A 72,089-nucleotide genomic window follows, 5' to 3' on the forward strand; every position below is an offset into this window, starting at 1 on the left:
CAGAGTTACAGAGAGAGTTCTTTCTCCACTGGGTTACTTTGGAAATGACTTCAATGGCTGGAACTGGACCAGTCCAAAGCCAGGAAAGTCTCTGAATGTCCCAAGTGAGAGAGGCCCAAGTACTTGGACTCAGCTGCTTTCCCAAGCCATTAACAGAAGCTGGATTGGAAGTGGAGCAGTAATGATTCATACTGGCACAAATATTCTTTGCTATTACTGTAGATAGAGGCTTAATTCACTAAGCCAAGGCATCAGCCCCAACTTCAATATTTTTTTAAAAAGATCTATATCTTTCACTTGGAAAGTCAGAGTAAAAGAGATGGGGCAGAGAGATGTCTTCCATTCACAGGTTTATTCTTCAAATGGCTTCAACAGCCAGAGCTGACCTAGTCCGAAGCTAGGAGCCAGGAGATTTTTCCAAGTCTCCCATATGAGTGCAGAGGATTAAAGCTTTGGGTCATCTTCCACTACTTCCCCGGACCATAAGCAGGGAGCTGGATTGGAAGTGAAACAACCAGGAAATGACCCTGTACCCATATAAGATTACTCGCACTGGCAGGTATAGGATTAGCCTATTACAGCACTATGCTATGCCCTACCCCACCCTACCCTAAACACTTTTAATAAGCTTAATTTTTGGACCCGGCACAATAGCCTAAATGCTAAAGTCTTCGCCTTGAATGTGCTTGGATCCCATATGGGTGCCACTTCATAAAACAGAAAAACTGAGATTCTGAAATGATATAGAGAGTGTGCCTTGGAGTTAACACTGGCCAGCACTCCAGCACATGTAATTGCCACTGTTTTCTGGAGATGTCTGTAGCCAGTCCGCTTCCACATTGTAATGATTTAACACACAACAGCTACAAAAAGGTGAGAGTTACTCATAGGTCATATGGTAACATCATTTTCTCCAAGAAGGTTTTTTATTTGCATTTTCATTTCTTCAATGATCCATCGGTCATTTAGTAGCATTTTATTTAACTTCATGGTGTTGTAAATTTTTTTAACTATTCCTGTTGTTGATTTTGTTTTATGGCCTTTCATTTAAGGGAATGTATAGAAACTGTGTAATAGAGGCTATCATATCCAGATAATGATGCAATGCAGTATGCATCTCTACTTCCAAATCAAAGATGGACTCACAAAGAAGCTGTTAAGTACATCTTGACAATAGGATGCTGCACTGTCTGTCATTGTCCATACCTCCAGTGTCAGGATACACTTAAGTAGGAGAATGTTTTGTTATGAATGTTTTTGAAGGTCTATACCACTATAATAATATAGGGAAAATGAGTCAGGAGGAAGGAGTTTTAGGAGGGGATGAAGGAGACCCGAGAGCTTATGGAATTGTATCATTTTTTAAAAATGCAGGAGTTTCTACTGCTCTACAAGAAATCACGGGCCAAACTTGCACCTGTGACAGTCTGCTTCTCTGAAACACAGAAAATTAAGCGTCTCGAGTAGATCTATGTAGATGAGAAGAACTTTCTTTATTTCTTAACTGGATAATTACTATTTCATTCCGTTTAAAAGTTTTCTGAAAGGCAGATTTTACAGTCAGAAGAGATAAGACATAGAGAGAAGGGGCACTTTCATTTGCTAGTTCACTCTCCAAATGGCCACAAAGGTTCCAAGCTGGGAAACAGGTACATCTTCCACGTTTCCCATGCAGATGCAGGTTCCCAAGGATGTGAGTCATCCTCAGCTGTTTTCTCTTCGACAAGCAGGAGCCTGGATTCCACCAAACAACCAAATGGCATGCTGGCACCACAGGGTGGATGACTAGCCTATTTGGCTACTGTGCCAGACCTGCTATTGCATTCTTACAAGGCAATTCAGCCTGTAGCATCTCTAAGATACAGTCATAGTTAACTGAAATTGTGTTTGCAATTATTGAGCTTTACCTACAACATTACTCATGTCATTTATCCCAAATTGGTGTTGAAAGCAAAATTGCTCTGAAAGTTTAGTCAGCATCAAGGACTATTGTGGTAGATGTCAAGATTTTCAGTAGGAGGGCCCGGCGCGGTGGCGCAAGTGGTTAAAGGTCCTCGCCTTGCACACCCGGGATCCCATATGGGCGCCGGTTCTAATCCCGGCAGCCCCGCTTCCCTTCCAGCTCCCTGCCTGTGGCCTGGGAAAGCAGTCGAGGACAGCCCAAAGCTTTGGGAACCTGCACCCGCGTGGGAGACCCGGAAGAGGCTCCTGGCTTCGGATCGGCATAGTATCGGCCTGTTGCGCTCACTTGGGGAGTGAATCATCGGACGGAAGATCTTCCTCTCTGTCTCTCCTCTCTGTATATCCGCCTTTCCAATAAAAAAATAATAAAAATAAATCTTTAAAAAAAAAAAGATTTTCAGTAGGAAACAGATAAATGATTTCAACTCTATGAGAAAGAAAAAAAAAGTAGGAGAATGTTGAAGAGCTGAGGCAAACAAATGGATAAGTAATGGAGGACATACGAAGGGGAGGCGGTCATTAAGAAGTTTAAGGCATCAGTGTTTATTAACCAATCTCATTAAAAATAGGATCTTACCTGCCCACAGAGAAGGTAAAGATAAAAAAGATAGTCCCAGGAGAATATTGGTGAACTGTAAAAACTGAAAAGAAGTATGGAGAAAGTCTTTATGTCAGAAATACAAAGGAAAGAATTGCAAGTTTTCTAAAGTAACTGCTTTTACTCTATGCAGGAAGAAACTTGACTAAGGTTAATTCAGGCAGGGCAACATTAAAGTAATATTGGTCTCTGGCACGTGAATAAGGCCATTGTCTGCAGATGTAACACAGGCTAAACCAGAGTAACAAGGAGCTCACCTCAAACACCTTGTGCAGCATGAAGATTTCATGTATTCTCTCACAGCACTTTATGTTACAATGCTTCCATGCCTCCCACCCTAGTTTGTGGAGTTACACGTAATTTCCTTACACTCTCATTGCATTTTCCCTACTTAGGGATTTCCATTTTATATCCCAAAATGTTCTGGAAAATGTAACAACAAATGGCAAATTAAAAAAAAAAGTCATGCAAACTATCTTATTTTGACAGAAAATAATTTAATTTTTCCTCCAAAGTGCTGTGGTTTAATTATCAAGCTCTCGTTTAAGGGAGCATTTATCCACTGAGTGTCATATAAATTTAAAAATAGTTATTGCAAAAATAAAGAAGCAAATAAAGAAAGAAAGGTAGGAAGCCAGAAAAGAAGAAAGGTAAGAATTGCAAAAATAAATGAGGGAGGGAAAAGGAAAAAAGAAAGGAGGGAATATTGTATTGTTAGAATTCTAACCATTCCAAGTTGTAACATTGAATCTGTTCTGTTCGTTAATATCTCATTAGCATGAGGAAAGATGTGGAAGACTCACACACAACTTACAGAGGACACATTTTTCATTACATTTTAAATGACCATATTGCATATGAATTTTAATGCTATCCACCAAATTAAACTTATTTTTGATTCAAGTGTTTCAGTCTTTTTGAAGCTTTCTTATATTTAACATGTTGTGTGGACACATTAATAACTGCTGTTGTGGAATACTGCTGCATACCATATGGAATTTAGATAGTAAAATTATAGTGAAAAAAATGAATAATAGTTCAGTAATTTAATTGTATATATTAACAAAAGCCATATAGAAAAAGTACAAGAGAGAATATCAAAATTATCAGAGTTGAGTACATTAAGAAATTCACACATTTCCTTGTCTTAAATTTGCTAGTAATTGAGGATAATTTTTATTTTCAAGTTTGTTTTAGTTCACTGGAAAATTATTGTGATTTGCCAATTTATTTTGCTTTTTTCACTTGTAAACACCAAACTCACTTTGTATCAAGTTGTAAATGGAGTCACAGAAATGAAAATGACAAAAATAAAATTTCATCAACTTGGTTTATCAAGTAAATATAACCACGATTAAATATGATGACATCTGGAACCCGGAAAGAAGTAACCAGGTATGGATTCTTGATTTCTAGCAGATCAGTCTAGCAGGAAGTTCGGGTACAGCAGGTGCCATCTGTGAGAAACAGAGCCTGCAGACACAGAAGAACATAATCAGCAGCTTATGGAGTAAATGCCACATAAGCTGCTCTCGGAGAGAGCCCTACCTTGACAGGGCAGTAGAAAAGGAGAATATTGTAATATAAAACCCTGTATTTATATAAATCATTTCCTTGAAAAGCTCTTAAATCCTCAGCAGATTCTGAGCCCATCAATCCTTAAATTCCAATGGACTAAGAATTATAGAAGCATGTAATCCTCAAAATAATTATTTAGTGATCCAAGAAAGACAATTTTCTAGAGGCCCTGTGTTTTATGAATAGTTATGTGATCTTGATAACGGGATTACTTTTGGTAGAAAAGCTCAAGCTCTAGAGAATTTATAAACAAAGAGTACAGGGATTTATTCTGTTTTAGCATACATATTTCTGTAAGATGCCTTAAATCCTTTTGAACTCTTTGGTAAATAAATGAAGACAAATCAGAAATAGGAAATTATTACATTCAGGTGGAATTCATGATAATTCATTTAAAAATAATAACACGGGTTCGCCAAACACATTTATTGGACGCAATCGTTTCCCAAACATCCAATTTGTTATAAGAGAGATTGATTGTGGCTCTGATTCATTTTTATCACACTTCTTTCTGTTTTCATACACTTCATGCGACCAATCCCTGAGCCTAAGGAACAGTATCATGAAAAATAAGTAATTTTTTAAATCATGAAAAAAGAGAAAACATATACATTATAGCAAGGCAGAAGCAATATTTCTGTCATCAAAAAGCCTACTGCTAAGAAGATACCTTTATAAACAAATTAGTCCAAAATTACCTTCACAAACAATTTGGCAATCTTAAATATTTTGCCATATTAACTCCAATCCATTTGTATGTATTGAATACATACACATAAATTTCATTTTGCTTGAAAAGGGGTAATTAAGATCACATAATGAGCTATTCAATACAATCACTTTAAACAGAGGAAAAGGGTATATTGTCATGCAGATGGTAGAAGTCAATGAAGACAGTATTTACAACTATCTATCAAATAAACTACATATATGAATATACAGATCAACATTTTAAGTAGACATTAGTAAGAAAGATAAATGAGGAAGGAAGAAATGGATACAGTGTCCTTTGCAAAAATAAATCATATTGTCATCTGAATTGTACAGAAAAATCACTGCATTTAATTATGCTTGAATACAAAGAAGCAACCCAGAAACAAATTCAGTGAACCGGGAAACAGAAACATTTCATCCAAACCAAGTTTATGTAGACCTAACTCTTGTCAAATGAAAAACTTAACTCTGTATCTACCATGATTTGTAAATTTTATGCTCCATATTAAATATTTTTTATGTTTCAAAAATATGTTTGCTGTGAAATGGCGAAAATACCTTTCATATTTCCACATACTCAGTGCTTTTCATCTTGCTTCTGCTTTCTCTTATGTAGCGTTTGTGTTTGGAGAATGAATGACTTACAGAAATCAATGGATTGATGACTTGCTCAAGCATACTGACACCATAGCTTTTTGCCAGAATTAACTTTTTTGTTAAAGATTTATTTATTTTTATTGGAAAGGCAGATTTATACAAAAAAGGAGAAACAGAGAGAAAGATCTTCCATCCATCCATTTGTTCACTCCCCCAGTGATCTGAGCTGATCTGAGGCCAGGAGCCAGGAGCTCCTTCTGGGTTCCAAGAGTTTGTGCCACATTAAGCAGAGAGCTGTTTGGGAAGTAGAACAGCTGAGACAACAACCGGTGCCCATATTGGAATCCTAGCATTTGCAAGACAGAGGATTAGCCAATTGAGTCATTGCACCAAGTCCAGGATTGACTTTTTTTTTTTTTCTTTGCTTCTCTATTAGCTGACTGGATTTCACTCAGACTTTATTGTTGTTATTCATTTGTTAATCTAGGAATATCTACGATCTTCATTGCAGAGACTATCAAGACAGGAGCTATCACTTAGGTATCATGCTAATTTTCTTTAGAATTTTATAAGCAATTCTACCTTTAGGTATTGCAGAGTTTGTAGAATTTTACATGTGCAATAATCTAGAGCTATTACTAAGAATTCACTCTGTATTCTTTAGAGTTGCAGACTCATGTGATGAATCATGCAAAAATGTGCTTTGAAGATTCAAGAAATCAGTATCCAATTGGACAATATGGTTCTGTGAAAACAGGATATCCTAAGTGGATTTAGACAACCATATAGCATATAAAAATAGGAAAGCTAATTCCTTTTTTTTTTTTTACTAGATATCTTTGAGGCAGCTGAATATTAAAAAAAAATAGATTAATGTGGGCCTGGCATGATTGTTCAATGACTAAATCCTCACCTTGAAAATGCCAGGATCCCATACAGGTGCTGTTCAATGTCCCAGCTGCTCCGCTTCCCATCCAGCTCCTTGCTTGTGACCTGGGAAAGCAGTCTAGGATGGCCCAAAGCTTTGAGACACTGCACCCACATGAAAGACTGAGAAGAAACTCTTGGCTCCTGGCTTCAGATTGTCTCAGCTCCGGCTGTTGCAGCTGTTTGACAGAATGAACCAGCAGTTGAATATTTTTGTCTTTTCTTTTCTCCATAAATCTGATCTAGGTTTCCAATAAAAATGGCTTAACCATTTTTTTTTAGGATTTTATTTATTTTTATTGAAAAGTCAGAAGTATGGAGAGGAGGAGATACAGAGAGGAAATGATCAACTTCACATAGCTGCATCTCCTTGTCCCTTCCTATAGGACCTGACAATCACCACCTGTTCTACTTTTATAAATTTGACTATTTTAGACACCACATAAAATTGAGATCATTCAGCATTTGTGTTTCTGTGCTTGCTTACTTATGATTAGCTAAGAGGATAGATCTTAATTAAATAAGAGGATAAATCGAATTTAAGTCTCTCTAATACACACACTTATATAGAGATAACAGATATGTTAATTATCTAGATTCTATGATCATTTCATAAGTCATCCATAGATCAAATCTTCAATTGTACCTATAAAAATAGCTTTTATGTGTCACTGATAACCAGTAGAACTACTGAAAAAGACTTATTTAATTTCAAGGCTTTGATTAAAAGACGCAAGTAGCTCATTGGCAAGCAAGCACATAATGCAGTAAACACTGTCAGGAATTTTTGCTGACGTAGTAGTACAATTGATTTAGTACCGAGGAAATAGTCAAATGTGGGGAAGACTCAGAAAAGTGAGTCTTCCGTTGTGATTATGTTCATGTCCTAAATTCTTAGCTGTTAGATACATAATTATTTTACATATCAAAATGTTATTAGAAGACATAGAAATTAACATGAGGACATAAAAATGAGGTGGATTTATTCAGACATACATATCTGGTATCCGTCTTTTTTTCTTTGAAAAAAAAACACTTAGAAAACTAGGTCAATTCTCAGCCATGCTTACATAGACTGAGATGATCAATTCTTTGTTAGTGATTCTCAGATATAAAAAAGTGTACGCTTTACATCTAAGACAGAGTTAGTACATGAGACAGCATCTGCCTACTGTAAAATATGATATTAATTTAATAGTCAATTATCTGATTTTAATTTTAAAGTTCAATTACCAAGTTAATCTCTACTGATAGTTTAACTTCTTTGGAGGCACAGTTTTGAATATAGATTTTTTTCCCACTGTTATTGTGAAGGTTGAAAATGTAATAGGAAGAGTACACGTTGTAAACTGTAAAGCACTTAGTATCATAATAATTAATTACTATAATTATATTTTAGCAAAATTGTATGCTGAGTAATGGGGAAAGCACTGTGATGTGTTCATATAATGGTAGTTCAATCATTATCCTTATATCATTTTTATTGAGAGAAACACCTAGCAACACTAAACAGGATTTCATTCACATTTTCCATTTGATTGGTTAGTACGTACAATCATCATAATAAAAAATCTGAATGCTTTCCACTTCAAAAAATGGTATAGGTCTGTATAGTATGATTTCTGGAGTAGGCATTTTGCACATATTTGTAACACTGGTTAGTGATCTATTTTGCATCTTTCTCCTTTACAGATACAGATTTAAGTGATAAATCAGCTGATCCAATCTTCTTCAATTATTAATGAATTATGACATGGCATAGCTAAAACTATAATTTTTCCAGCGTTTACACCTCATATTGTCATTCATTATTTGACGATTACTTTGGGAAGGATATGATCTAGTTTATGCTTGAGGTGGTGGTTTTAGTGAAGGGAGATGCCTGATGAAGTCTAACAGCAGGAAATGATCACACAGCAGCTTCCCCAGTGGCTGGGTGGTTACACTGTTAACTCCTCAAAGACAATTTAGGCGCACTTTGTCCTCCTTGCTTAAGACACATTTTATTTTCACATTTTACAGCTTCGCAATTTCTCTATATGTCTGGTATCATCATTTTAAAAATTTCCATGCAAGAATATTTATGCTGAGAAAATTATTTTTGCCTGAGCTCCTATAGTTAGATAAAATGAGCAGTATAACTTTGGATTGCATCAATCCAAAACTGCATTTATAATGCATGTTCTATGGCCTATGGTCTAAATCTGCTATAGTGTGTCTGTAGAATTGTGGACCTCTTAAAGAGGAAAACATAATTGTAGCACCAGAGGCAGGTCAGTTTTCTCCCTCAGACAAGGGTTTTTATTATGTTATAATGTTGGTTGGTTGGCGCTGCTGCAATTGCAGTGCCTCTTGTGATGATTTAACTATAAATTCTAGAATAAGAAAGCAAGCCATGGGAGTATACACCCAGAAAACTGGAAGTGAAGCAGAATTTTCTAAGACAGAATGACAATTAAAAAATGTTTTCCGAGTAGATTGAGGTCTCTTTAGGTCTTAAGGCAATTGACCTGGAAATTAAGAACAACATACATTTTCCTGAATTTCAAATAATTTTCATCTGTCATATTGGTTTTGACGTCCCTTTTAAACAGAATATAGTTATTCTAACCCTCGTTCTCCTACTTGTAACAGGTGGGATTGGGCAGAGACTTAACTATAGTTTTAATTGGATCTATCTCTAAACTCACAATCATTTACTATATATATCTTATCATGTGATATCCTACCTTTCTTATGCTCCATTTCTCTAATTTAGTTTTGCCTCAGCGTGACTTTTTTCTTTCTATATTCCTCTAATGCAAGAATGACTTGTTTAAATAACTTGTATAGATTTTTTTGATTTTTAGATAAATGCAGAAGCTAATTTTAGCAACTCTCCACAGGACCCAGTTTTGAAAATCAACTCAATATATCAGTTCCTGGTGATCTATTTTATTTATATAGCTTGTGCTTTTGGTTTATAATGACATGCAAACTTCCACACATGAAAACATATGAAAATTTTTTTAAGGAATGCAACTAAAACAGATATTAGAAAGCTTACTCAACATAACTCCATCACATTTTAGAGATTTTTTTATAAGTCTTTGTACCAGTTGTTTTGTTTATCCCTAAAAAACCGAAGATGCTGTAAATTTAACCATTTTTTGGCATTATAAACTGAAGAAAAATAGATGTCCTTAAAAGACACTACAATATAGGAAGCAAGGATTATTCAGTAGGCAAATCAAGACAGTTGAACAGATATTTAATTATTTCCCATTAATATTCACATCATACAACTACCCTTTTTTTAATTAGAGTAATAAGAATGGGCACTGTTGAAGCTTCCCAGCACTTTTTTTTTTTTTTGCTAACTTTCTCCAAAGATTTTTTGATTACCAGATGCTGTGATTCACTGGCCTCACAGAAGGCCACCCACCAAACTGCTTGCACATCCCCCAAACATCGCCATGACTTCCACTCTCCATCAGCCTGTTTGTTTTGAAATATTGATTTATTTATTTGAAAGTCAGAGTTACAAAGAGAAGAGTGAGATGACTAGAGGTCCCCGATCCACTGATTCACTCCCCAGTGCCAGCAACAATCAGCGCTGGGCCTGGTCAAAGCTGGGACTCAGGAGAGTCATCCGGTCTCCTGCATGAGTAGAAGGTACCAGAACGTTTGCATCATCCTTGCTCCCTTTCACTGCCTATTAGCCAGGAGCTGGTAGAGCATTCTTTACGCAATGCAGGGGTAGCACACGGTAGCCTTCTTGCTATGCCTTAATGCTGCCTCCCAATCTTTCCATCTTGCTTTGATTGAATCACTTTTACCTCCTAAGTTTTGCTGTGAATTTGGGATTACAGAGAAATTTGAATTTGGGATTTTTTTCATGATCATCCCAGTAATGCCATAATTTATTTCTTGCTATAATGCTAAGCACATTCTCAGAATCATGCTCCATCGTGCTTAAGTATATTTTCTTCTCTGCAAAAGATCTCTGTGCCGTAAGTTTGACACCTACTGAACAGAGAGGTTATAGTTTTGAATTTTTCAGTCAGCATTATAAAAAAAAAACAAGTATTAGTAGATAGATAAATAAATAAGGCTGACTCAATTGCATGTTGGTTTTATCACCTATTGTTTTTGCTATTAATTGTCAGTTCTCTTTTGTTATAAAAGGCTATTTTTTCCCCTTGCAAATTGATACGTGGCACTCAACTTTAATATTATCAACACAGCTATCATTTGTCAACACAGCTGTCATTTGTCATCCTAACAGCAAACTTTCTGAAAATATTAAAAAAAAAAAAACAAAAAAAAAAACCTCTCTGAGGCCAGCACCAAAGCATATTGGGTTAAACCTCAGCCTGGAACGCCAGCATTCCATATGGACACTGTCCATGCCCTAACTGCTCCATTACTGATTCACTTCCTTCATTCTGGTTTTGGAAAGCAGCATAGATGGCCCCAAGTTTTGGGGCCCCTGCGCAAATCAGAGTGACCCTGAGGATGCTACCGACCGACTTCTCGCTTTGCAATAGCTCAGGTCCGATCATCCTGACTACTTAAGGAATTAAATACTGCATGAAAGAACTCTCCCTTGCGGCACTCCTCTCTGAACCTCTACCTTTTAAATAAAAATAAATGGAAATACATTTTAAAATTCCACATCTCTTCCCCTAAATTTTAACAAAAATTTGACGTTCGTTCTTACTTAAATTTTTGAAGAATTTATGTTGCTCTCATGGAAACTTTTTAAATTGTATTATGCTTTGTGTTTCAAACTGAACTCTGTTCAGATATGTTATACTAAGTTATTATGAATCCTTTACTCAAAACACTTGGAATACATATACAATCAAGCACATTCCCAATAGATTCTTAAAAACCTTCATATAATATATACAAGCAATTTATGAAAAACCCAACGCCAGTATCATACTGAATGGAGAAAAGCTAGAACCCTTCCCACTGAGATCTGGAACAAGACAAGGGTGCCCGCTATCACCACTGCTATTCAACATAGTCTTAGAGGTACTTGCAGAGGCCATAAGACAAGAAAAAGAAATCAAAGTCATACGTATAGGAAACGAAGAAGTCAAGCTTTCACTATATGCAGATGACATAATCCTATACATAGAAAAACCAGGAGACTCAATACAGAAACTGCTAGAACTTATACGAGAGTTTGGCAGAGTGGCGGGGTACAAAATTAACGAACGAAAATCAACAGCCATAGTGTACGCAAATAACACCAAGATGGAAGAAGATCTAACCAACAGGATACCATTCAAAATAGCAGAGAGAAGTATGAAGTATTTGGGAATAAATCTAACCAAAAGTGTAGGAGACCTATTCGAAGAAAACTACAAGCTATTTAAAAAGGAAATTGAACAAAACCTCAAAAGATGGAATAACATCCCGTGCTCCTGGATAGGCAAAATCAATATCATTAAAATGTCTATACTACCACAAGCAATATACATTTTCAATGCAATTCCAATCAAATTGCCCAAAACATTCTTTACGGAACTGGATACAATGATTCAAAAGTTCATCTGGAAACACAAAAAACCACGAATAGCTAGAACCATCCTGAAAAATAAGAAGTTAGCAGGGGGAATCACAATCCCGGACCTCTGGACATACTATAGAGCAGTGGTTATCAAAACAGCCTGGTACTGGCACAAAGACAGAAAGGAAGATCAATGGAATAGAATAGAAGCACCAAAAGGGAACCCACACAAATACAGCCAATTAATCTTTGACAAAAAGACCAATGACAGCTCAAGCAAGTGGGAAGGCCTCTTTAGTAAATGTTGTTGGGACAACTGGCTGATAGCCTGTAGAAACAAAAAGATAGACCCACATCTATCACCATACACTAAGATCCAATCTACATGGATAAAAGACCTAAACCTACATCCAGAAACCTTCAAACTCTTGCAAGAAAATGTAGGAAATACCCTGCAAGATCTAGGAGTAGGTCCCGACTTTCTAAGAAGGACACCAAAAGCAATAGCAGTTGAGAACAGAATAAACAAATGGGACCTCATCAAACTAAGAAGCTTCTGTACAGCAAGGGAAACAATCAACAAAGTAAAAAAGCAACCCACAGAGTGGGAGAAGATCTTTGCACACGATATAGGCGATAGGGGGCTAATTTCCAGGATATACAAAGAACTTCAAAACAACCAAAAAACCAAAGCAAACAAACCACTCAAGAAATGGGCACGGGAAATGGGCAAACATTTCACAAAGGAACAAGTCCAAATGGCAAGCAAACATATGAAAAAATGTTCCAGCTCCCTAGCAATAAGGGAAATCCAAATTAAAACATCGATGAGGTACCACCTAACACCAGTAAGATTGGCCCACATAAACAAGAACACCAACGACGCTTGCTGGCGAGGATGCGGGGAAAAGGGAACCCTACTCCACTGCTGGTGGAGCTGCAAATTGGTACAGCCTTTATGGAAATCAGTCTGGAGAACACTCAAACAACTCAAAATCTGCATACCATATGACCCAGCAATAGCACTCCTAGGAATATATCCAAAACACCTGTTTTACGACAAACCAACATGCATCCCTATGTTCATTGCAGCACAATCAGTAATTGCAAAAACATGGAAGCAACCGAAATGCCCATCAGCAGAAGATTGGATAAGAAAGCTTTGGTTCATCTACTCCATGGAATACTACTCAGCTATTAAAAAAAACAAAATGCAGTTCTTTGTGGCTAAATGGGCACAACTGGAAACTATAATGCTAAGGGAAATGAGCGAATCCCAAAAGATTAGATACCACATGTTTGCCTTGATTTAACCTGTAATTTTTTGTTAGGTTGTTTGTTATTTTTTGAACATGTCATTGGTACTGTCTCAACCCAGATGTTTCGAAGAAGGGAACTTGCATTATTTTTAACATATTGTTTACCCAATACTATGTCAATTAATTCCATAATGTTGTATATTGATACTGAGGCCTTGTTGGGGCTTTTAACTGACCGGATCTTTACTCTGTTAGACCTATCTTCAGACCATAGAAGGTCTCCCCAAGAGGCCACTGAACTTATCTGGACAATAAGATGCTGAACTTTATGCTAGGCAAGTGTTTGCAAGCAATGAATCTCAACTGAACTTGAACTATGGTTATGCAACAAGGTGGAGGAATCCACCATGGGGGGAGGGGTATGGGAGGGGTGGGGGGAATCCCCAGCGCCTATAAAACTGTACTACATAATACAATGTAAGCAACAATAAAAAAAAATGTGAAACTATAAAAAAAAAAATACAAGCCTATTTGTAACTTTTACTTGAGCACAATTTCCCATAATTTTCTATAATTAATTTTATACTGCTGAACAATGAAATAAATAAGGAAACCATTGTAATTATTATACATGTTTAAATTTCTTTCTGAGAAATAGAAAGATTTTCTTCTAGAACAGAAAGTGATTATTCAGTTTATAAATGATTTGTAAAAAGACATATTGATTACTGAAGATTCAATATATGTATAAAAGAAGGAAATATAGCAAAGCTAAAACATCAGAAAGTTCCATGAAAATGAATTCTTGTGGCTTACAATATCAAATTAATTTGGTATAGTAGAGAAGACAAAGGGTATATTTTAGTTGTCAGGACTCTGAAGAAAAAGCCAGAGTTATGAAAAAAAAAAAAAAACACAATCTGAGAACATGGAGAAAAGACACACTGCTTTAGAACAAAGAAAAATCCTAGATTTATAGGAGGCTGTACTTCATCATAGGCTGATAAGCATTGTCTAAATGAAAATTAAGGAGTTGAAACATAAAATAAGGAAGTGATTGGAGATACATAATGGCTAAGAGAATTCTTAAAGAAAATTAGAGACTCAATGTAATTAAGGCAGGAAGCATACTGGGGAAGAAAAACAGACTCAAGGATGACTTCAAATTCCACTTGTTAAATTAGACATCCCGATTAACAACTTTGACTGCATCAATTATTCGAGAATATTAAAAGTACCACTTCTAGTTATGCTAGCATTAAAGGGAAAACAACTGTATTATAGTTCTTGGTGAATTATAAGTTATTTACATGTATTTGTAAGCAAACAAATGCATAGATAGATACAGAGAAACTATGGGTGAATAATATGAATTCTGTGAATATGTTATTTTCTCCAATTTGAATTTATCAAAAAGAAGAGAAACGTAGATATCATAAGTTAATGCATACTGGAGTATTTTCTTGTACTATGCTCTAACATGGTACCACAGCATAAACAAAACTTAGCTATCCTACCAACAGTTGGAAAAATATATGGAGGGCCTAGAGTTTGGTGCAACAGTTGAAACTCTACACGGGATTTCTGTATCACATGGCAATGTGCCTAGTTTTTCGTCCTGGCTCTAATTTGGATTTCAAATTCCCAGTAATGTGCATCAGTGAGGAAGTAGGGGATGGATTAAAAACATGGACCTTTGCCACTGATGGGAATGAACTAGATGAAATGACCAGCTCATGGCTTAACCCTGGCTGAGGCTCAATCATCAGGCTACAATGGGCAGTGGAGGAGTGAACCAAAAGATGAAAGATTTTACTCCACCTCTTTCTCTCTTTTTTTTCTTTTTGTTTCTCTCTTGCCCTGTCTCTATGCCTGCCTCTCAAAATAAAAATAAAAACAAATGTATTATTCTAATGTATAAAAACCATAAACAAAACCAATAAAACAAAACTAAACAAACAACAACAACAAAATCAAAACAAATGAGCATGACATCCAAATAAGGTGACTTGAATCACAGCCTGCCAACCAATAGACACGTTATTATGGTCATCTCAGATCATCCATGTCTGAGTTGACCAAACGATTTGCCCAAAACACACAAGAATGCCCAACGAATATTCTTCTAGTTGGCTCAAATCGGAAAACTGTCCTTACCCTTCCAAACTTCCCATAAAACTCTAGCACATCCCTGAATTTTGTGGTGATATATTGTGCACAATGTGGTTTAAGAACAAGTACTACAAGTTGGGTGACAAATAAAAAAAGTTAAAATGCACACCAAAGAAGGGAGTCAAACAGCTGCCTATGGGGGAAATGTAAGTAATAGATTGTAATGAAAGGTCTTTCCATATTTGATTTAATAAAAAATATAAGACAATTACTCAGATGTGAAATAATAAGCAAAAGTATTATTTAATTTAAATGAAAGGGTATGTGAAAAATTAGAGTAGTATTTGAACAATAAGCAACATTTATGAAGATAAAACAACTAACGTATTAAATATAAATTTAATAAAATCTGAGAGTGATAAAGGATTCTCTAACAAGTCAGCTAATGTTCTTTTTACCATCATAGTCAGTACATGTTGTCAAAATTAATGAATCTGCATATTAAAGCTCATAACATGTTATAATCGCTTGACATTGATATAAGAGTATAGATAAAAATTACCGGAAGCAGTAAAAATCCTGTTGTTCTTTACAAAAAATAATTAGAGTAGAAAGGCTTTAGAAACATTTAATGTTACCTCCATATGTTTAAGTATGCTTGTGTTGTTGATTTGGTCTTTTTCAAGATGTTTAATTATTGTTGAGAAGAAAGAGGGAGAGAGAACATTTTTTTCATATATTATATATTTACTTTTGAAAAACTATAGTGTCTGGGGCTGAGCACTGGCCAAATACTAATTATTTGAGCCACAAAGAGTCTGCATTAGCAGACTGATATAGTCAGGTGCACAACTGCGTAGTGAATCTACGCACTCTGCTCTGGGACACAAGGACCTTAATCAGTGTTTTAATCACTACACTAAATTCATATCCCTGAATATTAGGGATATTTGGCTTCCCCTTACTTTCCCAACCTTAAGGAAGTTCTCTTTTATAATTTCGTTGAATACTTCCTGCATTCATGCTTCTCTTTCCACACCTTCAGGAAGTCATATACTTCTGGTATTCAATCTTCTACTGCTGTCATTCAGTTCTTGGATTATTTCCTTAGCTTTATTCTGATTCCCTTCCATATGTCTGATGAATTGTATGCCCTCCAATAGGTTATTTTCCAGTTCTAATATCCTTTCTTCTGCCTCATTCTATTGTTAAGGCTTTCTTTCACTTTTTTTTTCTTTAATTTTGCTCTATTGCATGCTTCAGTTCAAGTATTTCAGTTTGTGTCTGTTTTATTGTTTGTGTATCTGTTGTGACATTTTCCTTAACTTCCTTGAATTCTTGCCTTTTTTCTCATTGTCTCTGAAAAGTTTTATAATGATTTTTTTTTTCGTATTTCTTGTCTGAGAGATTCTCAATGTTATCCTGTAACTCGAAATTTGAGATGGTCATCTGCTCATTTTTGATTTCCTCATTTATATTACTTATTTACTGTTTTGTTTGTTTGTTTGTTCGTGCCTTTTATGGCCTTTCAGATCTGTAAGTTTTCTTTCCAAGCCAGTTGTTGTCTATGTTGTACTTGTGGCTTCCAAGTTTGTGGGTATGGATGCTTGGGCCTTAGCTTCGCCAGTCAGTGCTGCTTTGGTTCTCGTCCGTATCCACTTGTGTGGCATTCCTCTCTGTCTAGCCCAGCCCTTAGTCTGCGGAGCAAATGGGGTCTGTGGATTTATTGCTGATGTCTGCTAAGACTGCTGCCCTGCTTGGAAAGTTAGCGCTGCCAGTGGTTTCCCAGCTGTAGTGTTACTGGGGCTGCTCAAACACACCACAACATGGCTCCTGCTACAGGTGTGTGTGCCCCTGAAGATCCTTACACTTCTGGTGATGAGTCTTATGCTCACCCAAGCGAATGAGTCTGAGCTTTCTGTGTGTTTCACTCTCAGATTCATGCCGTTGATCCCAACCTCATCCCTGCCTCTCCTGGTTGGCACCTCATCCCTGACTCTCCTGGTTGGCTCCAGTATTTCTCCAGGAGGTTTAAGGTACAAGCCCTCTGGGTTTTGGGTGGGTAATGAATGCCTTCACTATGTCCCTGCTCTCAGCCAAATTGCCCTCCAGGAGCTCAATCTCCAATGGCTGGCTCCCTAGTGGAGTCTCTGCCTGATCTGGATACAATCCATCAGGTGGGCCTGTGAGCTTTTACTCAGCCTTGTCTCCCCTCACCAGAGTTTCGTCCTATAACTTTTGGTCACACTGTCTCATTTGTTGGGCGGGGGACAGTGCTCCCATTTGGAGTTCCCTTTGTCATGGCTCCATATTCATCAGTTTTCTTTGTGGGTTGGGCTGTTCTGCCATATCTCTCCTCGGCTTGCCTTGCTTCTGGGCTGCTGGCTGTAACCTCATGCATTTTCAACAGCTGTTCTTTGAACAGGTCTGCTTCTCCCAGAAGAGCTTCAGTCACCAGCTCTGTGCTCCACCTAACTTTGTCTCACTGCTCTCTTTGCACTCTCAGCTACACCTTCCTACCCTGATTGGCCAGCTTTACTCCAAGATATTTTTCTTGTGTCAGATAACATCTTTTTAGAAAATTCAGTTGATTCTTTGAAAGAATTAACTTATATATTAGGTTGAATTCCTAGTAGTTTTATGCTTTTCTTCATATGATACTCATCAACGTATATAACTTTTAACAGAAACTAATATAATAAAATAATTTAAGCCTAGAATTATTACATTTAAAATCAATGCAAGATCGATAAATGAAACTGTAATGTTGTACCTGCCTTAATGACTCATTCTTTGCAGGAAGAATTGCTAATCAGATTGATCTCATTTGATGACCTTGATCATACTTGGTTTTTGTGTGTAGGGGGGACATGGAGTGCCCTGTGGCTGTCTTCTCTCTCATTCTTTCACACTCTATTTCTAAAAATCCTGAATTTCCTCATAAGATATAAAAATGTAAAAATACTCAAGGTTATGTTTATTTACTTCTTTGTCTTTAATGCAAGTTTTTGCTTTCTCATCACTGAAGTCTCTTTTATGCTGGAGCTTGTTTCAAGGTGGCAAGATTATATTTGATTTGAATTCAAATAAAGAAAAAATATTGAGTGTTTAGGATTTGGGGATTGCATGTATTAATATTTTGAACTAGGGTATAGAATACAAATTTTAATAATCAAATGGTATTTATGTCTTCTGAGTCATACTTCAGTAAGTGCATGCGCCCTTCACAATTTAAAAGCTCCAGGAGTGCTTCCTTATGGGAATTCCCAGTTATCTCAGGCTCCACTAGTTGAAATGACAGTTAATGATATTAGTACCTCTTAACACAAACATACCAAGGTACCAAAATCTGACAGGTATTTGGGATCCAACACCTATATTAACATCTACAACATACAAGCACATATGTCCTCATCCACTTCCACTCTTGTTTTACATATTCTTGTGGCAGATAATTTTCTGCCACTTTAAGTTTAATCAAAGTTGGACCTGTAAGGGTCATAGAGTAATCAAAATGCAGCCCTCAAAATTATTGTTCCTTAATTCCTTTTAAACATGACTATGAAAGCATAAAAAACAAATGCTCAAAATATGCTCTCCAGTGATACTCTGCCCTGTTTGTTGTTGTTTGTTTGTTTGTTTATTTATTTTGCCTGAATTGCTTAGCTAAACAGAGGTTAAAAACAGAAGAGACACAGAAAAAGAAAGTTCTTTTCTGGAACTAGAGCTTACCACAGGGTAGAAGCAAAGAGATCAACATCATGCAGTGGTTAAGCAAGTGTTCAGGTCAAAAATTATACATCTTACAGAGCTTCTTTATGTTATTACATCAGTAAGGAAAGTTGATATAATGTGACTACTGTTTGACCATCTTCCTGTCTCTTTCCACTGGCCTGCTGTTTGGACATCATAATAGTGATAAGCAAGAAGGGAGGGAGAAGGCCTGGGTCAACTCAGAAGAGAGGACACATAGAATGAAGATGGAGATGACTCAAGGAGGCAGAAAATGAAGTTTTTCATTTGTTTGTTCTGCCCCTTGTTAGTGTTCATCTTCCTCATACAAAGCTGAATTTGACTCTCTTTTAATGTCACCATGTAGGGTCCAATAAGTGTGTCATTGTTTGCAATAATTTGATCAAGAAGCATCAAAGAAAAAAGAGAGAAAAGAACACTCAGATAGTTTGTGAATCACACCACAATAAATATTGTGAAAAATACAATATGACCAGACACAATATAGTATGATTAGATTGTATATTCTTTAGAACAACAACAAAAAAAATTCTGATACGTTTAATACTTTTTCTCCAGAATTCACTGAACTTTTCTTTGTCCAAAAAATCCAGTGTTTCTTTAGGAGAGTCAGCATGTGCCATCCGCTATGGATTTTCATCCAGCCACGTAGTCACCTTCCACACAGTGAGCAAGGTCTTAGGAGCATGGTGCTGGATGCATAATGCTATCAGCTGCTTTTGATCCATTAGCCTTTGGGACCCGTTGGCTTCTCACCACCATGGATCATTGTGCTCCTGCTGACCCCACCTGCCCCACTGCTCATCACCATAAATTCAACTTATCCCTACATTTCCCTGTGTAAGCTTATTCAAATAGAAATACCAGCTGAATAATTGACCTCTTAAATCCAAATAAAATTCTGGTTCACGTAGACACCGTCACACCCTTCATTTCTCCTTACATCTGTTGACGATTGACTGGGAAGGTTTCTTGAATATAAAATTAAAAAGAATTTTAAAAGTTTTATTGCTTCAGCGCTTGCCAATACAAATTAATTTAAAAAATTAGCAAATGCAGCTAAATATTTCCCCATGTCAGCTTCCATAAGTACCCAGCTATCCATCTCTGATGTACTGAATAGGTCCATAGCCCAACGTTCATATGGAAAGAACAACTTAAAGCAGGGTAAGTTCTTGAACCACCCACATTTATCCAAAACAGATGTCCTGGTAAAAGACAATGCAGGAAGGGTCTTTACTTTTATTTTTATTTATTGATCTTTATTTGAAAGGTAGATTTACAGATTTACATCAGATTTCCTGCTGCTTTGCTCCTAAAGTGACCACAAAGGCCAGAGCTGAACTGATCCAAAGCTAAGATCCAGGAGCATGTTCTGTGTCTCCCATGTGTAGGCTCCCAAGAACTTGGACCTTCCTTCAAGGCTTTTCCCAGGCTGTTAATAGAGTCCAATTCTGACTCAGAATTGGAGTTGGAGGGACAGGAACATGTGTCCACATGGGATGCAAAATTGCAGGTGGACATTTAGCATGCTATGCCACCTCATGACCCCAGGAAGGATATTTTAAACAACAGTGAAATTTCTAAAAGTTTTCTTAAAAATATCACATAAATATTTGGAAGAAAATATCCTAGGTTTCAACTGATTGTGTCAGAGAAGTTATCAGATTTTCCCTAACCCTTGAAACTGTTCTACATTTGTTGATGAAGTGCCTAAAACAATCCCTGTGAACTCTGTGACTTATTTGATAGTAACATATTCTAAGCCCTTCACTTGTTCTTCGCATAAAGTGATGTGAAGTAGTGTGTGGAGTGGTAAATAACACTAAACTTGGAGTTTGAAGTTTCGGTACTATTTATGCTCTACACTTAGAAATTAGTTACTCTACTGAATGGGTATCCATCTGTGAAACGGGACACTGACATTATTCTGTTTTATACCTGGTTTTTACAATGATTATACCTCATGAGATGACTGATCTATATTTATTTTTACCTTCTGCTCAAAGTGGAGTAGGGGCTTGTGTATAAAATGTGATAAAATTACAGACCTAATAGTGCCGGTTTCAAACAATATATTCATATTGATTATTTTTAAAAATCTTCACAGAATAAAACATGCCTTAAATGAATTACTTTTCTTGGGTCCATGTCATGGTTACAAAGATCGTGTGTCATAGTGTTCTTAATGAAAAGAATCAATTTTAGATAACCTATGATAATTGATCGGCTTTTTTTGTTTTGGATAATAAGTGACAGATGGATTGAGAAACATTTCCAATTTGAACAATACTACAGGTCCAATCCTGGGGACTCATGAAGGTGAGACACCTCCTGAGAACAAGGAAGCTGAGGACAGTTACAAGCAAGGATTTCTTGGAAGAACCACTGAGCAGGGAGCTCGCATGTCCAGTAATGCTGTTAGCATCCCATCTATAGCTACCACTACAGGTAATGGCTTCCTTGTGAATGCATTATCAGTTAGGCACAGGCTAGTTGTAGACTATCTCAGTTACAAGGGAAAACAGCCTGCACCGTCAGGGTTCCAAGATAAATAGCGGGCAACAATATCAGGGAATGAGATAATATCCTTCTAGTAAGATCCTCACTCTACGGGAGTGACCCATTTCCTTCTGGCTTTATTAAACAGGAGGTGTAATTCCAGGAAGCTAGAATCTAATGACAACCCTGTTTTGGCTGTCACTATCTCCTTGGAAGTATGTCAATATTCCAGTGGTAATGAAGGTTTTTAAGTTTCATTTATTTTGTGCTTGCTTCTTTCCCCTCAGCTGAGATATTTCATTTTTAAGAAGAAATACTAAGCACTTTTCTCATCTAAAAGATTAAGAGTTTGCCATCTCATTATCATCAGAAATTCCTTTGTGGAATTCTGTGAAAACCTAATTGCACCAAATAGTCTCTTCTGGTTTCAAGATTGTGTTATTGGCTCTTATTTATATCAGAACAAAGATAATAAATATTCAAATATCTTGAGTGAATTTTTTTTAATTTATGTCTTTGGAAAGGTAGGGAATTACTTTCTAAATATAAATATTGACATTTCTGTCTTTGTTGTTGCGGGTATATAGGAAAAATTAAAATTTAAGAATAGTAAAAATACATTCCACTATACTAATTTCATTAAAAAATGTTTTACTAAATGTTTACTAAAAATGTAGGTTATTGATTAAAATTCTGATTAGTTAAAATATTAACAGGGACAGTGTTTCTGCAAAATTAACTCAGGATATTATAAGTCACAAGGAATCAAATTTTTAAAATCACATTACATTCTGAATTCATCTTCATAAAGACCAAAACACTGTGATTTATAAGAGTTTCAAGTCCCAAACTTATTCATTTTCAAACAGAGCAATAATTAAAATTATTTTCTCCATCAAAAATTTGCTTTTCCTCTGAGCTTTGTAATGCTTTTCCAGTGAAAAAATATGACCTGGAAATCTCACTGGAAGTTGATAGTGTTCTTATGAAAACATTTGGAAAATTTGGAAAAAAAAAATAAGTCCCTATTGCTTTGACTTCCTGTTTTCAAATCTGTTCTTAAGGCTGCATTTCAAATAGTTTAACAACTCCAAATAGCTTGATTTCCTCAAGCAATGTGTTAATGAAGTCAGGTTGCCACTTTTTTCTTTAATATTGATGCCAGGAGACTCAAAGTTTTTTGAAGACAATTTATTGTATCAAACATTAATGAGTAAACTATGGAAGAGTTTCATCCATATCACATTTTTCATATATTTTATTAATAGAAAGAAAACATATTTTGTGGATTTAAGAGGTGCAGTTCCAAGAGAATCCCCCTCCCTTCTTCTCTCATCATCAGTTTCTAAAGGCCTAATTTTACTATATTCAATATTTGCAGCCTTAATTCAGCGCAAATAACAAATTTGATTAAGCAAAAATTAGGAAGATCGCAGTTTCATTTAAGTATAATCAGGGCTTAAAGATGACAATCATGTCTCAAAATGACCACTGCATTCTTACACATATTTTAATCTTATATACTAAGAGAGTCAGTATGCTTCTTCTCAATATTTAATACTTAATTGTCTTCAGTGATTTCATATTGCTCTATGGGGAAAAAGAAAATACATTATTAGATTTTATAGGAATGCACATTTATCAAGTTATACTGCCATAAAACTTCATGGAATATGTTCATTGTTATGAGAATTTGTGTGTGTGAAATAACCTAATTGCTTGTGTGGAAAAATAAGATAAAATAGCTGATTATCTACCATTTACTTAAAAAATAAAAGGGACTCAAAACACTGAACTAAGTAAACAGAAAATAGAATGAAAATACATACAAAATCAGTATGTGAAAATAAGCTCCCAGGGCTGTGAAGAAAATCATCACACAAAATAAGGAAAGCACAGTGTGCTAAAGCGAAACGACAGACCACCCTTTAGAGACAAATTAAAAAAAAATCTCTAATTCAGTGTGAATTTTTAGTGGGAAAAATGTACATTTGATTTAACAGTGTAAGCGACACTTCTTAATGAAAGGATTATTGCTGGAGTGTCTTGTTGTCTTTTTTTTTATTAGTCCTCTCCTATTTTGTTTCATTTTAGATTTTACTATGTGTTGTATTGTCATAGTATATAGAAATGAATTTAAAAATTAAAATGTGCCAGGGAGAAGATTGTGATAATTTTCTCCTAATATTTTTTTCTCATAAAATCCTCGTTGTTCTCTGTAATCCTGGCATTTTCCCACATCTCTTACCAGAACATATTTCAAATTTTTTTGAGGATGTTTGATTATTCGTGAATGTGTCCAAGAGCTTAGCCAGACGTTTTGCATCATCTTAAGTCCATCTGCTCTTGTTCCTGCCATGCTTGGCACAATTTTTAAAATACTCATCATAACCAGCAAAAATCATTAATGCTTCAGCATACTGTTGATATTTGTGAAATATAGCTTTACAAGGAAACATTCTATTTCACATGTTAAAATAAAAAAGGCCACTTTCATTACATTCAAGCATTTCTTAACTTCATAAAATAATTTATCTGTTCATAAAAGTATTTATGCTTAGTATATTTTGTCTCATATTAGAAATCAAAAACCTTATACATTATGGTGATTGATTTAATAGTTTTATTATTCATATGTAAGCCAGCAAATTTCTGCTCTTTTGTTGTGAATCCTGAATCGTTTTGTATAACATCTAAGTAGTTTAAAACTAAACAACAGTTCTCCATCAGTAAATATACCATGTCTTTTCATCACAATTACAGTTCATGTCATCAAGTTGAGGAAAAAGGCAGTCAGACTCTAGTTTGGTCCTGGGTCACGTAGTGTGGCCCAGTTCTGCAATGTTTTCTATCTCAGCAATTTGTCCCTCTCCCACTACAAATATCGTAAGATCATATCAGAGTGAGAGTGCCACTGGAAAATGGAAAATTGCATCATGCAAAAATGAAAGTGAGCATCCTGCTTGATCAAGTTGGAAAGCATGTCAGACTTGAGTTCAAAGGTGAAAAGCAGAATGGAAGATCTTCTTACTTTTCAGTGTTTTAAAATTGTATCTCACATGTTTTACATCGAGGACCAATACAGAATCCCTTTAAAGTCCTATGCATCCAAGTAGGCTAAGTCTTGACATTTCACACTAACATAGTTAGAATATCACTGACTATGCAGGAAATGCCCCGTATTTAACATTAAAATACATTTTAAATTATTGCCTACTCATATGTCATTTCTTAAAAGTAAATAAAAGTAAATATAGTTGTTTGATGTTACTGGAATTTAGTCATCATTAGGGCTTTTATGAGAAGTGAAGATACAGTGCAATATGCATCTCTACTCCCAAATAAAAGATGAATTTCCACATAAAATTCTTTTTTTAAAAGCTTTACTTTATTTGTATTGGAAAGGCGGATATACAGAGAACAGAGAGAGAGAGGAAGATCTTCCATCCTATGATTCACTCCCTAAGTGAGAACAACGGCCGATGCTATGCCGGTCCGAAGCCAGGAGCCTCCTCTGGGTCTCCCACGCGGGTGCAGGGTCCCAAAGCCTTGGGCTGTCCTTGACTTGGGCCTTCGTTGACTGCTTTCCCAGGCCACAGGCAGGGAGCTGGATGGGAAGCGGGGCCGCCCGGATTAGAATCGGCGCCCATATGGGATCCTGGGCGCCGGGCCCTCCACATAAAATTCTTAAGTGCTAAGACTTTTCAAGCTATTGATCAAGTATTATTAATTAATAAAGATCTTATTAATTAGGTGCTTACATATAATTTTGAATCTGGACATTTTTATATGGTAAGATTTTCAGTAAAATGTAATCAAATACCTTGTTTTAGATATTCATCAGATAATGAATTATTTTGCAGAGACTACCGGCTTTCCATAGATAAATTGAAATTCAGAACCAGATTCATGGTTCAATTCCTCTGTCTTTATTATAATACATTTAAATAAGTAAGAATGTTCCTGTGGCATCTTAATTTGAGAGATAGAGAGCTAATCAAATGTAATTCTAGGAGCCATACTTCAGACTGCACACTGTACAGAAGGTTTCTAGTGCCCACTGTTAACCTTGCTGTTTTCCTAAAGCCGTATTCATATTTGATATTTCATTAGACAGGACTACAGTATTAAGTGAAAGACACTGAACCTATAACTATTTTTATTACAGAGGAAAATACGGAATTTAAAAAGAACCAAAGAAAAAGATGCATAGGGCCCAAACAGACCGTTTATGAAGGGGCTGTTACCTTCTCTCCACTGTGACAGGTGAGAGTACCTGCAGAATTATCCGTCTGGCGATGCTCATCTTACTTTGGTCATTAGCAATGTGTTGAACTCTGTTATTTTTATTTTTTCCCCAGATATGACCAATATAAGTGACTTTATGGGATCATGTGAATTAACTTGTGTGCATAAACTACAAAGTATATATAATCCTAAGTATGCAAGAATACCCTTGTCAATTTAGAAGCTCCAAAGGTTCCGAGTTTAGTCCATTGCAAAGGCTAGAATTCTTTTGGGGCACCGAAGGCCAGATTTATTATTGCATCAAGTGGCAATAATAATTTAAAAATAATAATTTAAAAATATTTCTTATGTATATGACAATCCGCCATGGTGTGTAGGTGTAAGTATGTCTAGCAAGAAAATAACCTAATACAATGTATTGAAACATTTCAGGATTGGGTATTTATGCATTTATATTCTATTTCAATAAAATATAATTAACTAATTATCAAAATTTTAATAGTAAGAATATGATGGAGAGAATCATTTAAGAATTTGTTAAGTATATTTTCCCAATTTAATTTATTTTGTAGAGTAAAAATTAGGATTCATTGTTAAGATTGATTTATGTTATCTGAAAGATTTTCCAGAGAGAGAAAGAATAAGAAAAGAGATTTTCCATTACTCGTTTGCCTCTCAAATTGCTGCAGTGGTTGGAGCTGAACCCATCTGAAGCCAGGAGCTTCTTTCCGGCTCTCACATGTGCAGCTGCCAGAACACAAATCTTCTAGGATGCTGGAGCTACAGGTGGAAGATTAGCCTGTAAAGACCACAGTGCCAGCCCCAAGATTCCTTTTTTTTTTTTCTTTTTTTAAATGTTCTCTAATCATTTCCTTTTAAGTTACTGGTGTCATCAAAAATTCCAGCAATGTTTGTAGCTTTTGATGTGTAAATATTTAACATGCTTCACTCACTTTTAAGAAAGTAATATTTATTCATATGACACAAAGCTAGCACTCTGTTTTATTTTGCAAAAAGAAAGGAGAAAATAATTAGCTTTATCTGTATATTCACAAATAACAAATAAATGAAAAGAGACTATCGAATCCCATTAACAGATTGACAATCAGGCAATGCATACTGTTGTAGATATGAGTTGTTTGTAAGATCATATTTTCCATATGTATATTCTAATTTAGTTGGTGTTTTTCCAAGCAATTAAACTTATGATGAATTTACCATAAACATTTTCAATATGTAGAATCATGTCTAATGTATTTTATCAACAAGTTTTTTGGCATCAATTTACTATTTCTATTTGTATTTTACACTCTCTGAATGCTTTCTTTTTAAACAATTTTTTAAAGATTTATTTATTTTTATTGGAAAGGTAGATAAACAAAGGGGAGAGAAAGAGAGGAAGATCTTCCATCTGCTGATTCATTCTCCAAGGGGCCACAACAGCTGGAGGTGCGCCAATCTGAAGCCATGAGCTTCATTCTGGTTCTCTCCCGTGGGTCCAGGGTCCCAAGGCTTTGGGCCATCCTCAACTTCATTCTCAGGCCATAAGTAGAGAGCTGAATGGGAAGCAGGGCACCAAGATTAGAACCAGTATTCATATGGAATCCAGTGTGTGCAAGGTGAGGACTTTTACAGTTAGGCCACTGCAACAGGCCTGAATGTTTCTTTCTTAGAGGAAAATAAACAGTAGTTTTGGCTTAAATAGGAAACTAAAGTTTATTCACAATCCATGTGAATTTTATATTGAAGTCGACAATTCTCTCATTTGGATTAGGATACAGTAAGTGAGATGCACATTAGGAATATTTTCAGCCTGATTCAGCATTTCTGGATATACATATGTTGACCTGAGCGTGCCTCTCGAGATCTTTAAGTAATCATTAGCTTGTTAAGAGGAATTCATATTTTCTTTTTGGAGCTGAGTTGTTCTCACCCTCGTGAATTTTGAGTTAAATTGTTTTGAGTTGAAGTATTTTAATTAAATTAATCTCATACTTTCGCTAAAGGTGTATCTATCAGCCAAATATCTTTCCTCTGAGAATTTTACTCCTGTATAATTATTTTTCTTAGTTTGTTTTTCACCAATAACAAATCAATTCATTCATGAAAACCTATTTCATATTGAACTGTAATGATAAGGGTTAGAGACCAACCTTTTCCTTTTCTAAATGTGCAGTGTTTCTAGAGTTGCATTTGGAAATACTGTAACAGTATATGGTATAGTTTGGCACCTCAGGAGGCTATTTTGATCAATGACAGACCACACACATGACACTAGCCTTGTAAGAGTATGATGTAACCATAAATATCCCACTTATGTATACAGTGATAGTATCATTGTGTAAACAAACCTGTTGTCCTGACAATCATAAAAAATTGTGGTAAGAAAAATAGTGGATACAGTTGTGTATAGTATATAATAATTGAAACTTACAAAAAAGCAAATATGTTATTGGTTTCTGTATTTGCTATGTTACAATTTCTATTTTTCACTGTGTTCTTCTATTTTTATATGATTTGCTGATTTATTGCAAGGCAGGATTCTGTGTTACCCTCATGTTTACACCTCATACACCTCACGTTTACCCATCTGTTGATAACATCATTTTCTCTTTGCTTGATTTAATCTCATGGTGTTTTGTTCATCACTGTTCTGGGAGTAATAGGTTAAATCCGAAATATATTCAGTCTAACTTAGGTATGGAGTTAGCTACACGATCTAAGTGTGTTTAAAGACATTGTGGTGTTTATACACCACAAAATTGCCTAGCAATGCATTTCTCAGATTCTTTGAAACATATGAGACATATATTATATACATTAATAGTACATAAAATGCATAAGAATTTTTCCATATAAAATATAAAACACCTAAATTTGATTGTACAATGATAAGTACATGTAATTACTGCAAAGGCCACGGCAGCCAGGGTTGCAGCAGGGTTAAGCCAGGCGCTTGGAACTCCATCTGGCTCTCCTGCAAGGGTGGCAGGGAGCCCAGTAGTTTGACCATCTTCAGTTGTTTTCCCATTTGCATAAACAAAAACTGAATGTGAAGGGGATCAGTCAAACACTTTCTCATTAGATTCTTCATCCCTGACTCATGGATCATACACTAGTGTCATTTTCTTCAAGAAGGTTCTTGATTTTCTTTTACATTTCTTCAGTGACACATTAATCATTCAATACCATGTTATTTACTTCATGTTGTTTTTAATTTCTTCTTTTCTTCCTGTTGTTGATTTTGTATTGCGGTTTTCATTTAAGAGGATGTACAGCATCTGTGTAATAGAGACTCTCATATCCAGATGGGAAGATACAATACAGTACACATCTCTATATTCAGAGCAAAGATGGACTCCCAATGAAACTGTTAATGAAGTTTTGATAATAGGATGCTGGACTCTGCCATTATCCATGCCCACACTGATGGACATATGACTGTTTCTGAAGAACTATCCTATGCTGTGGGAAGGGAATTTGAGGAGGGTCAAGGGAAATTTCAAGGCCTATGGAACTGTATCATAAAAATGATACTAATAATAATTGAAATAGTAAAAATAAACAAACACCTCCATTAAAATGAAAAACAAATATTTCAAACAGGGCTCTGATAAGGAAAATCAATGTCACAAGTAGCAACTTAAGCTGATGTTCTATATACAGTAGTAGTACAACATTAAACACCCCCAAAACACACCTTATTAAAGTATATAGCTGGTTTACAAAAACTGTGCACATTCAATGTGAAACTATTTAATGAGTCTAACTATGTCCATCACCAGAATGAAGGTGATGTTTGAGATGAGCTATATAAAATTATCTTCTTATTTCAGACATCAGAAATCATTTTTTATCAGTTGTATTATCAGGCAATTTAAGGAACTATATATGCTTCTGCAAACTTTTGAAGTAGTTTTTTATATTTTGTTGTACTTAGCTTGTTTATGTCAGCATAACTCCCATTAATTTCACACACAAGTAAAATAATCTTATTGTGTGGTGCATTTGCAATTATCCATATAACTTTATTTAGTATATTTATGGTAGGAGTGAATTATAGTTCATTGAGTATTAAAATCATCTTAGTATAATTCTGTTGGTCTGGAAACTGAAAGAATTTTTTGCAGATGGACTTTGTATTGCAGATATCAAAAACTTTGTCTTGCTTCATTTGCTTCATTGCATCGTTTTTTGTTTTTGTTTTTGTTTTTCCCCAGCACTCCAGAAAGAGCATCTTTATCCAGGCCCAGGTGCCACACACCCACCCCTCAACCACGTGGTGTGGAGGCACAGAACTGCTGTTGTCCTTCAGGCTGCCCATGATTATATCCACCCACTGGACGTCAGTGTTTCCCAGGCTCCAGCTGATGCTCAACGTGTGGCAAGGGTTGGAGACAGAGTTAGAGGATGCCACAGGGCTCCTAAAAACAGGTTGGAGGGTGCAGACACAGTCCCACGGCACCGTCCGTGGTGAGCCTCCTGCACGGCTGTGTTCACAGTGGCAGGGATGAGCCAGGACTAGGCTGGTTGCATAGGATGGTGGCAGGAAGTGGCCCAGTTTCAATTCCCATATAGTTGTATATCCAATACTATTGAAATAAAACATACCCACTTGAGTCATTGGCTTCTGAGTTGATAGACATGCATTTTAAACAAATGCAGAGCAGGGTAGATCTCCTGGAAAATTGCTATATTGGGGCTCGTATCAACATAAGAAAACAACTGGATCCCCCCATAAATACCACATTAAAATGAAAGTCTTTCCAGTTAAAATTCCCTTCAATAGATTCTGAGAATGTCCACAGTCACTTTTATTCTACCGCCACCACAGAGGACCTGATGGAAATGAAACTGAAGTGAAATGATATCTTCTACACTGACCACAATTAGAAGTGTCAGTGAATGTAAAATTCTTCTAAACCTGGTCCATCTACCCTCAGATAGGCCCCATCCATTTACTTTACTTTTAATGGAGTCTTACATGTATGGCAAGTCTATTTGCAGGTACGTTTTATTAGCAACTAGAGAAGATAAAAATATTTTTTTTATTAACATGTGGAAATCTACCTGCTTCTCTGTATATTCCAAAAAACCATGATTTAACCCTCAGAAATAACATTCTTGTTGTGAAGGAGCATTTTGTATTTTTTTTAAAATTTAATTTCTGCACTGTTGACAATTTATACTTTGAGAAAGTACAATTAAATTTATTTTTCTGGTTTTGTCAATAATGATCCTTTATTATTGTTTTACACTTTATTTTGTCATTCAAAGAAGACAGCATGTAAATGTCTTAGAACCAGTAGGGACCTGGAACCCTCCTCAAACCCAATATGGCAAGGTAAATTTCAGCAATGCACCTAGGAGCTGTCAAAGCTTGAATGAAAGAAAATGAAAAACTATAAACTTTTGCAGGTATCTATAATTTTTAAAAGTTTTTATTTTGAAAGTCGTTTATATAAAGAGGAGGAGAGACAGAGAGGAAGCTCTTCCACTCACTGCTTCACTCCCCAAGTGAGCACAGTGGCCCGGACAGAGCTGAGCTGAAGCCAGGAGGCAGGAGCCTCTTCTGGGTCTCCCAAAGATGCAGAGTTCCAAGGGTTTGGGCCATCCTCGACTGCTTTCCCAGGCTGCAAACAGGGAACTGAATGGGAAGCCGGAGCTGAGGCACATGAACCGGTGCCGCTATGGAATCCGGGCACGTGCAAGGCTAGGACTTAAGCTTCTAGGCTACTGTGCTGGGCTCCCCATAATTTTTTGGTTTTTTTAGCTCATGAAAAAACAAAATCTTAAAAATGTTTTTAGTGTTAGGGCCCAGCACAATAGAATAGTGGTTAAAGTCCTCGTCTTGCACACACCAGGATCCCATATGAGCACCGGTTCTAATCCTGGCAGTTCGGCTTCCCATCCAGCTCCCTGCTTGTGGCCTGGGAAAGCAGTCAAGGACGGCCCAAAGCCTTGGGACTCTGCACCTGTGTGGGAGACCCAGAAGAGCTCCTGGCTTCAGACTGGCTCAGCTCCAGCCGTTGCAGTCACTTGGCGAGTGAACTATCAGAAGGAAGATCTTCCTCTCTGTTTCTCCCCCTCTCTGTATATCTGACATTTCAACAAAAATTAATAAATCTTTTAAAAATATATATGTATATATATATTTAGTGTTAGTTCTCATAGCTTTGTAGATAAAAAAGATGTTCAGCAAATGTTTTGATTGACAATCTGAAAAAAATTCTATCATTAAGTAAACAGAAGCTTTTAACAGGAAAGACCTTTTTTAGCCTTAAGTTTTTTTCTGGATTTCTCTACATTGTTCCCTGGAGTGACTAAACATTAAGGCTGATTAAACCGGTTATTAAAATTAAACTGCCCTAGTCAAAATAAATGAACTTAGCACTAACAAAGAAGTTTGAGAATTTTTAATTGATTCTTTGTGTTTTCTTCTTTTATATTAAAGATGTTGTGTTTGGTAACTATGTGTGTGTTTCATACACATATTACCAATCAATAAGATATTAATAATTAAAATATAACATATAATAAAATAATCCCATAAGAAAAATATGAGGTTTTTTCTGTTATGTGGTAAACAATACAGAGTATAAAAAATGCATATTGTTGAGATGGACCTCTTTTTATAGGGAACTGTGGGCTATACATTTGTTGAATATTATTACTGATTATGTATTAAACCTGTGATTATGAAAGGAATTTAAATCATATTTTGCAAGAAGTGAAGAGAAAGGAAAAGAAGGAGGGAACTTTGGGGAAGAAGGGATGCTAAGATGGGTGTAAGGGCAACTTCTCAGGACTTTACCTATGAAATATGTAAAACTTGGTCTCTTCATATTCATAAAAATGGTAAAGGTAATGAAAAATAAAGTATGTTAAACTGAGTATAAAGTAAAAGTCAAAATATCAAAGATAAAACGAAGCAAGACAACACGGCATATGCTCCATGTAAAACATAAAGGAGACATGCTATAAATAAAGGTGGTTTTAAAAATTTTAACTATTTATTAGCTTTTAAAATTTATGTTAAAGGCAGAGTGAGAGATGGAGAAGGAGAAGTACAGAGAAAAAGCTCTCTCGTCTTTCTGCTAGCTCACATTCTAAATGGTCGCAGGAATTTGGAGCTGAATATGTCTCTTTGACATGGTGTCCATGTCCCAACTAGGTGGGCTATCTTGTGCTGCTCTGTCAGGCCCCTTAGGAGGAAGCTGGAATGGAAGAAGACAAGCAGTGACTCGAACCCACATTCTGAAGTGGGGTGCTGGTGTCAAAGGCAGCCTGTGACCCCGCTGCGCCGTAGCACGTTGAAGTTAGACCTGGAGGTCTTCCGCCCACACACGCTGCCGCTCAGCCTACATTCACAGCCGGCTGTTAGGAACTCCAATATAGGATGTGAGTGCCTTAATTACTGCAGCAAATAGCTGCCCCACTGATTGCTGTTTTTGTTATTTTTTTAAATAAAATTAGATATTTCTGAATGCTTTAGTTTTTGAAAAAATATGAAATGGAATATAGGAAAGTTAAATTTCAGTGTCAATAAAACATTGTCTAAGATGGAGTGGATTAAGATAAACAGCTAGAAAATGGAATCGTGACTTGTTTGAAAATGACCACGACTACTGACACATTGTATGTCTTCGTTGAGACATTTGAAATACCTAAGGTTTAATCTTATCATCTGTTGCATGAGGATAATTACACTACATTGTATTTTACAAATAAATCCTTTTAAAAGCCTGAAACTAGTTTAACTCAATCTTATTCATCTGCCTCAAAGAACATTATTTACTGTAGCTTCTCCTGAGAAAAGTAAAAGTTTTTCCTTTGTTTTGTGTGATGTTTTTCTTCGTATATGGGACAGGGCAATGGGTAGGGTTGATGGGGTCTATATGATTATCCCATATTTCAATTCGTTAAATATTTTCTTTGAAAATCATAGTGTGCTTGCAAACACATCCTCAGTATCTGAAAATTGCACCATCCCACAGAATAATAAATGTCTACGGATTCTCTGAGGAGGGACATCGTGGAAAGGCAGGTGCTTTTCTTCATTAAGAGTTCATTAAGTGTTCTTTTAGAGTGAATTTGTTACGACTCACTGAGGACATACATATTGCTAGCTTTATTAAATTGGTAAGAAGAATCATGTCCAATCAATGGCCAGGTTTGTCTTCCAATCCCTAATTCAGATGTCTAAAGCATAAAGTAGGTTTCAAGAATTTCTAACTGGGCCCGGCACCGTGGCCTAGCAGCTAAAGTCCTCGCCTAGAACGTGCTAGGATCCCATATGGGCACCGGTTCTAATCCCTGCAGCCCTGCTTCCCATCCAGCTCCCTGCTTGTGGTCTGGGAAAGCAGTCAAGGGCGGCCCAATGCCTTGGGACCCTGAACCTGTGTGGGAGACCTAGAGGAAGTTCCTGGCTCCTGGCTCCTGACTCCAGATCAGCACAACACCGACCGTTGTGCTCACTTGGGGAGTGAATCATCAGACGGAAGATCTTCCTGTCTCTTCTCTTTTTGTATATCTGACTTTGTAATATAAATAAATAATCTTTTTTAAAGAGTTTCTAACTGAAGAATGTCCAGATCTACATTAAGACATTTCTTTCTTCCTCACAACTCACAGACACGGTGGGATGTCAGAGCCATTCTGCCATTTTCAGCTTTTTATTTTTTAAAGAATAAGTATTTGTGACATTTCTACATGCTTTCCTTATATATCTGTGCTTTTCACTAGGTTTTACATGTGCCTACTTAAACATGGGCAGAGTACTGTATTAGATCCTATGGGATACAATGAGGAATATACAATCTAAAGAAGGGTAAATAAATGATGACTCTTTATTTAGTAAATGAACCATAATCATACTCTCCAGAGAAAGAAAAACAGAGTTGTCAATTATGTTTCCAGAATTTATGAAAAAGCAGCTTAAATGAAGATTTGTTTGCTTCGTTTTATTTTGTGTTGTACTTGAAAGCTCTTATATCTTAGTGGTTCTGTAAATCTAACATGCAGTAGACTTTGAATGTTTTAATTAAATACAATCCTTCATTTTTGTTTTTGATATTAGAACAGAGTATTTCATCTAGATATTATGTTGTCATCTATACCTCCTAAAAAAAAGAAATTACCCCTTATGAAATCTGGATTTTTCAATGTTTGACAAGGAGCCCCCTGTTTGGGAGGTGCTCAATACATCCGAGTGAATTTTTGACTCTTATTCATAGTGAAACCTAAGTTGAAGAAATGAGAATGATTTGTACAAAACTGTTGAAGCAGGAATCAATAGGAATCCTCTGGGCCACTCATGCCTTTATATGTCCTAGCCTGATGCTCTGTGTTCTCTCTGTAGTTCAGACTTCCATGTATGCCCAACCCTACTTAAATCCACCACTATACATTTTAATATGTTGTTATCTTTCTGAAGATTACTATTCTGGTCTTACTGAATATTACTCTCAGTATCTCTGACTACCATCATCAGCTCTTCCTCATATTAGACTCTGCATTAGACCACAGGCAGAGCAGATGGGATATAGCATGAGGAAAGAATTAATTAGATGTATTTTCAAAATTTATAGTTAGAACCCAACATGTATAGTACTTTGCTTTTATCTATTGAACAGTGTTTAATTTCTTCTGCTTTTTTGAAACAAAAAAATCAAGTTTGCTCAGATTGGACTCACCCTACCTCTTGATTATAGTTTTTTTTTTTCAAAAATTGCATTGTACATTATTGTTTTCTCCATGCTTTGGAGCATGTAGCAGAGCAGCTCATGCATATGTAAGTGCTCTAAGTATTTACTGGATATTCAATTTTCTTGTTTAAGAATGTGACGTTTGAGAATTTAAGACTCACAAATCATTTGTTATTTTCTTATCTTGGCTGGTTTGCCTTTCCAAGACTCGGAAGTGCTTTTCTTTTCCTTGAAAATGGCAGCAAGTATGCTTCTGTGGGTCATTTTCCTATGTCACATATCTACAAGCCAGATTGCTCATAGGTCTCTACCAATTTAAATCTTTTTATAATCAAGTTTGATTGCAATTGGCTGCATCTCACAGATATTGGATATCTTCCTGAAAGTGAAATGCTTTTGCCAGAAGCATTTATTTTAAAGACCTATTAATATCTCTGAATAATAAACAAAGAGAAAATAATTGCAATCGTGGAGAATGTAGGGATAAAAGGTAAAAATAAATGTCCTATTTTATTGTTTCATTCGCTACTTACTTAGAGGTGTGAGTTAAAGATTTACAGCATGCAAGAATAGTAAACTTGTTTCCACACATCTTAATGCAAAAATTCATATTTTAAGATCAAGAACATATAAAAGTGTTTCCAGAGCCTTAGCTCTTTAATTTTTCTATTCCTGAATGCATAATCCTCAAATTTATGGAAAAGAGAGGTCAATATATCCGGCACTCTGATCATTGAAAGATTCTATTAAGATTCAAAAATAATTAAGTATGCCTGGGAATATGTTGACAATGCTTTTGCCAAGTTGCAAAAATGAAACAATTAATATGTACATTTCTCAACTCAAAAATTATATTTTATTTATATAGACATTTCATGCCTCTATGTTTATATTCATAAAGATCCACTCGAGTTCCCTAAATAAAGGTTAGTGTGGCTATAAAATAGGATAATCCATCTCCTGCAGGCACCAGCATCCTGTATGGACTTCATTCACGTCCTTACTGCTCCACTTCCTGATCCAACTGCCAGTTCATGTCCTGGCAAAGCAGCAGAGGATGGCCTATGTCTTTGGGCCCATACAACCACTTGGACTGGCCCTGCTCTGCCCATTGCTGCTGTTTGAGGAGTGAGCCAGCAGTTGGAAGAACTCTCACTTTGTCTCTTCTCTTTCTGAAACTTTGGATTTCCATGTAAAATGAATGTTATTATTATTGTTGTTATTGTTATTTCCAATGAACTCTGTATATAAGTCCTAAAGATAAAAATTATCTTACTTGTTTTAATTGAAGTCAATTCATCTGGAAAATTTAACAAGTTACTTCTTCATTTCAGAGTCATTTAATTTTTATTGGTTATCCTGCTGAATATGGCTGAAACCTGTAACAGTTTAGGTCTTCATTTTATCGTCTGTATGTTGAAGAAGCCTATTTGAGGATAAGCCTAATTACAGCATCCCATTCAACTCCAGATTTCTGTGATTTATGTCAAACATAATTAAGTCTTAAGAGCCATCCAGCAGCAATAACAGCAAAATAAATAAAATACAGAAAAAAAAAAGAAAAACACTGAAAGAAACAAAGTTCTGAGCCATGTATTTGCTAAAGGTTAGCAATTTAGAAGTTTTGGTGTGTTGTAGAAAATCCAATGTTTTCATTGCATAATATAACTTGTCTTGAAAACTCACTGAGCCAACTGAGGTCTGGTCAATTAGTTATCACCCAGTACCACTTATAGGTTCTATAACACTATAATCCATTAAAGTTCTTTGAAAGTATATCAACACTTGTTTTGTTTTCCACCTAGATGCTGTATTACTTCTTCCATACATCATGACAAATAAGAAACAAACTTTTATGGTGGTGTGATTCCCAACAATGTTTAGCTTTGGCTCTTTTTTCCCTGGTATGTCTGAGCAGTAAACCAAATTCTCCTGCACGATCAGGAATTGGGTTATTTGTTAGTGTGTTTTGCCATCCTGTGATCCTATGCATTCTTGCCTAGAAATGGAAAACCCTGTCCCATTTTCACCAAGATACTAAAATAACAGGTGTGATTATTTCAGGAAATCAAGTGACAGATTTGAAGTTGAATAATCTTCCTCACTGTTTTTCACACGTCTACCCAGGAACTAAAACTAAAAGCAAGAGAGCCAAATAGGTCAAATACGTTAAACTAAGTCTGTAACTAGAATTAGCATTTGAGGCCTCCAAGTGTAACAATAATAATAATAATAAATACCAGAGACAGGAAAGCTAAAATAGGAAGAAAATGATATATTAAAGCAAGCCCATTTCAGCTGAAATTATTATATCCATTATATTAAAAAAATGCATTGTGACTTTAGCATTAAGTAAAATGAAAATAACAGGTATATATTTTAGAATCATGTGAAGACCATGGTTGGACACATTCAAAATCCAGCAACAAAGCAGAGGATCACACAAATCTACAAAGTGAAGACATGTTTGCCACCATGGAGATAACATTTATACAAAGATATATTTAAATTGTAATACTTGGATATAATGTTGCACTTGTAATACAGAAAAAAATATATACTTTTTCCACATGATTTGTGGTGATTAAATAATCCAAAATTTTTGATATTAGATCAAGTGTGACCGAAAATCAAGTACTTTTGAGGCTATAATTACAGGAATTATCCAGAATAGAGAAATCATATAGGAAAAACTTACATCTATCTATTGATGTAACAGGATCAGGTTTTAAAGAAATCAGACATAAGAGTCATAAAAAGGCAAAAAAAAACCCAATGTATCAGATACCAGATACTTTGAAGGACAATGTTACAAATTATATGAGAATAAACATAGAAGAATACTGTTAACTATCATCAAACATCAAGATTCTTCTGAGAGGGCATTGTGGCATAGTGGATGAATCATCCAGCTGTGACAGCAGCATGTTATGCATGCACTCTTTTGAGTCGTGGCTGTTGCACTTCTGATCCAGTTTTTAGCTAATGGTCTGGAAAAAGCAGTGGAGCATGGCCTAAGTGCCTGCTCCCCAGCAGCTCATGTGAGAGACCTTGAGGAAGCTCCTGGATCCTCTCTCAGCATAATCTAGTGTGGGAATTCGCAGCCAGGTAGAGAGTGAGCCAGTAGGTGGATTTGTTTCTGGTGTGTGTGTGTGTGTGTGTGTGTGTGTGTGTGTGTGTGTGTGTGTGTGTGTTTTTAACTTGATTTTCAAATAAAATAAATTGTTGAGAAAAAAGTTCTTCCATTAGGTTATGGTTCACAGGGATAATTAAATATGTTTGAAAATTTTTTTTCTTTTTCTTTCTGGATTTATTATTTCATATAGCTTTTCATTTTTTCTAATCCTTGATGAATAATTTGGTTCCACTTTTTTTTTGAAGCTCCATGGTTTAGGGCCTGTGGTTTTCCTTCGATGGAGCATTATCACCAAGTTCGGCATTGTGCGCTAGCTGCTGCAGCCTCAGATGAGCCTACATTCTTTACCATTGACTCCCCAGAATTGAATACATCTGTCTTATAACAGCTACTCAGTGTTCTCAGATAATTGGTATTATCACTTAGTCAAGCACAGATCTTTCACAATATATTTTTAAAAATTCTAAGTAGTTACTGAAAGGAGTACATTGAACACAGTAATGTGTCAAAAATCCAAAAAGTTCTACTCATCAATATTCGTAAAACATTTATTAACACACACAAATGTATATAATTGTGTTGTTCAAATAGAAGTGCTTTACATTCACTTCTAACAATATTTGCTACCAACTTTTACTAATTTAGAATTCCGTGGATAATTATAAATGAGTAATACTGGCTTGCAGAAAGTTGAAACTGGTTATATTCTGTTAAATCATCCTGCAACCTAGAGCAGAAGAGTTTAATAAAATATACTCATGGAATATAAACTGGAACTATTCACATTGTAGCATTCTTTGGATGTATCTGCATTAGAAGCTACTCTGTAATTTTAATACAGGCTTGAATACATTTCTTTGCTATCAACTATATTTAGAATTGTTTCCTCTTCGACTGCACATACCTAAACCATAGCAACAGCTACATTGTATTTTGTACTTCATGCTGATTAAAATGACTGAGCAGACCTTCTTTCCGTATCACTTTCTCTATTTCTCTCGGTTCCCCCCTCCTCACACACCACCACCACCTGAGGAATACCAATTTCCAATCTCAAGATTGTACCCTCATACTCTGTCAGCCCCATGTCCTAGGTTTCCCGATGGTGTGTCATTGTGAATATTTGAAAGTTGGCTGACTCAGAAAGTGAACAATATATAGACATAAAGAACATGAAGCACTCTGACATTTGTATGTTATATTTTCTAACCAAGACTGTGATCCTCAAAACCAGCAGGGACTTTCTCCTAGTAGAACAGCAATTAGCCAAAACATCCTAAATTAGAATTCAGTATTTCTCCACAGAAAGAATGATGGGTAGATATTATAACTAGATTAAAATATTTTATTAGAATTTCAATAAATGGTGGGACAGGCTGTGAAACTACAATTTCAGTAATGTTTTTAAAAATACTATAATGCGCACTCTCACTTAAAACCAAAGATTTAGAATGTGTCCTTAGTTACTGTGTATTGAATGTGGATTTGTGTTTAAATATAGTTATTACCAACACACATTATATTATGATGTCTCTTGTTCTTCCTTTACATAAAGTAGGACTAATTCTTTTTGTATTCAGTATTGTAAATTTGACACCAATTGTTTTATGATTTTAATACACATGATATATAAGTTAATTTCTTCACTTCAGGAAATTCTTATGTGATGCCTGTCAGGACATACCTCCTCCTGCCCCCACCTACTGACATGTAGTAATTCATTCCTCCGTCTATAATATTACTTCGGAATTTTGTACCAGTAGAAGTATACAGTCCATGAGTATGTCTCTTGAACCTTGCTTCCTTTATGTATTTGAGATTTATACCTGATGTGTTTAACACTAAAGTCTATTCTAATGCTGAATAGCTATCAGAGTTTGCTTATCTATTCAACAATGAAGGACACCTGGGTTACCTTCAGCTTGGAGATATTATAAATAAAGGTGCTCTTAACATGAGTGTTCAATTTTTACATAAACATAAATTTTCATTGCCCTTGAGTGAAATTGCTGGGTCATTTGGTAAGTACATGTTTAACTTCGTAAGCAATTGCCAAAAATGTTTTCCAAAGTGACTTTGACATATTGCATTCTTACCAGCAATATGTGAGAATTATGGTTGGTCCTATCCTTGAAAGAATCTGATATCATCAATCTTTTTTAATTCTAACCACTCCATGGGTAGGCAGTTGTATTTCATCATAATTTGCATTTGTATCTTCCTCAGTGACTAATGATATTGAGATTCTTTATATGTGCTCATTTGTCACCTGTGACTGTTTTTTTTTTCATACATTTGTTCACTTAAAAAAATAGGTTGATTTTTAATTGTTGATTTTTCAAAGATATTTATATATTCTAGGTACAAGTCTTTTGCCACATACATGTGTGCTGGGAGATATTTTCTTAACTGTGGCTTGTTTATTATCCAAACAGTGATTTTTGCACAGCAGATTTTTTAAAAAGATTTATTTATTTTTATTGGAAAAGCAGATATTCAGAGAGGAGGAGAGACAGAGGGGAAGATCTTTTGTTTGCTGATTCACTCCACAAGTGGTTGCAATGGCTGGAGCTGCACCGAACTGAAGCCAGGAGAAAGGAGATTCTTTTGGATCTGCCACGCAGGGTGTAGGGTCCCAAGGCTTTGAGCATCCTGGACTGGTTTCCCAGGTCAACGCAGGGAGCTGGATGGGGAGCACGGCTGTCAGGATTAGAATCAGTGCCCATGTAGGATCGTGGCACATCTAAGACGAGGACTTTAGCCATTACACTATTGTTGCAGGCCCCATGATTTTGTAGTTTTATCTGTAATATATTTACACTTAGTTATACATACATGTTTTCATATTTAGAAATGTATGTTTTTGTTTGTTATTTTAAGGGGAAAATGCTTAAAGACAACTCAAACACATAATTGTTAGCATAGTCAGAGTTGTTGCCAAGAAGGTTGTAACGTAAAATGTTCTTCCAAATGAGCTCTGCAAAGTAATACTCTACAGCTTAAAAAAGCTGGAATAAAATTAACATTTTTTTCAGTTTCCATTTAGATTTTTTAAAGTTGTGTCTTGACTATATCTTTTTGAGACTTATTACACACATTTCATATTTTACTAGTCATAGAAGAGATAACTTGTATGCCACATTAACCATACTAACTAGCTTCATCCTGTGATAATGATTGGAAACACGTTTATGTATCACAAATGTTTTCTCTTATTGCACCCCTAAATATTTAAAGCCCTCTGCAAGGAAGCATAGCAGCAGTTGGTTGCACTAAATCAACATCAGATAGGGTGTCTTTTGAAATGAATTTAAATGTGGACAACCTCAAAAGGTAGAAGTATATAATGCAACAGCAATTTCCCTGGGAAGTTGTAATATAAATAAATAAAAGTGAAAATAACTGATGGTTTATAATGATAATTGATTGCATATAAATAAAATGAGAGATGTCAGCCATTCATAGGCTTTGGAAGCAAATGTAAGCATCCAGTCACTAGGTGAGTACATCTCACAATTGTCTGTTGGAGAGTCCAAACCTCATAACTGAGTCCAAAATAATTTCATTATCCAAGGATGCTGACATTGTAGAGGAAATAATGAATCAAAAACAGGTAATACTAATTGATGCTTTTGATTATGGATTTCAAAAATTAAATATATATAAAGAGATAACATGTACATACTTAGATGAAAGTTTAAAATCAAAGAATAATATTTGTGTTTTTTTCTCAAAGACAATATAATTTACAGAGATAGTTCACCAATTATTCTGGATATGAAACTCAAGCAGCTTTGTAGCTAGATAATAAAATGCAATTAGAATAAAATATATGCTAAACTTGTGTCATATACATATTATTTGTCAGAATAATTTCTTTTCCTCCCAGGCCCAAGGCCTGGTGATCCCTTTAAGTTTCTTACAAAAAATGCATGTAAACATTTCCTTTCTTAATGGGTTATCTGTTTTTGTTTTTGAAGAGTAAATTAATTGAAGTGCCCCGATTAAGAATTACTGAATAGATTGTGTGCTTAGTATGATTCAAAGATATGACACTTTTAAAGAAAAACTAGTTGGTCCATAATTTCTCATTTTTGAGCGAGTGTGGACCAAATGGGAAGATAGGTTGAGATATTCAAAACCAGAAGATTATCGGGAGAGATCACACCCTGCAGGAAAATATTTCTTTAACTACATAATGTATCCCAGAGATCTGCAGCTAAAATTGAAATGCTCTTGATTGAAATCAATGAAGCCAAGCTTGTGGGTTATGCTTAGTTCTGACTGCGCTAACATTAATGTATCACAAGAGTCCCTGCTTATTGAACCCCTCCTGCACATAAGGTACAACGCAAGGGATCACTGAGCTGAACTATGTAGCAGACCGAGGACTTTTGAAGTGAATTTTAATTTTGGAAACTCCAAGAGCAGGCAATATATGGTGAATCAGGTATTAAGGAAAAGTTATTTAAAATTTTCACATCAGGAACCCTGTATGGTGGCCTAGTGGCTGCAGTACTTGCCTTGTACACACTGGGGTCCCAGATGGATGACAGTTCTAATCTCAGTGCCCCCACTTTCATTCAGCTCCCTGCCTGTGGCCTAGGAAAGCAGTGATGGACTGCCCAAAGCCTTGGATCCTGCACCCCCATGGGAGACCCAGAAGAGGCTCCTGGCTCCTGGCTTCAGATCGGCTCAGCTCCAGGTGTTGCTGCCACTTGAGGAACCAATCAGCAGACAGAAGATCTTCCTGTCTCTCTACCTCTCTGAATATCTATCTTTCCAATAAAAATAAATAAATCTTTAAACTCTTTATCAGATAATATATTTTCCATGGAATCAGTATTTTAAAATGTTTTCTTAAATTTAAATAGTTTAGGTTGCATATTTATTCATTTATGAATACTGATCAAGTTTTTGGAGGCTTTAGGAAGCACGAAGCTTTTTTTTCCTTGCTTTTAAATCTCTCCTTGTCTTGAACCTTCCCATATTGATTGTAAAGCATTGCTGACTTTATACCATTGTCTATGCCTACACTGTCATGATACACTTAAATAGCAGAATGGTGGACTCGTTATAAGGGGGTGTACTATTGTAATGATATAGGAGAAAACAATGGTTCCTATTATGGATGTTATTAGCCTTGAGGTTGACTACTGCTGGGCAGTGTTGAAGGAGCTTATAGTTTTGTGTGCTGCAGAAATCGAAAGGAATTCAGACAAAATTGTGACTTCTCGAAGATGCATAAAATGTGCACATGATGTAAAAATAATGCCGCTTCCTGATGCATTCTGCTAACATCCTAACTGAAAATTGTAGAAGATTGAAGGAGAAAAATCTTTGAAGTCTATGATGCAGCAAGATTCCAGGCTGTTTGCAAAGCCTAGACACTGTTTAAAACTACACTTGTGTATAAACAATAATCTTCCTCAGGTGGCTTAGTTCCCAAGAGACCCTTTATTTTCATTTAAAAAAAAAAAAGAAGGGTGGTTAGGATGGGTAGGCAAGCCCCCTAGCTTTTCAATGTACCTACACATATTTGATTCCTGAAAAAAAAAATGTAGATTAAAAAATAATTATGGTTTCTTACTACAATGAGACTTTTTATAATTTTCCAAGGTCACTTAGTTGGTGTTTTAAACATCAAACCCTAATCTAAGCTAAAAGTTAGTAACATAACTACATTTAATCCACAAGCTATAGAGCTCTTTTTAAAAGAAGGGGAAGGGAATATGTTGGTGACAGCAAAGTTCAAAATTGATATTAAGATGATCTACCTTCATCCGTTCACTCTTCTTCACTTTTCACAAATTCTTAGGTCATACCTATAACTGGAATTTTTATTACAATCAAGTTATTTGGAAAATTCAAGCTCTTAGCCAAATTAACCCATATAGTCTAGAAATGAGGAGGCAGCAGTAATCCTCTGGGACTTATTACAGGTGGCAATGCAAACTATTTCTTTTCAACTGTTTTTCATTTGAATCTTTTAGGGAAAAAATTGGCTTTACCATAGAGGAAATTCAGATTTTTGAATAATATTGATGATCTAGAAGCACGTCTTTGGTAATCATAAAATTTTGTGAGTGAGACTGTCTGGTAAGCGTTTTTGAAATGATTTTCAAGAGGTTACACAATTATGAACACAGTTAAATTTTAGATGTGACTTAGACATGTATTGTAATCAACATTCTATTAGAATTATTATCACTGTTGTTAACCAGGTGTGAGTTAATTGGTATGACCTAAAGGGCAAAATATGTATATTAGTCAAATGATATTTTAAGATATGATAGAAGAAATATGCTTCACATTGCATTAAAAATATGTTTAAAGTTGGTCTTCTTTTTGAGATTGATCTTTGTTATTAGTGCTCATATGTAATGAATTCATTTTAAATCATTCAATTTCATGACTAGGTGAGATGACCCTTTTTCTCCACTAAATCAAAATATAAATGATTAACATATCACTTACAATTTGAATGTTTTAATAAAAATAAAATTTTAAAGGATGAACAATATTTATATCCTAATTTTGTTGTACCTAATTTTCATGCTCTAACTTTAAGAAATATCATCTGCTCTTTATTCATTTCAAATCTAGTATATGGCTTCAGGATAAATCAAAGTATGTTTGTAATCTGCCGACCTATTGTTACTTTTGTTAGTAGTGTGCAACAAGTTGAAGGATTTCTAGAAAAATCTAAGCGCAAAATGACTTAGCTCACTGTTGAGTTTCTCAGAATTTGCCTTCATTGTTTAGCAAGACATTCCTGACGAATGGAATAGGTCATTGGTTGGCACACGTATTGGCTGAAGCTCATCTCTTCATGAGTTCTGCACTCGGAGTACAACTCTATGGGCTCCTCGTACTTTTCGCCTACTCCACTTACTTCAATACTGCTGGACTTCCCTTTGACAACTTGCAAGAAAGCTTAACTTCTGCACAGACTTCATTTCTTATTCTTTCTAGTAGATTTCTCCTTTTCAATATGCTTTGATATATGGTCTATAGAGTACAGTTTCAAATTCAAAAGCACCATTTCTACTTTGGGGCTCATATCTTCTTTTCATGTGATATGATAATGAGACTTTGATTTTTATTCAATATGCTGTGAATACCAGCTTAGCCACTACGTTTCTCATAATTTATTTTTGAAATACTATTGATATAAAGAAGTACTGCTATAGTACCCTAAAATGATCTTGAAAGCTTAAAATACTTTGTCTATGGTTAAATTAAAATAAGAGGCATATGGGATAAATGAGTCGTCAACATAGTTTTTTAAAACCGTAGGAGCATTTTCTTGGAACAGAGTTCTGCCAAGTGTAGCACATTGAGAAAAAGTTGATTTGTCACATGTTTCTCAATTTAAATGTTTTTATCAATTCTCCTAAATGAGAGAGCAACAGATGTGAGCAAGCTTACCAGTAAATTCACTGTAGACAATGTACCTAAAAAAGTTAAATCAAATCATGGAGCTTTAGAAAATATGTTTAGTCCTACATCCTTGTTCTTACGTATTATATGCATAGAAAGTTACAAATGTATTATACAGATGCCAGAACATATATTTATTAATTTGTTTTTAGCTTTTTAAAATCAAAAATCAGTATAAAACTTATTTTAATATCAAAATATTATCTAAAAACATCTCTCATGTATTAGATAATTAAAACTTTTTCAAGATATAATGTTTTAAAATGCTGATTTTTAAACTTATTTTTGGTAAGCTCCAGAACAAAGTGAAAATAAACAAATAAGTCAGATTGATTTGATTTAATAATGGCCTTGGTTTTCATTTTACATAGATGTGGTTCACTGGAGCACTCCAATTTCACGGTAATACAGCTTCTTTGTGTTGCCACTGTGTAATGTGCAAACACACACACACACACACACACGCACACGCGCACGCACACACACACACACACACACACACTCCTGTCAGTAATTAGGTTCTAGAAACCTTTTAGATAAATTTAGATTTTTTTTAAGATAATGCAGAACCTACTGACCTAATGAGCCTTCTTATTGTTTAGGTTATGGTACATTCATTTATCCGTATGCATATACTCAAACAACCACAGGACTGATTATTTAATACAGCTGTTAAGAAAAATGGAGACTACAAATTTCAGAATGAAAATAAACCATTTCATTTTAGTTAATGTTATGATATATATTTTTCTAGCATTTGTAACTGCTGTAAAACATATGTTAACTCCCTAATAAAGCCTGAGTGATGGCATATCTGTAACCTCTTTGTGCATTAGGAAGTGGTGTACAAGTTATTATCTCAAGAACAGTAGTTCTCATCTCCTGTGCAGATCCATATCATTCTCAGATTTACATTCTGATGGAGAATCAAGACATGCTCCTGAACTGTGTTAATTATACCAAGCTCTTTGAAACTATGGATGAGAGAGCCAAACAGATTTGTGCAGCTGCATCTTGGGTCCCTCAAGCATATCTTGTCAGGTTAATGTTTTTGTCACTTATACAATAACCTTAAAATTGCTTTTTTACACTAAGTGGTATTCCCTAAATCTAAGTGATATGGAAATTCTCAAACAAAGCCAAATAGCAGAGGCACTTTTGTGTTATTTATATAAATAATGGTGATCTTTTTAGAGAAACAAATAGAAATTCTATTTCAAGACTGAATCGAATAGTACTATCTTATCAGTTTTACAAAATTATACATATACCCTTCATTTTCTTTGAATAGCATCCGAAGCATAGCATATGAATAGGAAGTAATCGCATGTCTTTTCTCTGTAAATGTAGAGTGAGAGAATCCCTGGGTCATCTTCATGTTCACAGCTGCTTCTAGGCTCTACATAGAACAAATGAGCGTGGCCTTCTCCATGTATGCATTGCATTGAAATGTGCAAATATATTCAGCCACATTTTTCTTTGTTACAGATATCTTAAAGAAAAATGACCCCTACCTGTGGTTTGGGATACTTGAATATGTTCCTATAAGCTCAAGAATAAGGAAAATAGAACATAGACACATTAAATTGGAATTTTGAACTCATACTATTTCCTTCTTTTTTTGTTTAGATTTTATTGGTTACTGTATGGCAGTGTGGGATAGCTATTCTGTGTTACAAAAAAAAAAAAAAAAAAAAAAAACCTGGGTACTTTCTGGTTTAGATTTGCTGTTTCATTGGCTTTGCAAACTTGAACAAACCAACATATGTTTCTACATCTCTAATTGACTGCAATAATACTAGTCAGAGCATTTAATTGCTGTTGAGAAATAGAAGCATTAATACATGTAATGGGTTTATAAAACTTGTTCAAATGTTATAAATTATTATAAGAATCTTGAAGCAAAAAATTCCTGCAGAAAAACAATGAAAATAACAGCAAATATTGGGCATGAACGTTAATGTTTCAGAATCTGTTGGGCAGGATTTTAAGAGAAAATTTCTTGTGTAAGATGAAGAGCTTCATTTCACCAAGCGGGGATATTTTCAACCCTTGGAAACTAGGAACTCTTAGAAAGTTACCCATTAATTGGGAAAACATCAACTCATTGGAAATCTATACCACAAGTCAGACCCATCGGAGAGACAAATCTAATCCTTTTGCCTGAAAAATAGCTTATAGCAGTTTGCTATACTTGTTCCCTTGTATTTGGAAGAATGGTTTGGTTTGGCAATCAATGCCCTACAGCCACCAAAGACCTTGACATTATAATTTTTCCGTAAAGCAATAAAGAGGATTACCGCCAAAGCAGATAGTCTGTATTCTATAACAACTTGCGATTTTACTTGTCACTGAGTTTACTGTGCTGGGAGCATATCATCTATTTTTGCTGAGGATTCTTTCTAAAGCATTAATTCATAGAGTGAAGGACACAAAGTCTTAATTTTTGTATATTTTTCTCATACAAAGTCTTATGTACTTGGGAAAAAAAAAAGCACGTGCTTTCAAATTCAAGGCACAGAGTGTGACACTGCCCACGACACTTTATCGTTTATCCATGATATTTGCACCCATCATTTCTCTCGTCTTTAAAAATAAGATTACAGGCTAACAATAGAATTCATTTTAAAAATTGACATGTGTCCAGTGTTGTGATGCAGAGGACTGGGATGCTGCTTAGGACACAGGCGTTCCTGTCAGTGAGAGTCTTGGTTCAAGCCTAACTGATCCATTCTGATTCCACTCTACCAATGGGCCTAGGAAGACCCATGTGCATGGGTTCTGCTGTCACCTACGTAAGAACTCTCAATGGAGCTCGGGGTTTGTGGCTTTGGAATAACCCAGGGCTGGCTATTGCAGCCATTCTGGGAATGAACCAGCACAGGACAGATTCCTTTATCTCTGTCACTTCCTCTCTCACTGTAGTTCTGGCTTATCTAAAACAGATAAATACCTAAGAAATCTCACAAGATAGCTCTGATTTAGGCATGAGCTTACTTGTTGAGAATTTTTAGATATCCTTCAGTAATTCAAGAAAACATCTGTGTGCATGAATCCAAAGTTTGTGAGACATAGCTAATGTGGCATTGGAAGCACAGTTTCCATAATTTCTCAGACAGACAGTGAATATCCCCAGGCTATGGTGAAATACAGTCACATGAATGACCATAAAAGCACCATAAAGGATTTGTTTTTTCCATTTTTCTAAGACTAAAAAAAAGCAAGCCCCACCCCCACCATACAGATTGATTAAATTGACAATTTGAGTGTATTTGAGTCTTATGTCTGCATTTATATTTGAGTCCTGATCCAGCTCCCGGCTAATACATATCCCAAGGAGCAGTCTATGATAGCTCATTTACTTAGTCCCTGACAGCCACCTGGGAGACATGGATGGAAGATCTGGTTGTTGGATTCAGCAACCCATGCTTTTGCAGGCATTTTCAGAATGAATCAGCAGATAAAAGTTTTCTTTTTCTGCCCTTCCATCTCACTTTATAATTTTGTCTTTCTTTTCTGTTTAAGAGTTATTGATTTTTGTTGGAAAGATTTACAGAGACAGAAGGATATCCAGAGAGAGAGAGAGAGAGAAAGAGGGGGTTCCCTTCCATCAGATACGTCACTCCTAATATGGCCACAACAGCTGGAATTGGGCCGGTTTAATGCCAGGAATTCCCTCCATGTCTCCCACATGGGTGTAGTTTCCCCAACATTTGTGGAATCATTTTCTGCTTTTCCAGGCTACTGTCAGGGAGGTGAATTGGAAATGGAACAGCAAGAAGTTGAACTGGAACTCATATGGGCTGTTAGTGGCCCAGGTGGTGACTTGAACTATATATATATATATATATATATATATATATATATATATATATGATATATATATCATGGTGCTGGACCTTTCTTTTCAAATAAATACATCTAAAAATGGTATGTATAATTTATAAATTTAAGCCTTTCAGTGTACATTGAAAGCAGTCATGTCTACCAAAATCAACGCAATATGCCTTTCCTTCAGCAAATTCTATGCAATATGAAACATTTACTATAGAACAAAAGACATTAATATATGACCTCTGTATTCCTGATTATGTTATTTATAAACAGTGTACAATACAATGTCAATACATGTATAAAACTGCTACAGCTTTATTTAAACTCATTGCTTACAAGAGAAATTTATAAATTATTTCATGTGATTTGACTATATTTTATATTTCTTTCCTCTAAATTGAAGATTACATTTATGGCAATATTTGTGAGATTGTGCTGTGAACTTCACTCCAGAATGGCCAGGATTAGGCCAGGCCAAAATCAGGAGCTTCTTCTGAAATCTCTTCCGTGAGTGATAGAGGACCAGCACTTGGGACATCTTTCGCTCTTTTCCCGGGTGAATTTTTTTTTCATTTTTTTTTTTATTAATTACATTGCATTATGTGACACAGATTCATATATTCTGGGATTCCCCCATTCCCTCCCTTTATCCTTCCCCCCTTGGTGGATTCCTCCACCTAGTTGCAGTATTACAGTTCAAATTAAGTCAAGATTCTTTCATTGCAAACATATGCCAAGCAGAGTCCAGCATCTTATTGTCCAGATAAATTCAACAGTTTCTTGGGGAGACCTTCTCTGGTCTGAAGATAGAGTTGGCAGAATATCATCCTGATCAATTAGAAGCCCCAGCACAACATCAACAATTTACAACATTATGGAATTAATTAACATGGTATTGAGTAATCAATATGTTATAACAGTCCAAGTTCTTAACCACATCCTGTGATTACTTCATTGACCCTTCAGTTTTTGTTTGTACAGCCCCTGCTGCTGTACACCTTAAAGTGGCTACAGGGTACTATTTAGCTGTCTCGTGTCTATTTTCATTTTAGTATTTAGCTGTTTATTGTGTTAACACATAATTTTGCTGAATTTAGTAGATTTTAGGATAGTTTTAACTGGCTTATAAATCTAACAAGGCCTTTGTCAACAGCTGAGGTGCAGAACAGTTTTAGGAGAGGTGTGCATAGGAATCTTCCATACCCTGGTGAGAAGTAACTAATCTTTGTGTCCTATCTAGGTATATGTGGATCCATGCTGATCATTTCCTGTTTGGTTCTAAGCTTTTCTTGTATTTCTCTGGCTATCTATTCTATTTTTTTTTGGGGGGGGGTGCTCCGGGGCGATCCTGATGGTCATTGTAAGAGAGAGTGGGGATCCAAAGCAGGAACTAAGTAAGGACCAGAAGAAGCTCCTCTCCCTAGTCCCAAAGGAAGTTTGCTGTTCTTCTGTTTCTGCAGATCTCTCAGGGCTCCTGACTGTTGTTCCAATGACCTTGGGTCCTGTGAGGAAGGATTTGGGCCTCTTCCATCCCATGTGGTAGATCCAAATGGGGCTGGGTGACCTTGGAGTTCTCAGCCTCCGAAGGCACTCCAATTCCCCTTGTTCTCCTTGTCGTTGGGATGTAGTCCTTGATGCCCATACTGATAGTCCTTGGAGAGGATCTGAGTCCTTGGGTTGGGATACAAGCCTACTCCTGTCCATCCCAGGTGAATTATTAAGGAGCTGAGTTGAAAATGGAGCAGCTGGGATGTGAAACAACCTCGAGCAATACAGGTACTGGTACGCCAGTAATGCTGGCCCTGGACACTCTGTTTTTATCCAGCTTCCTACTAATGCACTCTCTGCAACCATGTTCATGTTATGCTGGTTGCCATAATAGCAAATGGAAATTACTCTTTCAAAAAACATTGGCTATTTCCTTCACCCACCCCCACCCCCCCCCACACACACAGGTTGTTTCTTCTGCTGTTGTTGAATTTCAGAAGCTCTTTGAAAATTCTGGATACTATTCTCCCATTTTTTGTGTAGTGTGCCAAGGTTTTCTCCCAATTTGTTGGTTGGTTCTTCATTTTGTTGATCATTTCCTTTGCTGAACAGAAGCTTCTTGGTGGGTCTGGCAATAGCTCAGTGGCTAATGCCTTGCTTTGTCATGCACACACCAGAATTCCATGTTGACACCGGTTTATGTCCTGGCTTCATCCTGGTAGGAAATGTGGGGGAGGCTCCTAGCTTCGGATCTGCTCAGTACCATCTGTTGAGACCATTTGGGAAGTAAAACAGTGGACAAAAGATCTTTCTCTCTGTAACTCCTTCTCTTTGTAAATCTGCCTTTCCAAGAAAAATAAATAAATATTTAAAAAAAAAGAAGCTTGTTATTTAGATGCAGTCCTGTTTGCTTATTTTGGCTTTGATTGCCTGTGTTTTTGTGACTTTATCAAGAGGTCTTTACCAGTGTCTGTATCTTACATAGTGTTTCCTTTGTTTTCTTATAATATTTTGAAGTTTGGGGATGTTGATTTAGGTCCTTGACCCACTTAAAGCTGGTTATTAGATAAGGAGACAGGTGGGTGGCTTACTTCTCACTTCTGCCGGCTGTTACCGTGTTGTCCCAGTAGCATCTATTAAAGACAGCAAACTTTTCCTTGGATTGCATTCTGAATTTTCCATTCTGCTTCCTTCTTCTTTCTTCCTGGACCAGCACCATACTGTTTGAATGACTCCTGCCCTCTAGTTTGGTTTTTATTCTCAGCCCCTCACTGAGATATTAGGTGGGAAATTAAGTATTAAGTGGGAAAATTTAACTGTATTTTAATTATACTCCTTAATTCTCTAATAATAATGTATTTGAAAGAATTATGTGGAACACATTTGTTTTCTAGCACATAGTTTAGGTATTGTGTTGTAGTCTGAATTACCATGAACATAATCAAAGATTGTAGCTTTTCAAATATTGGAAGATAGCTTCACAATTGTTTGAACTTTCTGACTAAAAGGGCATGTGACATTTCCAGTTTCAAATATGCACACATAAATATTTGGAAATGTAGCATAAAAAGAACTTAAAGTAGAAAAATACTTACAAAAATTTTAAATTGTTGATAACTTTAAATTTTCACAACAAAAATTTTGGATTTGTACTATTAATTCTCATATACTCCACATTAAGCTTCTTTACTGTTGATATCCTACATTAACATATTGCATTTTTCAGTTAATTAATCACACACAGTGATTCTCCTATTTTTCAAGCCAAATTTCCTTTATTTCTTCCATCTCTCTCTTCCAGGATACTTTGAAAATACAAGATTTTTTTTTCCTTCAAAGTTAACACTTGAATATATACAGTGCAACTTCTGATGTTTTTCTCTAAAACTTAGCTAAGAATATAGTTTAGGAAACATAACTGACAAGCTAGATCTCAAAATTTTAGGCAAAACACAGCTATGATTTAAGAATAATGAATCCTCTTCTGTTTAGAGGCAAGGAGTCTTCTTGACATATCTGTTTTCCTTGACTCAAATCAGATACTTTTTTTTTTTGCTATTCTAGAGGAGTTAATGAATTTTTCTCCCTATTGCTGAATTTGACAACTTATCCTTAGCTCTTGCCAATACCACATTACATTTCTGAGTACTCTTGCTGAGTAGTTGGATTTGCAATGATATTATCTTGGAGTTGGAAAGATTATAAAGTTCTCTGGGGAATTATAGTGGAAAAAAAACAGAAAAACAATCTACTTTAAATGATATATTTTTCCTGTTTTGGACAAAAAAAGACATGGTAGTTTGTCTTTTTATGTTATAAAATAAGGCGATAGATGATTTAATATGCTTGCTATTTAGTTGTCAATCATTACCGATGCCGACAAAGATCATCAGAAAGTGATATTTATTAGCATGCACCTTTTTTCTCTGCTATTCAGAAATCTTGATCTGCACTCACACTACGAGCTGATATTTGTGAAAGATAATGATTTGTTTTTTCATGTCTTCTATAATCACTGTAAAATCTGCTTGTCACTGCAAGCTAAGGTCAGCCAGCACTCGCCGTCTTATTATAATTGACAACTACATCTTGGTTTGAACTCCAATTCAATTTATACAGGTTTTCCCTTACACATTTTTTTTTCTCATATATTAGGTAAATAGAATGCTCACACAGCCTTAAATCAGTCAAAGGGCAGGTAGATGTTTTGTTGTACAAGCGCTCTCCAAATAGCTTGGCACACAGCTCTGCCTCAGTAATAAGTACTCTGATTCCCTTGGGCAATCACTATGTTTCACTGAAGAAGGGGCAATAGTTTCAACACTTTGCATGTCAGGAAATTCATTACATAGGTGTGTTAGCAATTAGTGTGAAATTCTTCCCCTAGAATAACCACAAATGAATAATTGCACAGGCTCTCCTAAGCTATTTGGATTCTGATGTTTCAGAAAGGGCATGCGTAACTGTTTGCACCAGTTTGCCTCTCAAATGAACTAACTTATCACCACCCACATATACCACAATGGTCTCTTGCTCTAGGACTCGTTTTCCTGACTCTGGATTTTTGTCTTTTGAATACATTCTGTCTATAACTTCTGATTATAGCATGAAAACCGCTTTATCTCCATACTACCCATTCTGCTTTATTCAAGTCATGGCAGCATAACCATGTTAGTAAACAGAATACAGTAATACTTAAAGTGAAGATTTTATTAAGGTCTCATATGAGATGTGTAAGGATTACCACGGTGATTGCAATGAGAGAGATTGGACTCGAATCTGTATACAGCATGGGTGAGTGTGAATTTATAGCACAGGAACATTTATTTTTGTTTCTATTTCTTCAGAAAGTTTTTTTATTATTATTAATGTCTTCACTGACACATAGATCATGTGGTAGCATCATTTTTTTCAGGAAGATTTATTATTTTCTTTTTCATTTCTTCACTGACACATTGGTCATCTAGTAGAATGTTATTTAACTTTCCATAGTTGTAAATTTTCTGTTTTTCTTCCTCTTGTTGATCTTGTTTCATGGCTTTTCACTTAAGGGGATGTATAGTAACTGTGTAATACAGACTTATCATATTCAGATATGAAGATACAATGCATTGTGCATCTCTAATTTAAATCAAAGATGAACTCCCAATGAAACTGGTACATATTAACTTGACAATAGGATGCTGGACTCTGCTATTGTCTATACCTGCAATATCAAGATACACTTAAATAGCAGAATGTTGGTGTTATGACTGTTTATGAAGAACTATACTGTTGCAATAATATAGGGGAAATCAGTGGAGATAGGAGGATTTGGGACAGGTTGAAGAAATCCCAGAGCCTATGGAACTGTATTATAAAATATTAAAATAAATCATGTAAGTTAAAAAATAGCATAAAATCCTGATGTCTAATTACTACTGAATGAAAACAAAATTGTCATCTTCTGTGTTGAATTTTCTTACAACAAATCTGTAGCAATTAAAGTTTTTGCAAGTATATCCCCATCACTCATATTGGCCATTACAACCCACATAAATGTAATCAACCCACACAGCCAATATTATCAGAAAATTAGATCTTGATGAGCCATAGAAATGTTTGGAATATCAATTAACAATAATAACTGAAAGAAGAAAACTATAAACACATTAGATTATGTATAAGTATCAACCCCATCTTCACTCTAAATAATTTCATGGAAAGTCATTAATAACAAATTTATCTACAAACTAACTGCAACGTTGTATTTTTTTCAAATTTACCATTGATTCTAAGATTTAAAGGTATTTTTTTCATGTTCTTGGAATTTTGTCAATTTTTTTAAATTAATTTTCGTACTTTTTGAAGTTATTTATTTATTTTTTTCTTCAAATGTGGCAGATGCTGTTTTTGCCTCACAGATATCTTCTCTTTTTTCAAAGTTCAGCTGCCAAGCTTGGACTTCCTTTGATAACTGGAATTCACTTTGTCATTGGCAAGTAAGCCATAATCGATAGTAATTAACATCCTGAAGGAACAGTCCTCTTCCTTAACTAGCCTGACTGTGCGATCTGTTAATATCCTAGCTATTTCCTTTACCAGGTGAGATAACACCACTGCTCATATTTCACACATGAGTACCACCAAAAATTCTTAGTAAGATCAATTTCCAGGTTTTCATTATATGTTTTCATTTAAGTAGGTAACTTGCTGGATAAGAAATTATTTGCTAGGTTGTATCATTCATGGGTTCATTTTCTCATCATCTAACAGTATTTCCTAGAAATTTCTTTTAAATAAACTACTTGAATTTGAATCATTTCCTCAGCATCTGTTTCCAAAGTGATCCAAAGTAAGAGTCTCTTCAGTTCTTGGTCTCCAGACAGATTTTTCCATTGTCACCAAACCTTGTGCTATCATTGCACAGGAAGTAAAAACTGATGGAAACTTGGTAGTTTTTAATTGTTTATCCCTCCCTCCGTTTCTTTCATATACCCCTTTCAGTTTAAGTAAGAATTCTTTCAATTTCTGATGGTTCAATAACATTGAAAATCATAATCAAAGGAATGAATGGGGGTACTTGAGGTTAGAGTGGGAAATAGGAGATTACAGACAGATGGGTGGAAAATATTTTAGGAGTTAACATTTCTGAGGCTCAAGGAGAAAACCAATGACGTTTCAGAGGTATATTTGATACTGACTACTTGAGTAGAGTTTTGAAGTTGCTAATAAGCATGAAGAAGGCACAAAGATAAAGGAATTAAGATTGCTTTGTAGCTAAAATAGGTTTCAGATTCTTTTTTTTTTTAAACTTTCAACTGGTTTCACTATCTAGTATGTTTACCTAAGTTATACAGCTTTTAACCAGATGTATTTCATCAGAAAGTATGATACAGATTAAAATTCTCTAAATCATACATGAACAGTGAATAAACAAAGCAAATACAAATTAAAGCATTCAGATTCTACTTAGTCAAAGGAATATCATAGCATGTTTTTAAGGGTATAGAAGAAATTTTAACATCCATACTAAGGAAAATCAACACTATTGTTACATAAAGTAAGTCCTGAATAGAATTTTGGTTTTTATTCCCAAACTAAGTCATTTATTCTAAATATTCTTGTAGTCTTTCACATGTCCCTTTTTCAGTTAATATTTTTATTCACTGGGTAAAATGTATTGTGGTAACTTAAGATTATAATTGTATATCTGAGTATTGAAAATACATCTTTTCAAAGATTTTGAGAAAAGAATCATGTCAGGAAATATAAGATCAATGAAACATTATTTGTCCATGTATCTTTATTATTAAACACAAAAATAAACACTTGATCAAAATATAAGCCATTAAACAAAATATCCATTACAACTAATTATATAAGTGTATACATACCACATCAAAAAATGTAAATCCTGCTGTTACAAGAGCATAAAAACAAACATTTAAAAAAATAAGTGACCAAAATCATTAGTATTACAGGTTTATAACCTTAAGACTCACTTTATCTTTCTTAAGTTTATGTATATTCAAACATAAACAGTAAGCTTAATACATAGTGGAAACTGAGGTGGCAGTTAATAACTGCTGTGGCAGTTTCCTGTGGCAGGATAATAAGTTTGTTTTTATTTGTATTTAGCCTTTTATTGAATCATTTCACATTTTTTTTTTAAATTTAGAATCAAAACTGGGACAGGCTACATTGCTTTCAATTACCTAGCGCAACGTTCTGCCCTTTTGGATGGGCTGAATATGATAGCTAATACTTTTGCAACTTGCACAACTTTGTGTGATGGTCCCAAATGACAATCACAGATAGGAGTGAAGAAACGTTGCTTCTGACTCTCGTAAGAACGTGGAGTGAAGAGTTGTGTCTGATCAATACAGAGCCTATTAATTTTGATCCTAGCCTGATGACTGTTGCTTCTTGTCCCTCCCTAGAGTTAAATTACTTTGAAATAGCACAAAAAGTACTCAAAAGGCTTAGTCAGAAACCACACAAAATTTTTCTAACATCCAGTTATCCCTGATTTCCACACAGTGAAGAGATGAGAATATGATTTACAAGGTCCATTTCCTGCCATATGCGCTACAATGAAAGGAAATACCATTCTGGGTAATTCTAAGGTTGTTAGGTAAGTGCTATAAGAAAATTTGTCTTAGGACATTACAGCCCATGTTGTTGAAGGGTAGCATATTGGCTAGGACCCCCAGGATATTATTGTACATTTGTGGAGAATGTTTTGCATTGGAAAACAGCTTGAGCAGCCGCAATCTTAGTTTTTGGAATTCCTAATATGTCAAAGTGACCTCCGTGGGCACATACAGCACACCAACGTGATTTTGAGATGGCTCTTGCATCCATACGCTCACTATCTAATCAGCTTCACTGCCACATCTGCATATGCATACAATCAACTGTGAAAATTGGAAACCTGAATGGGAAAGAAATGCCCAGAAGGGAACCTGGGCTGTGCTGTTGAGAAAATGGCCGCAAAGATACGAATTAAATCGGAGTTTAATGTGATATTGGACAGCTACAGTCTTAAATCATGATCTGGGTTCCAAATATCAAGAAAAGAGGAAAAACATCTGTAGAAAATGGCCCCTTGCCCTCTTGTGAGAATACTTTTAAGTGTCATTGAAACACACAAACCTTACTGTTTAGTTCAAATTATCCACCTCTGAAATTCATGTATTTGAGGGAAATGTCTTATGGCTTTTAGCTTTAATTATGCAACACAGTACAAAACACCCAGATTTGAAAACCATAAACTATACATGATTTCAACTTTTACAAACTTTTTTCAAAGGAGTTTCAGAAGTTGAAACAATGACTTCACTTATTTGATGTCAGTGACCTGGAAAATAGGAAAAGAATAGCAGATTCTTACAAATGTCCCACACTCATGCTTCGCACTTTTTTAGTACCACCTGCTCTCTCTGTGGGTGCCACTGCCTCACTCTTTATGAAGAGTAGAATAGAGTGTAAGTTGAACTGCTGATCACTTCTAACATTCATAGAGAATGTGTATCAATATATTTGCATATTTATGGTCCATTTAAAGAACAAGGCAAAGTTGAAATAATTTGGACAGACTTTTATCGCAACTGATTTGTTTGTTTCAAGATAGGAAGTTTAAATGGGATAATCTCTAAAACACCTTTTAGAGTAGAGCAAAAATAAAAATTCAGTGATGCTTTTATATGGAGAACACATTTATCCCAGAGAGAATACAGACATTATTTCATCACTCAGTTTTATTTACCTGTAGTTTATTTTCTTGAGACATATATTGGCTTAATTTGAGCAGATGGATTAATGTTTTAGAAAAGGCATTTTTCCACAAGCTATTTTGTATCTGAGTTCTCTTTGGAGCTATTTACCATACCCAACCATCAATCCACACACAGAATTGCCCATTCAAAGCAATGATGCATTCTGAATATAAATATATGACAAGATGTACAAATTGCAAATGCTGATATAGGATTTACCAGAAAAAAAAAGTCCCACGTTTTTCAACTTACATACTTGGGAAGATGGGTATTCAGTAGATATTCAATGAAGTATTCTCTATTGTTAAACAGAAAATGACATAAAAGCTGCGCTAGTGATTATTTTCTCACTTTTCTTTACTCTTTTAGTTAATTTTTATAAGGAAATTCAAGTTTAATAATGATTAAAGAGAAATTATGCAGCTTTATAAGCCTTAAAATAGTAAAAAGAAAAAGTTTTATGCCAATATACAAAATAAATCTGTGAATGAAAACAAGATACAAACTGATGTTACGTGATGTCGGAGGTTACCCAGAGGCCTAATTTTCCATAATATATCAGATATGGTTAAAATGCATAAAATACATAAAATGCATAAATGCTTCTAAGAAATAATAAATGAGAGTATACTTTGATTATATCATTTCTAGAGTAACAAGTATTTCAGATCTATGTTTTTTCCCTCAAAATACTTGATTAACAGCATTTTAGACATTTTTCTGTTTATTTGTTTTTAATATTAAGAATGAAGCAGTGGTATGGCATTTTGGCATACCAGATAAAGCCACCACCTGCAATGCCAGAATCCAACAATGATTCTGATTTGAGTCTGGCTGCTCCAGTTATGATCCCACCTCCTGCTAATGTTCCTGGGAAAATAGTGGAAGATGGCCTAAGTCCTGGGGTCTTTGCACTGTGTGAAAGTCCTTAAGAAGCTATGTCGGTTGCATTCATTTAGCAAATGAATCAATAGATGAGAGATCTCTCTCTGTCTCTCTCTGTCTCTTTCTTTGTAATTCTGCCATCAAATAATCTCTATAAAGTTTAAAACAATTGTCATAAAATGCATATAGTAAAACCCATGTTTCTTTCCATTTGTTCTAAAATATTTTTGTGAAGCATATCTTATCAGTACTATGTATGAGTCATGGGTTCAACATTGAGATTTAAAAATTTTTTTTTCTTTAATATTGTTTGTATAATTGAGAGGGATACAGGTTTGGTGGGCTTCCACTTTGGGTGGGGAGGGTCAAAGCATGAAGGAAGATGAATGGGGCAAACAGCTCAGTCCCCTTTTCTTCTGTGTCCACAGAAAGAGGGAAGGAGAGTAGGGAGGAGCCACAGCTTGCTGTCAAACTATTTCAGCACCCAGGAATGGGACAGTCATTTGATTATGCTTTAGAGACACTGAAGAATGTTCCAAAGGTGTTACTTCACAGGCTTTTATAGCTCTGGGCTGTTGTCAGTTTCGTTGTTCTAGGGTTGAGAAAATCTTTCCAAGGTCTACTGGCTAAACATGTCCACATTAGCACATCAACAGACCCAGATATTTGCTGCAAAGCTTGGCCAGGAGAGTTGTTGAGCTTTTTCTGCCCTCTGTCCTCTGATGAGGCACTTGACATGTTTTCTGGCTTAGATGGACTGGCTGTCATGCTTTCTATATGAACTGCATGGGCATCAGCAACCATGACCCTGTTCCAATGTATGCATTCCAAGGTCAGACCACATATCCTGTGATTTTCCTTGTGGCTAGAGTTTAAGTCTAGCAGTCTAGCTGGGGAGTCCCCCAAGGAAATCTTACTTGGGGCGACCTCAGACTTGACTCTTATGTGTGCCAGCTAGCGCAACATCAAGTACATTCTGTCACCTCCATCAGCCAATATACGTGTCAGTGGATACAGCTGCCTAGTCAGTTCTACTCCCAGCCCCACCTTTCACATGAATGTATGGATGTTGTGGTTTAGCCCAATACAGTCCAATGTGGATCTGGGATTCATGTATACCAGCCAGCAGGTGCTATGGCCTAGCTGAAGCAGTGCCCAATAACCTCAATCAGGGCACACCCAATCCTGGATTTTTGTGCATGCCATCATGTTACAGCGCAGCCTGGCCAAACCCACGTCCCATCAGCTCTCAGATGTACACATGTATGCTATGGCTTAGTTCAGTCTGACCAGCCCAAGGCTGGCCCACAGGCATACTATGGATGATGCTACCTTGTCCAGCCTGGGCTGCTTCCAGCCCTGGCTCTTATGCTTACCAGCAGGAGCTGTGAGCTAAGAGGAGTTCTACAGTTCCCCTACAAAGCTAACACCTAGCTTTAAGTCTTGTGCTTGCCGGGGACTGCTAAGGCCTAGACTGGCCAGTCCACATATTTTGGCTCTCACATGTGAACAGATGCTACAGATTAGCCCAGCCTAGCCCACCCCTAGAACGAACCCACATGCTTCCCTACAGATGCTGCCGTCATGCCCAGCCAAGTCTTATTACACTCATCCTTGCAGCTTTAGCCTAACAAAATAGACCACAAACTTCCTCTATCAGGCCTGTCCCCAATCCCAGTTATTGTGAATGCCAGTGGGTGCTTCATCCCAGCCTGGCATGGCCATCCCCAGTCTCGGCACTCGTCAGAAAATACGGCAGCCCTGCCATGCCCAGTGTGCCCCCAGATTCAGCTCTCACTAGCAGGATCTACAGCTTAGCAGAGCAAAGTCCACACCATGTCCTCACTTTCATGCTTCCTTGTACGACTGTGTTATGGTCCAGCCTGGCTTGTCCCCAGATTCAACCCACATTCATGCCTGAAACAGGACAGAAGGGCTCTTAGGCTCCTTAATGTGTGAACTGTACCCTAACAGGAGAGTTCCCAAGTTCCCTACCAGGTCCTCTCCCAATCCCAGATCTCACACATGTTAATGGGTAGGCGCTATATCCTTGCATGTGTATGTGCTGATACATGTTGAAGCTTGGGCCAGCCTGGTCTCTTCCCAGCCCCAGCTTCTGGTAGTGTCAATGAGTTTCATGGTCCAGCCTGTTTCAGCCTGTTACCATCCCAGCTCTCACAAACTGTCAGGGGCTGCAGTCCCATAGAGCCCACTAATCCCCTAAAAAATATGCCAATAGTCAGTTCTCTTGCCTTCCACTGGGTACTGCAGCCCATCCTCACATGATTTATCCTCTGCCCTGAAACTTACAGGTGAGCACTGAGGCCTACCTCTGCCAGGCATGCTCCCAGTCCCAGCTTCTTTGTTTACCAGTAAACTACAAGAGATGTCATTTAGCCCAGTCCAGGCCTTCCATGAGTTTGAGTGTCTTGGCTTGACCCAGACACGCACTCCAGCTCCACCCTTTATACCAGCTCTTCTCAGCTCCTTTTCCTCTATGTGGGTCTGTAGAAATCCCCATTCCTCAGCTTTCAATGCATGCTTGGTGGCACTGGTGAGGCATGTGTGGAGCATGGGGAAGTACATCCCAGCCTGGCATCTCCCTCCCATGCTGCAAAGCTGTGCATAGTGCTGCATAGTGTTCCCCACGCATCCTTAAAAAATGTAATAGGCACCACTGCTGGCATACTGGTATAGTAAACACAAAGTTGGCTCAACCAGTTAAGGTCTGAGGAAGTTCCTAAGAACAACAGAATGAATATGTAAAATTTTCAGTAGAAAGTTTTAAATCTACTGCAACACATGAATATGTTTCCCATGATGTCTTTAAAATGTTACATTGAAAATCAAAATGACATTGGGTTAGTTAATTTTCTAAATGCCTTCAAGAACTATAGAGAAATATGGTAATGCTTCCTTTGAGCTCTTAATTAGATGCAAAATGGTCTCTCAAGCCAATGAGATGAAAGAGTGGCAAAACATATTCATAGATGACTACATTGATTTATCATTAATGTGTAGTTATTTGAGCTAAAGATAAACACCTTGGAAACTGATTGCCACATACAATTTAAGTTGCTTTGCAAATTAATGTGACAATAATTACCTTCAGATTAATTATTTTAGCACTAATTGTCACAAGAGGTCAGGAATCTTTGCTGAATTTAGGAAAGATCTTCCCAGTAAAACATAAGAAGCATTCTTAGATGAGCAACATAATATACAAAAATGATACATAAGGATAGGAAGACAACATGTGCTGATTAAAATAATGTTTTGCTCATGATTTTTATTCGGCAGTGCCAGTTCAAAATGTTCATTATATGATTGCATTAGTTTTATATTGTATTAGCATATTATATTATTTTGTACATAGGTACAATATTTTCTCACCATATGGGGACGTGATAACAAACCACAGCTTCCACAAAACCACTTTCCCACAAGGGAAAATGTTCAATAACTCTACAGCACACTGTTTTTAATGTGTTATATTCACTGGTTTGGGTGAATAAATCTATTTTGAGTTACAGTATTTTTATTTTCTTGTGAATTTATTAAGAATAACCACATCAACCTATTGTAAGTCAAATAGGATCTGCATTACCTTGGGATAAAACAAAGTTGCAGGAAAAATAAGTAAACTTCTCACCAAGAACATGAAATGTTATTTACATTGTCATAAGTTCCAAACTTTTTATGCAGTAAGTAAATAAATGAGTATATCATGCAGATAAGGAAACATAAAAAATGCATTTGAAATAAGATGCAGTAGACAATAAATTTTAACATTTATTTTACAGAGAGAAATATTAAAATATCATGATTAAAATTATAAAACAACTACTAACACAATCTTCAGTATGCCATTTAGTTATATGGTTAGATGTCTTAAAGTAGGTAAGGAGCTAAAAAAACCCAAACTTTTATTCTAAAAAGGCTTCTTAGTTAAATAATTATATGTAATTTGGGTCATACAAAAATGTCTACATGGAGCATACTCATACCTAATTGCAAATAATAGGATATTATAACTAAAGATGACATATGTCAAGCTAGAGGACAGTAGTATGAGCTATTACATAAGTAAGCAGGTAATACATAGACATATACATAGATCATTGTAAATATACAAATATGGCTATGTGGTAGAAGCTGCTAAGATAGAAAACAGAATAAGGTTTTACCATTCATGTCAAAATGGGTAATTGGAGTAAGTTAGACACAGAAAGACTAATACTGCATGTTCACTCTTACATGCAGGAATTCAAATGACAAAGGAAAAAAGAGAAGGGCATTTTTTGAGTATTAGTGTTGCTGTAAATGCATTCTTTTTCAAACCTTTCTTATACCTTTGTTAAGTCAATAATTAAGAATATCATACTACTATAGTTTTAATGAAATGTGGTTATTTTAAAATCAGCTATATATGGTGAAATTAACTGCTCCCAAACATAAAAGTAAAATGTGTATAAAAAAAAGTAGGAGTGTCTGTTTGATAATAATAGCTGAATGAAGCTGAAAATAAAGATTTTTTTTAAGGTGATTGGGTAAGGAGGAACCCACAGGGTAATCTGTTAAACAGAATCTCATTTAATGGAAATTTAAATTTTAATGAGCCATAGCAACAGGAAACACAAAAATACACAATAGCATGTCTTTAATAAATGGTGTAGTCTGAAATGCCACGTCATCAGTGTAACTGACTATAGTACAGAGATTTTGATGTGGAATTCAGACTGAATTTACTGTGTCTACATCAGATAATCATCGCAATGACCTATTGTCAACACATTTGGAATCATAAGCTAGTCATGTCAATTCCGCTGCATTCACACATCACAGCCTTTGCTGCAGTGTGCAGTGAACAATCTCTCAGTTCTCCAGCAATGCAGTTAGAATTATCAGCAAATATACCAAGTGCTGTATCAAGTTAAACCAGATGGAATAGATCAATATGAGCTCTGACAATATAAATTCTCTGGCATATGAGAAATGCCATCACAATTCAGGTTTGGTGGTTGACATTGTGCTACAAAAACCTCTTTAGGACAGCCCCTCAAAAGCAACCAATCATTAAAAGTCCTAACAGAAATTTCTCAACTGAATAGGACACTTCCTGCTGAGAGTGTCCAATGATGACCCCTTAAGATGATCAATTCCTTTGCAAAGTGCATCTTATTATTCCTGATTTTCTCTGTTGTAAAAGATAAGTCCTCATCAGCTGTGACACAATTAAATATACATTTACTTCTCATCTCCATAGAAGTGCCAAGTCATTCTCCAGACTTTTAAGTTCCTTGCCACTCCACAGAGTGGAGTGCCATTCCTTGCCATTCACAGAGCACCCACCACCTTCACATCAGTCCTTTCTTTGAGTTACTCCAGCATTTCAGGAGCTTAAAAGTTGTTATTTCAAAAAAAAAAAAAAAGCAATAATAATAATCCGACTCAAACAAGAATTTTTCAAGATAGAAAGCAAGACAAACCATGGTGCTCCAAATTGGACAGACAGGACAAATGCAATCCCAATTTGCAAATAATAGGATACTATAACTCAAGATGACATATGAAAATAAGGAAAAAGAGAAAATGAACCAGTTGGAAACAAAACTCAGCCTTCTGTTTTAAACTAGAACTGCAGGAGGACATAGTTTACTATATCCTAACCTGATGTGGATTTTATCAGAGCTGCACTTACCTGGGAGAAGTTAACATAACAGCTTCAGTACTTTCCAGCTTTTCTGTTCATCTCAACAGAAATAAAACGAGCAACTGATAAGTACCAGTGAGATTCACAGCCCAGTGGCTCAACTAGTCCAAAGACGGAAGCTAATTCAGAGACCTGCAGAAATGCTTCGCCTCCCACCACATTTTACCAAGACAATATTTAGATGTTTATTGCAACATCTAGTCCCTAAGCAGAGATTCAGTAAGTTCTGTGAATACCAAATAAATAATGGTCATACGAAGGCAAACACGACACCTGAGAACATCATATTCAGGTCTCAGGAAATGGAAAAGGGAAAAAGTCATTAAAAATAAATATGAGAAGCAGCAGCATGAAAATAACATATCAAACAGAAAAAATTAGTATGAATACAGGAAAATAAGAAAATGGTGGAAAGAAACATTCCTATTTCTAAGAGAAAAATAAACTATCGACTTTGATTTTTGTACCCTGTGAAATTATCTTATAGGACTGAAACAGAACCTAACATTTTCTTAAGAATATAAAAATTGAGACAAATCTTTTTTGGCAATAGTTTTGTATTGAAATATTTTTTGTTTTAGAGTTTGGGACATTGTGGTAATGTGACTAATCCTGGAGAAGGTGGTGAGAGCCCCTGGGACAGCTCTCTTTGTGAAGAGCAGGGAGCCCTGGAATAGGTTTGCCCCAAGAAATGGGCCTGTGTTTTGAAAAAAAAAAAAAATTGGGGCGAGACTAATTTTTGGGCGGGGGGTCACAAAGTTGTATTTTGGTAAAGAGTTCTGAAACTGAAACCGACCTATGATGTAATAACAGTGTATTTTTATTCTTCTTAATTCATCGAACAGGATAAGTTTGTTCAGAATAATATTAACAGCAATGCACTTGCTTATGTCTGCATCACAGTTTTAATATTTTATTTGAAAGACAGAGTTTCAGAAAGAGGAGGAGAGATAGGGAGACCTTGCATCTGCTGGTTTACTTCCTAATGACAGCTAACAGGTGGTTCTGGGCCAGGCTGAAGCCAGGAGCCAAGAGCTTTTTCAGTTTTCCACGTGGGTGCAGGGACCCAAGGACATGAAGCATCCTCACTTGGTCCCCCAGGCCTCAAGCAGAAAGTTGGATTAGGCCTGCACCAACTGGCTCTGAACTTGAGCCCATATGGGATGCTGACCCTGCAGGCAGAAACTGCCACAGTGCTGACCCCTATTTCTACTTTTATGTGCTTATACAAACTAGGAATAAGTGAAAGAAGCAGTTATATAAGAGGTGAGAGGTAGGAATTGAGATATTTTTGTTATAAGATTCTTTCATTATCTATGAAGAAGCCTAGTATTAGTTGAATATGTTTGGATTAGCTGTTAATGCATCTTGAAAACTTCAGGACAATCACTTTAAAATGAGGGGAAAAAAGAAGTACAATATATAATCAAAAATAGAGAAAAAAATCTGTCACATAAAAGGATCACCAAAAAAACTAAGAAAAATACAGAATTCCAAAAAATAGGAACATATCAGTTTAAAAGTCATTTAAATACACAAAAGAGATTGTCAGAATGCTTCTATTAAAAAGAGGCAAATACATATGTTGTCTACAAGAAACACACTCGAAATATAACCATATATTGGGCCCAGCACAGTGGCCAAGTCCCTGAAGTCCTCACCTTGAACGTGCCCCGATCCCTATGGTCGCCGGTTCTAATCCTGGCAGCCCCGCTTCTCTTCCAGCTCCCTGCTTGTTGCCTGGGAAAGCAGTCGAGGACGGCCCAACCCCATGGAACCCTGCACCCACATGTGAGACCCAGAAGAGCTCCTGGCTCCTGGCTTCGGATCGGCATAGCATCGGCCGTTGCGGTCACTTGGGGAGTGCATCATTGGATGGAAGATCTTTCTCTCTGTCTCTCCTTCTCTATATATCTGACTTTGCCATAAAAATAAATAAATCTTTTAAAAAAAAAGAAATATAACTACACATTAACATTAAAAGTAAAGCTGACACTGAAAAGAACATGGTAGTAGCTTTTCGATTTCAGACACGACAAAATTTAGAGCAAAAAATATAACAATATTTAGCATGTTTGTACCTCAGAAGAGCGTATCAAAAAGCATGAATGCAGCAGAAACTAGTGGAAACTGCAAGCAAAAATAGATGCATCTGTACACGCAGTTGATTTTAGTATTCTATACCATAAATAAGCAACGTTCATTGGTAGAATATTAGCATTTATTTGTACTCAACAGCAGCATCAATCAAATATATATAATGGACACCTATAGACAACTTTATCCAAGAGTGGCAGTTTACACAATTTTTTTTTTAATATTTTCACGGAACAGACACCAAGACAGAGCACATCTCAGTAAATTTATTAGAATAGATATTATTCAAGGTCTGGTTTCAGCAGAATAGAAACTGTACCAGAACTGCTTCCAAGTCAAAATGAAGTTAAACTAGAAATCAGTATAACTGAAAGATAGCTAGGAAAATCCAAAATATTGGAAACTAAATGGAATGTTTTTAAAAATGTGACACAGCTGATTGAATCACAACTTCAGAACAAGCCTTCCATATCAGAGTGACCAGTTTTGAGGCCCTAGCCTACTTGCCCGTCTGATCCTTCCTTCTGCTAACGTTCCAGAAAGGCAACAAAAGGCCCTTAGTGCTTAGATTTCTGACACCCCTATGGGAGTTCCGGTTGGATTTCCAGTCTCTTGGTTTAACGCTGCCTGAGCTCCAGTTGTATGCATTCGGATAACTGATTTGTAGATACGAAATATCTCTCACTCACTATCTCCTCTCCTTTCTTTAACTCTGCCTTTCAAATAAATAGATAAGAAAATAAAATAGATAAGCCTAAAGAGGAATATTAGGAAAAATTAAAATATTTGGACTAATTAAAATGAACATGCAATTTACAAATAATGGACCTTTCATAACATCATTGTTTACAGTCTACAAAGCATACATAGTCTGTGTTCTGGGGCTTAAAGAAAAGAGCACAGCAGCTTTTGTCTGTATGGGAGAGAATGCCTGTGTTGAATGTAAAAGGCGAGTGCAGGATTTACGCTAGGAAGGGTGAATGAGAAGAAGAGCCGTCCCACAATGTGAATTAGAACCCCATGGACTCTGTCTTACTGGTGTTTAAATGCTGAGTTGAGAGACACTTAGGTCTCGATCTTCACTTCATGAGAAGACATCATATTCTGTGATAAGAGTAGGAACATAACATATTGCTTCTTTGGGATCTAATTTTCCCATTTGTGAATATAACTAGATTGCTTTTTAGAATTGCACCAATAGGAGATAATACGTAAGTATAGAAGATGAATGTGCAACCTTATTTTAGCTAAAATGAGCTATATCATGACAGTTTCACACCAGGGTATACTATATTTATGCTGACTTATGAGATGTAGATATACTTTGTTTAAAAAGCACAACAGATTTAACACACTAATTCAAAGCACATGTCAAAAACAAACATTCTGTATCATAAAATTAAGTGTGTGTTTGTGTTTGTGTGTGTGTGTGTGTGTGTGTGTGTGTGTGTGGATTTGACAGGACCAAACACATAGGAAATAATGAAAAAGATATTTTAAACATGTTATTAGAAATTTCAAGTAACTTTCCTGGTTTTAAGTATGCATTAAATATTTACATATTATATATAAAGTTAATTTTCAATTTTAATACACTTTAGAGTGCTACAAAGACAATGTAAAATTATATAATCTTTCTATTTCATTAGAAAAACAGTGATAATATAGAAAGCTGCTTAGAACTAAGATAAAATGAAAGAACAAATATTAAGAAAAATGTAAGCTGGCAAGGAAAACATGCTTGTAAACTTAACCACGGAAGTTCACGAGACTTCAGTTGATCATTTTACTGATGTCTATTGTGATATAATCCGCAAATGAATTAACTGAATCAAGGAAATTTGTTATGAAATACTGCACTGAAGATTTTTAAAATTTTGTAAGGTGAAATTCCAAGGCCATGTCTGTCTTGAGTAAGTTATAATGCATGTTCCCCATAATGAATGACATTTTGAGAAATAAGTGAAAAGTATCTTGATCTTTCTGCCATCAGAGTGCATTTTTAATATTCTAAAATCAGTGATTTAGTAACTAACACAAAGAAGCAATGGTGTGAATAATAATACATTTACATAAAAACTGTACAGTTTTAGAATAATTAGTTTTATGAAATTATGCAATAATGCGACTTTAAGAAAAAAGATGTAATTTATTTTTGTCTGAAAAGCAGAGTTATAGAGAGAGGAAAACAGAGAGAAAGATCTCCCGTTTGTGGATTCACTCTTCAAAGGGACTGACTCGAGCTGTGTCCTGACATCCAGGAGTCTCCCACATGGGTGCAGGGATCAAGCACCTGGGACATTTTAGGCTGATTATCCAGTGTATTATCAGGGAGCTGAATATGAAGTAGAGCAGCCAGAACTTGAGCCTGAACCCTACAGAACGCATGTACCCCAGGAAGAACAACTTAGCACACTATGGCATAGTGCCAGCCCCCCAACATGCAACATTCTAAAAATCTGTTTAACCGGAAACTATACTGTACCATAAAACTTTTTTTTAAAGATTTATTTATTTATTGGAAAGGCAGATATATAGAGAGGAGGAGAGACAGAGAGGAAGATCTTCCGTCCGATGATTCACTCCCCAAGTGAGCACAAAGGTCAATAATACTATGCCGGTCTAAAGCCAGGATCCAGGAACTTCTTCCGGGTCTCCCACACAGGTGCAGGGTCCCAAAGCACTGGGCCATCCTCGACTGCTTTCCCAGGCCACAAGCAGGGAACTGGATCGGAAGTGGAGCTGCTGGAATTAGAACTGGCGCCCATATGGGATCCCGGCTTGTTCAAGGTGAGGACTTTAGCCGCTAAGCCACGCCACCGGGCCCCATAAAACTTTTAAATTGTTAAGTTCAACTTGGTGGTTTACTGTAATTTTTAGCTTTTTATTTGCCTAAGCATTATATATGTTTTTTGAGTTGTTTCTGGGAAGATTTTAAATATACACAAAGATACAGATAAAAAATTGATTTTACTGGAACTTCAAAAATTGCTTATACATACACTACAAATCATTAGAGTATGGAAGCGGCAGAATTGTAGAATTTTTTGTCTTCAGATTTGTTCTGCTTCCTATGAAGACATGGGGAATGAATTTCTTAAGAGTTCAAATGCAATCAAAGAATTCCACTTCACTGCTGAATTTTGATATTGTCAACTGTCAGAAAAGTGGAGCTGCATGATTCTAGCCAATCTATACCATGACTGGTCAATGATATGATACTTAGCATTTTGCATTTGGCTATTTTAGCCTATAGCAATCACCTCACAATGGTAAGTGTGGCTTATCCTTGTTCTTCATAGCATTTCTTTGAAACTTTATACAGTGAATCCAATGTGAAGCATAGCCTTTTTTTTAATAAAACACACTCCCCATTATACTCACTATGATTCTCAAAAATAGGATAGGTTAGATTTAATTATTTCCAAGTACCTGGCTGAAAGGTTTTGACAATTTTAACATGAAAAGAAGAAATTATGTATTTTATCTCTCATTTGAGAATCAATATGTTAAACATAAGATTTCACACAGATGAGACTTTTGCTTAAATACTTAAGAATGGAGAAAGAGAGAAAGTTGAATAAAACATCAGAATTTACATTTTACTATTAAATTAGAAGGAATGCCAATTGAGTTGATTGTGTCAGTCAGGCACTGCAGTTCTAACGTTCATTACCTTTGAGTTATGAGTAACATTACTGGGTAACAATATTGGCTATTTCTTTTACTTTTCTGTGTAAAGTTTTTCCTGACTTCATTAAATCTGAAATAATCAATATAGTAGTCTATATAATATATGATGTTCAAAGGAGTGCTGTATTATCAGTCTTAATAATCAAAGATAAATTATTTTCTGGGAGACATCAGTTATTTTATGCTCCAAAGAACCAAAAGTTCTGGTCTTATAAATCTCTTATAAGATCCCAAATAAATGTATTAACAAGAGTAAACAAAATTCTAATATTCCAACTGTGTAATAAAGAAATAAAAATCCTATTTCAAGCACATAGATAGCTTTATTTCCAGCACAATCAAAATTTATTCCTGGTGAATTCCAGACTACATGTACATTTATCTATCTGTCTACATAATCTATCTATATTAGCTAAGATCCTCAAATCAATTTAATCAGATTAACTAGATTTAGAAATAGTAATATGTGTAGCTGCTTGGACTGCTAAAACCATGGGGGAATGAACCACCTTCTCTGATGCCCAACCTTTCAAATAAATAGAATATTTTTAAGCAATAGAAAAAAGCATTGTAAAATAAT

The sequence above is a fragment of the Ochotona curzoniae genome, unplaced genomic scaffold (genome assembly GCF_017591425.1).
Source record: "Ochotona curzoniae isolate NIBS_2020 unplaced genomic scaffold, NIBS_Ocur_1.0 contig_64, whole genome shotgun sequence".
NCBI lineage: Eukaryota > Metazoa > Chordata > Mammalia > Lagomorpha > Ochotonidae > Ochotona > Ochotona curzoniae.